This window comes from Rhincodon typus, chromosome 10 (assembly GCF_021869965.1).
Source record: "Rhincodon typus isolate 14 chromosome 10, sRhiTyp1.1, whole genome shotgun sequence".
NCBI lineage: Eukaryota > Metazoa > Chordata > Chondrichthyes > Orectolobiformes > Rhincodontidae > Rhincodon > Rhincodon typus.
Genome location: NC_063341.1, coordinates 52,135,549 through 52,207,637, shown reverse-complemented (window position 1 = coordinate 52,207,637; position 72,089 = coordinate 52,135,549).

The window sequence follows — 72,089 nt, the reverse complement described above, 5'->3', positions numbered from 1 at the left end:
CCAGAGACTTTTTCCCAGGGCGGAAATGACTATTACATGGGGGCATAATTTTAGGGTGATTGGAGGAAGGTATAGGGGAGATGTCAGAGGTAGGTTATTTACACAGAGAGTGGTGGGCGTGTGGAATGCGCTGCCAGCAGTGGTAATGGAGTCAGATACTTTAGAGATTTTTAAGCGACTCTTGGATAGGCATATGGAGGATAGTAAAATGTAGGGTATGCAGGGTAGTTTGATCTTAGTAGGATAATAGGTCGGCACAACATCGTGGGCTGAAGGGCCTGCACTGTGCTGTACTGTTCTATGTTCTATGAAAATAAAAGAGGAGGTGTGACATTTTTGGTTAAGGAGGGTATTGCAATATTGATGAAAGAAGATGCTTCAGAGGGTCCAAGGCCAAAATCGCCTTGACTAGAGCTAAGGAGTAAGGAGGGTGCAATTATATTGCTTGCAGTATAGATCATTAATGGGAAGTATGTAGAAGCACAAATGGGCAAGGAAAAAAGAGAAAGGTGTAAACATCATATAGTGGTTATTTGGGGAACATTAATTACCCATATGCATACTGGGATAGTGATAATGTAAGGGGCAGTGAGGGGCAAGTGTTCATAAATAGAATTTCCTATAGCAGGAAGCATCAAGTCCAACAAGGAAGGGGTACTGCTCGAGATAGTAGGAACTGCAGATGCTGGAGAATCCGAGACAACAAGGTGCAGAGCTGGATGAACACAGCAGGCCAAGCAGCATCATAGGAGCTCCTATGATGCTGCTTGGTCTGCTGTGTTCATCCAGCTCTGCAACTTATTGTCAGGGGTACTGCTTGATCTGGTTCTTGGGAAAGAGATGGGCCAAGTTGGTCAAATGGCTGTAGGGGACCATTTAGGTGGCAGTGATCATTGTATTGTATGGTTTAGGATGACAGTGAAAATGACATTGGTCAATCCAGAGTCAGAATAATTAACTGGTGGACAGCTGATTTCAACGAGACAAGGATAGACCTGAGTTGGAGAGACTGCAGCCAAAGCTTGACAGGAAAAGCAGTAGCTGAGAAAAGGGCAGTCTTCAAAATGTTTTGGCACAGTCAAGATGTATTCCCTCAAAGGGGGCTCTTGAAGTGCAATGGTAGTTTCACTATCTCTGATCCAGAAGCCTGGGTTCAAGTCCCACCTGCTCTAGAGGGCTGTCAAAACATGCCTGAATATGTTGGTTACAAAATATCTATATTCCCTCTGAAGGGAAAAGAAATATAAACAAATCCACAGCTCCCTCGATCACAAAGGAGATAGAAATTAATAAAAGAAGAAAAGGTATGATTATGACAGGTGTCAAGTAATAAATACACTTGAAAACTACACTGAGTTTAGAGGGAGGTAATGAAGCAAAAAGAGATTATGATAAAAGACTGGTAGCAATTATTCAGCATAGAATTAATATACAAGTGGAAAAATGTGAGTTAATTTAGAAGAGTCTGCATGGATTTGTTAAGGGAAAATCATGTCTAACTAGATTCCTGAAGTTCTTTGAAAAGGTAACAGAGAGTGTTGATGAGGGTAATGCAGTTGATGTGTTGTATATGGACTTCCAAATATAGATTGACATACAATGGACTTCTGAAGAAAGAAAAAGGTCATGGAATAAAAGCAACATGGATGCAAAATTGTCTAGCAACACGAAATAAACAGTAATGGCTGATGGGTAATTTTGGGCTGAAGAACATTCATCAGTGATTCAGCATAATTTCCCTGCTCTTGTAATCTATGTCCACTTGAAAATGCATTGTCTGGAAGTGTGGGAACGCAGCATCAGTTAATGCATTCAAGAGGGCATCTGATGATTATTTACAGAGAAGTAATGTGTAGGGTTATGAGGAAAATGCAGGAGTTCAGCAGTAAGTCAAAATGTTGGGAGAGAGGGATGCGTATGGCCTCCTTCTGCACGATTTCAATGCCGTGATTCTGTGATTCAGTACATTTTAATACTTCTTCATGGGATCTTATAACAGTGCCATCACTGCAGAAGCTTTAATTTGGCTCTTTGAACTGTATTCTGGGAGAAAATCTGTGAATTTTCCATCAGTCAATATTGGAAGCAATTCATGTCACTGGCGAGTATTCAGATTGCCAACTTAAAGGTCAGATTGATCAATTCTGTCAAAATACATTGCTTGATATGTGTTATAGTTACCATATGCACATTGGTGGCAGAAACAATTAATATTGATTGCTTGACTGTGAAAAGAAGATTGTAATTGTTTACTGTGGAAACAAGATGCTTGAAGTTTGACTTTGACCTGAGAAGCATATGTTATGGATGAAGATAGGATTTTTGAAAACTGGCTTGGTGTATTGAATCATAATATAATTCATAACTACTTTTATTGCAAAATATACCTTTTGATACCATTTTCTCTCATTTCATATTTCAGACAGTGGGTATAATTGTTACACCAAACGGGCTCTAATTTGAATCTATGCTTTGTCAGGTTGCAGTTAACAGGAAGACGCTATTTTACAAACCACTCAAAGAACACTGGTCCATATTAAGTGCACATGCAGAGAACCACAAGGACTTTGAGAGGATTGTTTTGATTTACAACATTTTCTGTGAAGTAACCAAAATTTAGCAGCCTAGTGTAACATGTGATTTGAACATGTGGACAGCCCAAATATCATACATCATGAAGCAAGGATTCCTTATTTTACTAGCAAACAGAAAGGGAACTTAAGTAGAAACAATTTAAACAATGTAGATGGAATGATCATGTTAGTACCATTGGTGTGAAGAGTTACTTTGTTTGACTCCTCTCCTTTCTTTATAGCCCTCCCTCCACCAAAGGCACTTTCTTTGGACGTTGAGAATCCATTCAACTGCTCCAGCTAATCTCCCTCACTGATGACACCTGCCAGAGGAAGTCCCATTACATGAATGAAATTGGCACTAGTTTCTCCCAACTGTTTATGGTTCTGCTCAGTCCACACCAACCCTCCAAAGAGCAAATCATTCAGACCACCACTAACCCCCCACCCCCCACTACAATGTATCCCCATAACCCTGCATTTTCCATTGCTAATCCACCTAGCCTGCACATCCCTGGACACTATGGGCAATTTAGCATGGTCAATCCACCTAACTTGCCCATCTTTGGAGGAGGAAACAGGAGCACCCAAAGGAAACCCACGCTGTCATGGGAAGAATGTGTAAATTCCACACAAACAGTCGCCAAAAGGCTGAATCAAACCTGGGTCCCTGGTGCTGTGAGGCAGCAATGCTAACCACTGAACCACCATGCCACCCTGAGATAGAGGTACTTTCAGAATATTCATTGCCCTTTTATCTAAGAGAATGCATGCTGCATCAAATATTACACTTGGTGAACTTAACAATAGAACAGAGGTTTATTCAGCTTGCTATATTATCAAATATTTTGCATACAAAAAACAGGCTTCATAGAAAACAAGATCCTGATGTATAACTTGTGTGCTGAATGAAATAACTCTACCGAAGCCAGTATCTCATCACCAAGTCAACCTGTATTTACACATAAACAGTCCTTGACTTTAGTACAGCCTCTTCAGAGTCAGCTATCAGAGTATCAGTATCTATCAGCCAGAACTCCCTGATTGGACCAAGTTAAGAGTCCCAGTCAGGGAACTCATATCCTATGATATCCAGCTGGCTGACATTGTTAAAAATACTATACTGAGAACAAGGAAAGTGTATTTTGGGAGCTTCTGAATTATTCTTGTTATAGTGACATGTTGTCTTCTTCAACAACCCAGTCATACCTAAAAGAAATGGTAATTGATTTGAAAAATACAAAGTTTAAGTTTCAACTAAAATTGATTTATGCTTTATGATGGATTAAGCACAATGGATCCTGACACATGAGTCAAGCAAAGAATGCGTGTCTATTTGCACAGCTGTGCATATAAATTAATCCAAATAGGGAACAATTTTACCGAGTCTTTTTGTTCTAAAGAGAGTAAGCTGTTCTGATTAAGTTGCATCCAGACCAAGGTAAGTTTTTAAAATGTTGAACCAGGTGAATGAAATAAGTTAAATTTGTTCAATGCTAAGTAGCTTTGGGGCCCTCTTGTGGCGCAGTGGTAGTGTCCCTACCTCCAGACCAAGAGAGTTGGGTTCAAGCCCCACCTGCTCCAGAGTTGTGTAATAATATCTCTAAACATGTTGATTATGAAAAATAGGTTAACCCTTTAAAATGTTGAGCATTTTTAAAACCTTTTAATTGAATTGCCACTCGGAAATTACTTTGATCTTTAAAAATGGAGGAATCTCTAATTTATAGCTATTAGCCTACTGTGGCCTAGATTCCAATCATTGCATCCATGGGATTGTTCTAAAACATGGTGTAGTTAAAAGTCTTCCCTTCACAATTGATTCAGTTTGATAATTTGATATTCAATGAGATTATAGCTGATCTGATAATCCTCAACTCCACGTTTCTGTCTTTTCCCATAACTCTTGGTTCCCTTGCTTTTACTTTCTGTTACCATAGGGGCTATACAGTGGCAATAAAAATGGGTGAGCAGCATTGATTGACACAGAGGGTGTGAGAGGCCATTGGGCGTGCGTGAGTTACACATTGCATGCAGGGTATGCAAAGTCATTGGGCTGGGTGAAGGATATTGGTTGGCATGAGCTAGTGCGCACATGAGGAATGTGTTCTGGAGGCAAGGGGATGTGAGGGGTGAGGGCTACAGGAATCAATGTTTAACAAAACAATTGGGACAAAGTTGCAGAGAACTGAGCCAGTTCTTTCAAACAACTCAACCTCCTGAGTATTTCCAGCAGTTTTCGTTTGTTTTTGTTTTGGATTTCCAGCCCACGCAAAATTTTGCTTCTGTATGTAAACTCTCAACAAGTTTTCAATGAAGTCAGTGTGTGTGAAAGTACTTGCTCTTCTGTCCTCAGGCAGGAGAAATTTTCACATGATTAGAGGAAAAATGAGCTAGAGGAGGAACAGCAGGCATACAGTGCATAGTTGAGCATAGCGAGTAACTGCCAATTGAAATTCGAAGATCTCACTCATCTAAGATAATGATGAAAATAGATGTCAAAGGTCTGGCATCCACAACTGGTTATGTGTCTAATAGGGTGCAATGTTCATGGATCATATTTTATAGAATCAATTCAATTATCTCATAACATGGGAGATGCTGTTTTTTGGATGGGACAATAAACCCCAGCCCCATTTGTTTGATCAGGTGAGCCATTAAGACATGATTTGAAACCAGAGTTCTCCCTGTATCGAGGCCAAAATTATTCCTCAACCAACACCTCTTAAATAGGTCATTTATTTCACAGTTCTTGCACCCTTCTTTTTCCCTTTATTCATTAATGGGATGAGGTCGTCGCTGGCTAGGCAGCATTTATTGCCCGTCCCTAATTGCCCAGAGAGCAGTTACGAGTCAACCGCATTGCTGTGGGTCTGGAGTCTCATGTAGGCCAGACCAGGTAAGGATGGCAGTTTCCTTCCCTAAAGGACATTAGTGAACTAGATGGGTCTTTCCAACAATCAGTAGTGGATTCATGGTCATCATTAGATTCTTAATTCCAAATATTTATTGAACTCAAATTCCACCATCAACTATGGCAGAATTCGAACCCGGGTCCCCAGAATGTTATCTGCAACTGTGGATTAACAGTCCAGGCCATCACCTCCCCAATGAATTATTTACAGACAGCAGACATTAGTATGAATTAGGAACAGAAATAGGACTTTCAGGCCTTCAAGTCTGCTTCACCATTCAATAAAACCCTAGCTGGGCTGCTTGTGTTCCAAATTCCACATTCTCATCTACCCCGGATAGCCCTTGATTCCTTTGCTAACACAATGTCTGTCTATTTCCACATTAAAAATATTCAATAATCCTGCTTCTTATCATCCTTTGAGGCAAAGCGTTCCAAAGTCAAACACCGCAGAGAAAAAAAATCTTGTCTGTTCTATCCTTAAAGGGTGGGCCCTAATTTTAAAACAGTATTCCCTGATTTTGGACTCATCCGTAAAATTGAATATCCTTTTCATCTACGCCTTGTGAAGACCGTTCAGGATCTTATAAATCTCAATTGAATTATCCTTCACTCTCCTAAATGCAAGTGAAAACATGCCTGGCCTAACCATTTTTCCACATAAGGCAACACACTCATTCCAGGTATTAACCTAGTAAACTTCCACTGAGGTGCTTCCAATACATTTACATCCATCTTTAAATAAGGAGACCAAAACTGTACACTGTATTTGAGATGTCGTCTCACCAATGCCCTATATAACTGGACTATATTATCCTTATTTTTATTTTCAGTTTCCTTCATAATAAAAGATTATATTCTGTTAACCTTTTAATCACTTCCTGCACCTGCATACTAACATTTTAGTGACTCATGCACTAAAATACCTAGATTTAATGGCACCTTGGAATTCTGCAGTTGTTTTTCTGTTAAATATTATGCTTTCTTTCTTTTTCACTTTACGTTGCCAAAGTGAACAACTTCACGTTTTTGCACATTATATTCCATCTGTCAGCTTTTTGCCCACACACTTTATCTATATCCGTCTGCATCTTTGTTATGTTATGTTCACAACATGCTTTCCTACCTATCTTTGTGTCATCTGCAAATTTAGCTTCCATGCCTTGATCCCCTCATCTAAATCATCAATAAAAAATTGTAAAATGTTTAAGGTCCTGAAAAAAAAAATCCCTTCAGGACATCACTGATGTTACTCTGTCAATCTAAAAAAGACCTATCTATGCATACTCTCAGTTTACTGCCATCCAGTCAATCTCCCACTGATGCTCATATATTAGCCTCTATGCCATGTGCTCTGACTTTGCGCAATAACCTTTCACATGAAACCTTGTCAAATGCCTTCTGGAAATCCAAGTATAACATGTCAACGAGCTTCCCTCCATCCACACCATATGTTACTCCTTCAAAGAATTCCAATAAATTGGATAAATATGATGTCTCTTTCACAAAATGATGCTGACTCTTCCCGATGACGTTAAGCTTTTCCAAGTACCAAGTACAAGTTTCTTAATGATTGATTCTAACACCTCCCCATAACAGATGTCAAGTGAACTGACCTATTGCTTCCTGTTTCCTGCCATTGTCCCAATCTTGAATAGAAGATTTGTTACTTTCCTGTCTGATTAAACCATTCCAGAATCCAATGAACTTTGGAAAAGTAACATTGACACATCTACAATCTTATTAGTCACCTATTTTAAGATCCTTGTATGAGGTTTATCAGGATTATACATCTATCAATGCACAGCTCCATGATTTTGCTCAGTTCTGTTTTGCTAGTGTCATAAATTCATCAAGCTCCTCTCTTCCTTTAATCTTTTGATGGTACTACTGGGATTTTTTTTGTATCCTCTATAGTGAAAACAAAAGCAATATATTCATTCATTACATCTACTATGTCTTTATAACCTACTATTAACTCCCTATTCTAACCGTCTAGAGGATCAACACACACTACCTATTTCTTCCATCTGAATTTACATTTGTAGCTAGCTTTCTCTCATGCTGTAGTTTATTTGCATTGTTTAAACTTTTAATCATTCTCCGCCATTCTTCATTTTTAGATCAGCCATCTGATCTGTACTCATCTTTGTGCAATTAAATGCCTTTTAAGTTTGATGCCATACCTTCTTTAGTTAAACATGAATGGTGGGTCCCCACTGTAGAATTTTTCTGTATAGTAGGAATATACTTCTTCTGAGCATTCTCAAATGCATCTTTAAACATCTGCCACTGCTTTTCTACTGATCTATCTTCTCATTCAATATCCCAGTTCACTTTAGCTAGCTCAGCTTTCATGCCTGTATAGTTGGTCTTTTTTTAATTTAAAATACTAGTTGTAGATCCATTCTTCTATCTTTCAAATGGAATGTAAAATGTTATCATATTATGATTATTGATACTTAGATGTGCCTTTACGCTAGGATCATTAATTAATCCTGTTTTATGAGACAATACCAAGTCTAGTGTCGCCTCTGCTCCGGTCAGTTTCAGGACATAGTGCACTGAGAAACTACCTCAAAAGTATTCTACGAATTCATCAACTAGACTATTGTTATCTAATTTTTCCAATTTATATTTAAATTAAGTTTGCCCAGAATATTGCCATTAAGTTATCACAAGCATCCAATATTGCTTCTTGCATAATTCTTCCTACACTGTTGTTACTGTTCATTGGCCTGTAGATTACCCCCACAATTGACATTTTCCCTGACTATTTCTCGTCTCCACTCAATCCAATTTCACATGCTGCTCTCAAGACCTATGGTTGTCTCTAACTAATGCACCAGTACCATCTTCGATTAAGAGTGCTACACCTGTCTTTACCTAGTTTCCTATTCTTCTAGAACGTCATATAGCCCTCAATATTCAGAACCCAATTCTGGTCATCCTGTAGTCATGTCTCCGTAATAGCTACCAGATCATATTTATTTGTTTCCATGTGCACTATCAATTTTCTGTTGTGAATGCTATGTACATTCAGTTACAGAACTTTAGTTCTGTATTTGCAGTTTTCTTTGTAACATCTACTCCAGACTGCTGGTATATTCTTTGGTTTTTGTTTTCTCCCTGTCTCTTTCAACTATTCTACAACCTTCATTTTCCATATTAGTATTTTGCTTTCCAGCCTTGACTCTATCCCTTGACTTGTCACATTTACCCAAGTTTGATCCCTCATTGAAACCCCACATTTAGTTTAAAGCTCACTTTTCTTCCTAGTGACATACTTGTGAGAACACAGTTGCAACACAGTTCAGGAATAACCCGTCTCAACAGTACAGGTCCCACTTTCCCCAGTACTGGTGTCAATGCCCACTTCTCCCATACAGTCACAGAACCAGCATTTACTTCTTTCATCTTAGTCACTCTATGCCAATCTGCACATGACTCAAGTAGTAATCTAGAAATTATTATCTTTGAGGTTCTGCATTCTGATTTAATACCTGACTTCTCATAATCCCTCAACAGAAACTCTTTCAAGGTTCTGCCTATGTTCTTGGTACTGGATTGGTCCATGACCATGCCACGCTCTCCTTCCTACTACACGAGTTTCTCCACTCCATGATATCCTGACACCTGACATGCAGCAGAAAATACAGTTGCCTGGACTCCCACCCTGCTGCAGAGAATTGTGTCAATTCTCCTCTCGATACTGTCGCCCACTATGACTACATTTCCTCTTACCCCTATCTCTTGAATGGCTTACTATATCGTTATGCCATGGCTTTTTAATTCCTTCACCTCGTGGCCCTCATTTTCTTCTAAACAAGCTGAGGAAATCGCAAAGCTATTGGATAATTACAAATGCTGAGATTTTCGAGCACCTGCCCTCTGTTTCTCCTTGTCTACCTCACTCACAGACACACCCTACTCTTCCTGATCACTGACTCAATCAGAAGACATTTTAGCATTGCCAGTAAACTAAACAATACTGATTAAACAATACAATAGTTACAATAGTGCTACTTCTTTCGGTTTCTAATAATACTGGTTGCTGATTTACCTGCTCCTTCTGCTGCACAAAATTGGAAATCAAGTGGAGTAAGGAGGTACCCCTTCCCTGTTCTTCACTAATCTCTCCATTCATCACAATTTACAGCTTGCAGTAAACACTACTTATAGCACCACTTTTTCCCATGCACTGAATTCCCACTCTGAAACATAATTCCAGATATACTCAGTCTCTGTCTAAATATGGCAAAGTCTCCCTCAAACTGACCTTGCACCCTTACTAACTGTGCACTTTAAAAACCCTTTTCTTAAATAGAATTGTGATGCTGCACTGTCTAGCTTATCTTCCTTCTACAGTAATCAACACTTAGACAGCTATTTAGGCAAAAACACAGGGAATGATGCAGAGAGACTCAGCAGATCTGGCACCAACTGTAGAGAGAGAAACAGAGTTAATGTTTCAAGTCTGTATGGCTATTCTTCAGAACTAAGTTCATTCAGAACTGTCAGTTTTGACAACAAGTCCTACAAGACTTGATGTTTTAGAAAAATAGCAGTCAATTCAAATGTTCCCGTTATTTGGCTGTTGTTGAGAACATATAGGAAATGTGCACAGAAAGATATGCAAAAATTTGGAGACATGGTTTAACTTTTTAAAAAAAAACTAACGTCCTTCAATGAACGTGTTAAATAGAAATACTTTAAATAATAATTTTCTAAGCAAGGTGGAAATTCTAATAAATTATTATATCCAACATCTCATGCTGCTTTCCTTTCACATCCTCTTATCACTCCAGTTGCTAGTTGATCCCATCCCCCGATGTGCCACTGAAGGAGGCTAAGCACTGTTAGTGAGAAATTCTGTTATGATTACTGTGATGAATACAACTATTTGACCCCATGAGGATGCTTTTATAAGCTGTACCTTCTGATTCATTACTATCTGAATAATAGCTAATGATGGTTGCCCTGTGCTCTCCATTTAATGCACTGTACCACAAAGCAATATGGTTGGATTAATGCCGATTGTCAATGCCTTTAATTTACATATGTCAGTTATATTTAGTATTTTACAGTATTCTCCTGGATTTGGACATGTTTCTCTTTGTAAACCTGCAGCTCACAGACTGTCAGCATTGAACACCAGTCTATCTATTCACCATCTACATGCTAAACATATTAATAAAAAAAATCCCTCAAAATCAATGCTCCTTCTTCAAATAAAGAACTTTTGTGAAGGCTGTTTTACCCTAATTGCTAACAAAGAGGGAAGTAATTCTATTCAGCAATAAAAGAATGTCAACACACAGAAATTCTATTCCTGATTTACAATGGGTGAAGTTCCCGGCAATTCCTCAATGTTTTATAAAATTTTCTGGCACAGCATGGCAAAGGAAAACAGTCAGAACAAACCTAAAAGCTGTGTTGGGAACAAAGCTCTGAATCCAGAGCTGACCTGGAAGGTATGCGTGATAAGCCATGGGATGGCTGACACTGAGGTGAAATACTCAGTTTTTGCGTAATCTGAAATTAAAGCCAAATGCAATCCCACAAGGAAGGTGGGAAAATCAAAGAATCAACTAACGAGGCCACGATTAATTATCAAGAGTGTAAGTTTGAAGTCTCTTCTGCGAACAACAATTGATGATAAATCAAAAGTTTTAAATCTGGTATTGATAGACATTAAGGGGCAAATCTGTGCATATCTTGTTGAATGGGGGAACATGTTCCTGGGCTACATGGCCTGCACATGTTACAATGGCCAAAGACGTGAAAATATTTCTACTTTTCCTTATTTCTGATGAAGGGCCATCACAACTTGAAACTGAAACTTTGTTTCTTTCCACTGATGCTGTTTGACTTATCGAAAATTTCCAGCATTTTCTGTTGTTATTTCAGATTTCCAGCATCTGCAGTACATTGCCTTTTTTTTACATCTATACCTAGAACTTGACTTAACATGATGTGGAGGTGCCGGTGTGGGACTGGGGAGAACAAGTTCAGAATGCACACGATACCAGGTTATAGACCCGACAGGTTTATTTGAAATCACAAACTTTCGGAACGCTGCTCCTTCATCAGGTGAAAAAGAAGCAGCACTCCAAAAGCTTGTGATTTCAAATAAACCTGTTGGTCTATAACCTGGTGTGTGTGATTTCTGACATTGATTTAAAATGATATTGTGAGTAATTTTTTTCTGTGGTGGGAATTTTATGTGCCTGTTGTAACATGTCAGGAGGCAGGGTGTGTCACTGTGTCATTTGTCGGGGTGGTGTAAGCATACCACTTAATTAATTCCGGAACCGAAGGCCTGTGGTCGGATCTCTAGCCCACAAATTAATTGGGATTCTCAAGTGTGCAATTCTGACCACTTAGAGGTCTCACTCTACGCTTATCCCAACAGCAGATGTGCCTGCCACCATTGAAGGAGCATAACAAGCCCTCAGTATGTCAGCTTGAGGTATCTGGGAGATTGGGGTGGGGGGGGGGGTACATCATTCATTCAAAGCCACTCAGTCCCTGATCAAGGCACTTGGTAGTAGAAAGAAGTTGGCTAAGCACCCTCTGCCCAGCCCTTGCATCTCCTTTACCTCTCTCCCCTGTGATCCCCACTCTCATGATAACTCTTCCAGAATAATTTACCCTTGGTCTGGATTGCTTTTTCATCTTGGATCTCTGGTTTTCTGCCCCTGCCCTCCGGGTGTTGCTCCTGAGTCGAAATGCTGCTGCCCTTTGACTGGCTAGTAGTTCTTGATAGGCAGAAGTTCTGTGCTGGAGTCTTTGATCCTGGGGAATGGGATTGCCAACTTTCTGGGATTGACCTGGAGTCTCTGGAAATTGAAAATGAATCTCCAGGACACTGCTGTGTGCAGTCCTGGAGGAAAAAATCATATGAAAAGAGATTGAGGTTTTCTGGAATTTTCTTTGAGCATTTCTTTTCACCACATATAAAACATTGAAAACAGGAGGAAAAGGTTGTTTTGCTGACTGCCAAGCAACATCCGATTGGGTAATAAGTCTTCTTGCTTTCAGATTGGTGTAGGAAGGCAGTGTCTTTCAAGGATGGGTCTGTTGACTGATTAATAGCCGGTGGGTGTGGGGATATCATGTGATCAGCACTTCACTTTACTCACAATCCTATCAGAAAGGCACTTAATACCGGGAGAACTTCCTAGAGGAGGCAACTGGGGGATCTCACTGGCAATCCAAGCAGAAGACAAGACTTCTGATCCCCTCACAAAATCCTCTTTATTATCTTTAACTACCCAAGTAAATATCTTTAATGGAACAGCTCTTAATAACCTCTTTTCTAGATGGAAGGCTTACACCTCTTCAGTCCTTGCCCAGACATGTCTCATGGTTCATCTTTGCAACTCTCTCATATTCAAATATCTCGCCTGTTTCTGGGTGACTAGAAATGGATGCAATCTACGAGGCTCCACCTGACAAGAACATTACCTCTTTGATTTATATTCTGTTGTTCTGACTATGTAAACTATTACTATTGCATTGCTACTCTACTTTAGTTGCTCTGGATTAGCATCAAGGCAACTAGGTCTTTGATCATCCTTGTAGCCTTCCACTGGAAAACCACCGTCTCGGCAATGGGATCGTGAATGTTGCTATGCCAATGTGGCTTCCTACTATGTTCTTACTCTCTTCACTGCTTTTCTCACCGCCTGGGGTTTGGTCAAATTCTGCCCATTACATTTGTCTGATCACAATGCCTATTGAGTATGATAACACCAACAGCTTGCATTTATATAGCAGCTCTAATTAAATCAATATCTAATGACACACTTCCAATGAAAACAAAAGGGAACATGTTCAATATATTTCAGTTAATTACACTTTCTAATTATTGCTCTGGACTTTAACCCAGTGTGGACCTTGGCTGGAGAACAATGTGGAGCTACTTGAACAACTGTAACAACGTCAGTGACCAATCCACCAGTACTCAATGTTTTGCTGCAATTTGGTTAAAGATAATCTGTCCTGGGAAACAGTGACAAGTGAAACAGCATGACAGGGAATGGGCATCCAGGCTTTTGAGCTTTGCACTAGATGTCTTGGTAGAGGAAGTGGAAACTATGACAAATGTCCACTATCGACAGGGGATGCTGTTACCCACATGTTCAAAAGGCAGAATCGTAGCAAAACCCAGAAGAAATCAAGAAGCAATGAATCTGTTAGTTAATAATATCATGAAATAGTGCTTGTGTGTGTGTGTGTGTGTGTGTGTGTGTGTTGTCCTTTCTGCTGTGAATATGTGTTAAGCTGTGCAAGAGAGGGCATTATTGATCTCCAAAACAGCAACACCAGCATCTAACAGCATTGCATGCTGATCAATGTCATGGTGTACTTGTTCGTTATCATTCTTGCAGAATTTCATAGCACAAGCTTGCACTCACCAGTGTGGCATCCTACTCAAATTTGTCCCAAACATGTGTGCACACACACCACGAATATTATTGTGAATCTCTAAGGGCACACGTAGCACCAATAAAGAAAAGGTGCTAATGAGCCCAATTTTTCATGCTGTAATGAGAACATAGGAGCAAGCTTGAGACTCAATAAGGAATGCGGCAATTCCAAGTTCTGTTGTCAGTGCAGATTTCAGACTGCAGACTGGTATGAAAATTAAGGTCAAAAAGCATTTCAACATTTAAGGCTTGTCAGGATTAATATAGTGAATGAAAAAGGCCCAGTCAATCTTCAAGCTATAGAAGTAATAAAACAAAGAACTGGGTAATTGCTATTCACCATCCAGGAGCTGTGCTCTATTTCATTTGTGTGCAGCATCAGTTCGGAGCTGAAATTATTTGGTGAATGTTTTGGAACTCATTCATTATTCTATCTTTACTTTCTATTCATAGATTAAAAATAACCATTTTAATTATTTTCTGAGTTGCAGTACTCTTGAGGACATTTGGCAAGGTGGATGCCATCACAGTGTAATAAAAGAATGAAAAGGATTTTGTACAATAATTCTTCCAATAAAAACATATGCAACATTTTAAAGTAAGTGTTCCTAAATGATGAGAAAGCCATAATCTTGAAATGAATACTTCCCACTATTTCATCCTCAACCTCAATGGTTACTTGTTTATCTAAATTCTACAAATCTTATTCACTACACTTAAGTAACAACAACAATCAATGTTAGTTTTATAAATTTGAAAAGACTAACCACTTAGGGAACTATTTAAAGCTAAATTTATGCCAGACAAGGAACTAGAATTTATAACTGGATGGAATGTACAGAGCACTTAGAAAGCCAAGATGTTCACAACTTACAGACTTGATGTGGGAATTTGATTCAAGACAATGAACAACATTACCCACCTTCTTTACTGCCACACCCCATTCTATGATGTAGAGGTGCCGGTGGTGAACTGGTGTGGGCAAGGTCAGAAATCGCACGTTATAGTCCAACAGGTTTATTTGAAAACACAAGCTTTCAATGAAGGATTAAGACTCCGAAAGCTTGTATTTTTGAATAAACCTGTTGGACTATAACCTGGTGTCATGTGATTTCTGACCTTGTCCACTCCATTCTAACCATCTCTTCATCTGCCGGTGACTGGCTGACTGTAGATTGTGCTTAACTGCCAGATTACTGGTCAGCTGCCTCCTTGGCTGAGGGCTATCTGCCTGTTTGATGTTCACATGAGCTATACAGACACTCCAGCACGCTGCTCCACCTTCTGCTTTGGTCTCTATCTCTGCTTTTCTCATCATGACATGCTGCAAGCTCATTGTTCAAGTGGTGTCTTTCTCTAAACTTGCATTTTATTGTAAATTCAAAAATTCCTGTTATTTCACTGAGATGTAAATGAACTTTGAGTAAATAGTTTTGTGCTACAAAAACTGAATGGAGTTGTACTTTACTCATACTCTGGTTGTGTAGCAGTGAAGTTTCTGAACTGGCAGTCTAGAGCTGTTGGCTGTCAGGACATGGGTGTCAAATTTAGTTTTCAATTCACATTTTTAAATTAAAATCCGGAAGTAAAAATTAATCTCAACAATGATGATTGTGAAACTATCATTGACTGGCATAAAAACCTATATATTTCACTAATACTTTTTAGGGAAGGAAATCTGCTATCCTTGCCTTGTCTGGCCTACATGTTTCTTTAATTCATTCGTGGGACATGGGCATCACCGGCTGGCCAGCATTTATCACCTGTCCCTACTCGCCCATGAGATGATGGTGGTGAGCTGCCTTCTTGAACTACTGCAGTCCACCTACTGTGGGTTGACCCACAATGCTATTAGGGAGGGAATTCCAGGATTTTGAAGTGACAGTGCAGGAAGTGTGTTTTCAAGTCAGGATGATGCGTGACTTGGAGGGGAACTTGCAGGTGTTCTCCAGATCTGCAGCAACGTGGGTGACTCTAAGACGCCCTCTGAAATAGCTGAGCAAGCCATCCAGTTCGAGGGCATTTAGGAGGGCAATAAACACTGACCTTGCCAAAGATGTCCACGTTCCCATGAAAGAATAAAGAAAAAAATTCATCTCTTCTGAATCCTAGGGATGCTTATTGTGACATTCAAGTCGGTCATGTCAGTTATTTGGGTGCTACAGGTGTCCATTTGGTTTTCAAAATAGCATCTATGGTGCTTGTCCAAACTATTAAGGTGAATTGCTCCAGTACCATATTAAAGAGGGTATTAGTTCTTCTGTATTAAATGTATATGCAGAAAAAATGTCCTTTAGCGCATAAGTGTGTTTGACACCATCAGTCAGGGATGGGGTGTGACTTTGGAACTCAGTGTGCCAGTTAACACACTATCTTAACCTCATGCAGTTTAACATGTACTCAACAGCTGCAAACCCCCACCCCCACCCCCAGCTTAAAATAATCATTAGTACGTTACAGGTAAGTTATCAGTGATTTCGCCTGGCTGAAGTTTTGAATCAATGAGTATTTGATACTTCCTATAAATATTGAAATGTGAAAAAGTCCGAATGGAGTGGCAGGTGTGGAAGGACTGTTTTGCTGATGTCAAGGCTTATGAAAACAACAATTGTTCCCAGCCATGGGTGCACTCAAAGGCATTTTTCTTGATAAAACATACCTGAATTTCAATGACATGTGCACTGCAGTAAAAACAACAAAGCCATAACTGCAACCTCAGAGCAGGCCAAAAGAGCACATTGCCAGTGACTGTGAAGGTGACCAAGCATGTGAATTTTCATGCAGGACTTCCGTCTGGGCTGGATTTGGAGATATTTGATTTCCCCACAATTTCCCATTCACTGTCAAAAAGGAGACATAAGACTATCTTGTTTGTTGAACACCAACTAATTTTCACTCCTGTGTTCACTGCTCACAATGTAGTATCCTCTCTGTTGAAGGGATGAAACACAACTGGGCAATCACTTTGCAGAGCACCTATGTTCTGCCTGCAGAAATGACCCTGAGCTTCTTGTTGCCTGCCACTTCAACACACCACTGTGTTCCCTGGGTGACAACTTAGCAATCAGAGTCATCCACAAAATTGATGACTTTAATGTGCAAACCATGGATATATGTAGAGCTTGTATACAATGAAAGTTAAGTTGGTCATGAAATGTTGTATTTCCCCAGCTGTGGTACTGAAACAATGGGCTACATCTTCTAATTTTGGCTAAGTGTCAGGTACATTGGGGTTTTTTGGAGGGTTTTTCAATGTGAGGACTACGAGATCTCTTACCAAGCCTACCTCATTAACTACCTATCTTGCCCCTACAGTGTCCCTCTTGTCTGATTCTAGCCCCATCTTACCCGCTTCCATTTGTGGAATAACTTGCCGCTGCCAAGGCATTCTGCAATTGACTGACATCCCTGGTATCAGTGTCATCTTTAAAAGACTGTAGTGCACCTGGGCAAACACTGTCACTCCGGAGATGCCCTGCAGGGTTCCTGACATTTGCCCCAGACAAGACAGACAGAGGAAATTTGCCACTCTGCTTTGCAGGCACGGAGGTCCTGCTGGATGGGGTGGTGCAGAGATGGGAGGTCCTCTACCCCCAGAACAGCACAGGAGGCTCAATATCAGATCATGGTCTGAGGTTGCCACCCAGTTTGGTGTAGTCCCAGCTGTTTGGAGGAATAGCCAATAACGTAGGAAGGAAGCCAATGTCCTTCTCCAGTTTGTTAGTGTCTGTGGTGTGATCTTTCCTCAGATCATCATACTCACTCAGTCCCATACCCACTTCTGTAGGTTCATGCTCTAGCACTTTCATTAATGCCTGTAACATCTTCCCTCACTCGTTCTCACCCAAGCCAACCCCAAATACCACTAACCCTGCATGTTTTCTATGCTGCCTACTCACTGTTTGGGACACCTTCCTGCCTGTACCAGCACTAACAGCTTTGCCACCCACTTTCATCTCCTACAATACCCGCAAAATTCTCATTTCAGGAGGAAAACAGCCCACAATAGGGCAGAACGAGCCATGTCTGATAGATGTGAGTGTCATGGGTGGTGGACTGTCCCAAATGCAGCTCTTCATCCCTTATGGGAAGAGTTCCCTGATTCTGACTGACCCTTTCTAAGCTCATGGACTGATATCAAAGGCTGCCCTTTACTTACTGTGCCAAGACCCCCTGATTGAAAGCCGATTCCTTTGACTTGGCTGAAGACAGCTGACAAACAAGACACACGTCATGACTTTGAGTCTGCATTAAACAGCAAGACAAAACAACAGAACTAGGAAGGGTCACCAGACCCAAAACATTAACCCTGATTTTTCTTCACAGATGCTGCCAGACCTGCTGAGTTTTTTCAGCAACTTCTGTTTTGGTTCCTGATTTACAGCATCCGCAGTTCTTTCAGTTTTTATTTGGCAGTACAATGAGCCAGGTATCACTGGCCAAGGGGACAAAGCACAAAAAGGCAGGGCAGGGCAAGGCAAGGTAAGGTCAGGCCATGCAAGGCAGGGATTCTGTGAGCTTCCAGGCAGGGTCAGAGTGCGGTAGCACAATGAGGGCAAGTGACATGCCAGACAATGCAGCTAGGTCCAGTCCATGAGCTAGGTGCTTGCATGTCCTTGAGTGCATGGTGTCCTTGCTGCAGCATTACAATGATATTTGCTGGTACAGTCTGAGGTGCAGCATTGATTGGCAGAAACATATTGTAAGTGGATTGGAGAAACATATTGCAAGTGAGGGTTCTAAGAGGGACATGTCAGTGGAATGTGAGTTTTATCTGACTGGGTGCCCATGGAGCATTTCCTGAGATGTTAGTACCTGGCCTTTGAAGCAAGTGGCAAGCTGAAGTTAACACATACCTACTCTGACTTCCAAGTTGAGAATTTTCATTTGGTGCATGTGTTAAGATGGGAATCTGCATTTTAATGAAGTGAGTTGTGTCATTAACAAGCAATAGTAGGCAACATGTCTGGTGAAAAATTCACCTCGACACCCAGCTGATACATAACAGATACAGCAAGTTGCTCCCAATGTTGAGATAGTCCTCAACAGACTGTCATACAATTCTGTCATAAATCTAACTATAACCCATGTTGATCAGGCCTTTATATGGTTCCACTCAATGTGCCCAGTGCCTGGACCATTGTGGAGGAGTGCCACTATATGGTACACAATCCAGCCTTCATCATGAGAATGTCCTTGTCAGCAGCTATACATTAAACATCTCAAGAGGTGTATGAAGAGGAGGAAGAAGACAGATTAAGTGAAGTAATCTAACAATCCCTTTTTTTGTCAGTCTCTCTCCAAAAATCTCATCTGAGTGTGATACAAGGAACTGCAACCCCAATTCTTTTTCCCCAATCAACTCCTCAATTAATTCACACCTACTTTTTCCTCTATGACTAGCTATCACTTGGCCACAATGCAAAAACAAAGCCTACCACTAAATTAACATTCCAAACAAAATTTTAAAAATAAACCATGCTAACACGCATACAAAGATTATCTAATTATCCTGTGCATTCCAATAGCGTCTGCCTTCTCTGTGTCTTCGTCTGTCCTATTGCTCTATGCAGCACCATTTCGGTGACTCCTGCCTAGCTGATGGAAAGCTGCTGCATATCAGTCATGCAGCCTGCCAATGGATGCCCTCTAGCCCAGCACATGGTGTGGAAATCCTGCTTTTGGATTCACCATCTCAACCTGTTTGGCAGCAATTTGGGAGAACTGAATGACAACAGGAAGGACTCTGACGGAATGGTAGGGGTGGGAGGATGAGTGCTGAGAGATGATGTTCAGGGAGATGCTGACACTTTAACAATCCTAGTATTCCTTTAAAGGTCAGTTCATCAGATTTCTGTGAAATACTACAAGCCTAATTTCCCACTGCGATCGACAACAATATTGGTAGTGGTCTGGCCATGTATGGCAGCCAGTTAACTTCAGTGCTGTACTGTAATGGAAGCTGAGATATCAACAAGCAGATGCTGCCTCATGGTTAGGTCCACAACACACAGTTGGTCACTGCTTCCATGCTTGAAAGGATGGCATCAAACTTTGCACAAATTGGATCAAATTGATGTTGACCTCTATCATGCTTCCTGACATTGGCAAAACACTTTCCGTCAGACTTCCAAATACACAGACTATTTCACTTTGAACACCCTAAGTGCCCATTTGAAGTACTCATTTGAATCCTCTGCAGCAACATGTCAGCCTCCAACAAGCTGAAACCTGCACTATATTTAATCCTGCCCCCACTTTACCCTGGCTGCAGTCATTCTTTTCCAATATCTCACCATGTGTCTATCTCGCCTTTATGCTATCACTTAAATTGTGGGCTGTGAGAGCATCTGAGCTGGCGACTGTATTTGTGAAATCAAGTGAAGGTGTTGTGTCTTCACCATGATCACTTCATACTTTTCCTCTTTAGCCTACTGGAGTTGTGCTTCTTGGGTATCTGAAATCAAGTGCTTGGCTGTGCTGGGAAAATAAGTGGTACATGCTTACACCATCTATAGCTTGTAATTTATAAGACCATAAGATATAGAAGCAGAATTCGGGCATTTAAACCATTGAGTCTACTCCACCATTCAATCATGGTTGATATGTTTCTCAAACCCATTCTCCTACCTTTTCCCCCTACCCTTGATCTCCTTACTAATTGAGAACCCATCTATGTCTGTCTTAAACACACACAATGCCTTTGTCTCCATGGCCTTCTCCTGCCATGAGTTCCACAGATTCACCATGTTCTGACTGAAAGAAGTCCTCCTCATTTCAATTCTAAAGGATCGTGCCTTTACTCTGAAGCAGTGCCCTCAAGTCCTTGTCTTTCTTACTGGTGCAAACATCTTCTCCATGTCCACTATATCCAGGCTTCTCATTATTTATAAGTTTCAGTCAGATCCCTCCTCATCCTTCTATGTATGGGCCCAGAGTCCTCAACGGCTCCTCATACAACAAGCCCTTCATCCCTGGTATCATTCTTGTGAACTTCCTCTGGACCCGCTCAAAAGTCAGCACATTCTTCCTTAGATACAGGATCCAACACTGCTCACCATATTTCAAATGTGGTCTGATCGGACCCTTATACACCCCCAGCAGTACGTCCCTGCTGTTGTACTCTAGCCCTCACAAAATGAATGCTAACATTGCATTTGCCTTCCTAATGGCCCTATATCTTAATCAGAAAAGAGTATGGCGTAAAGGGGGAATGGGATGTGAGAAGGAGAATGAGATAGCAACCAGGGTCCACTGCTTTTTGTCATTTATATAAATGATTTGGATATGAATATAGGAGGTATGGTTCAAAAGTTTGCAGATGATATTAAAATTGGAGGTGTAGTGGACAGTGAAGAAAGTTACATCAGAATTCAATGGAATCTTGATCAGATGGGCCAAAGGGCCAAGGAATGGCATTTGGAGTTTAATTTAGATAAAGGTGTGGTGCTGCATTTTGGAAAGGCAAATCAGGGCAGGACTTATACACTTAATGGTAAAGTCCTAGGGAGTGTTGCTAAACAAAGAGACCTTGGAGTGCAGGTTCATAGTTCCTTGAAAGTGGAGTGGCAGGTAAATAGGATAGTGAAGAAGGTGTTTGGTATGCTTGCTTTTATTGGTCAGTGCATTGGGTATGGAAGTTTGGAGGTCCTGTACAGCACATTAGTTAGGCCACTTTTGGAGTATTGCGTGCAATTCTGGTCTCCCTCTTATAGGAAGGATGTTGTGAAACTAGAAAGGATTCAGAAAAGGTTTACAAGGATATTGCCAGGGTTGGAGGTTTTGAGCTATAGGGAGAGGCTGAATAGGCTGGGGCTATTCTCCCTGGAACATTGGAGGCTGAGGGGTGACATTGTAGAGGTTTATAAAATCAGGAGAGGTGTGGATAGGGTAAACGTCTTTTCCCTGGGGTGGGAGAGTCCAAGACTAGACGGCATAGGTTTAAGGTGAGAGAGGAAAGGGATAAAAGGGACCTAAGAGGCAACTTTTTCCTGCAGAGTGTGGTGCATGCATAGAACGAGCTGCCAGAGGAAGTGGTGCAGGTTGGTACAATTACAACATTTAAAAGGCATCTGGATGGGTACATGAATAGGAAGGATTTAGAGGGATATGGGCCAAATGCAGGAAAATGGGACTAAATTTATCTAGGATATCTGGTCGGCATGGACGAGTTGGACCGAAGGATCTGTTTCCGTACTGTATATCTCCATGACTCTATATTAACCCTTTTAATGGTTTCAATATTTCAGCAGGCTGCAACTTCAGCAGTGGGTTAACCAGCAATGGCAGCCATGAGTTTCCACTGGTGCTGGGATTTGTAGATTCTCTCTCCACTGTCGGCAAATCATGTTGCCCCTTTTTGTGCAGCGGGTAGTGGCAATACGACTGGGCTAATAATCCAGAGACAAAAACAGAAAGTGCTGGAGAAACACAGCAGGCCTGGCAGCATCTGTAGAGAGAAAAGCAGAGTTAATGTTTTGAATCCAGTGACCTTTGTCAGAACTAGAATAATCCAGAGCCCCATGCTAATGTTCTAAATAAATGGATTCAAATCTCACAATGACATTTGATGAAATTTGAATTCAATAAAAATATGGAATAAAAAAAGCCAGCCTTAACATATGAGTATTGTTGATTGTCATCAAAACCCATTTAATTCATTCTTGTCCTTTACCGAAGAAATCTGCCATCTTTACCTGATCTGGACTACCTGTTGCTCCAGACCCACTATTAACTCTTGATTGCCCTCTGTGTAATTAGGGATGGGCAATAAATGCTGGTCCAGCCAGCATAGCCAACATCCCATGAACAATTTTTAAAATCCTGCAAGACAAAGAAAAGTTTGTCAGTGAATCCTGCTTGGCTGATGTGACAAATTCAATACTTGTCAGGTTATGCAAGCAGTGAGATGTGGCTGGGAAGCTTGCATAAATTACAAAGTGTGTGATGGTGAAGGTGGATCCTATGAAGGGCAGGTATAAACCCTGGTTGAGCAATACTGTTGGTACATGAGTGATTGAGCTGTGGTGAATTGAACAGAATCTGCTTAGAGGTGCTGTTGTTAGGATATAGCATTTGAAGAGGTATTCACTGACCTTGACCACTCACAGAAGGTCTTTGAACCTCTTTCAGCACTGCAACTTCATCTTCGAGCTTGACTGCTTATTATTGACCTCCACAAGGTATCTGTTCCTTTTGAATGTTTGCTGGAGGGATTTCTGGCTCCCTATGGAATAGCCATCTTGTTACGGCTGCCTATGACTGAGCAGCACAAAATGGCCAATGGCTGCCTATGGCTAATACACCAGAACATGGCTGACAGTACTTAGACAGCTTGGGAAAATATTTGCTTAATGTAGTCTTTACAAGTAGAACAATAGCAGCTCTGTAAACTTAAGGTAACAGAACTGAGAGAGAGTATGCAGCTGCAGTTGTTTACACATAAGATATAGATAAGAACATTTCACACTATATTTAAATAGCAAATCTCTCTTTAATTATTTAATCAATCTGTTATAATAATAATAGTAGGTTTTAGTTAAGATCCTTCAAATAATCATAGATATAGATTCTGAAGTAGTTATAAATCCACCTATATACAAAAAAAATCACTGAAAGCATGAGGGGAATATTCAAATAAAATTATGTGAGCAAACCAGTTTCAGACAGTAAAAACAGCCCCCATATCATTACAGAGAGAAATGAATCATAGGAATAGAAACTCACAGACATTGGAATGTGGGCTGAATGAACACATTGTAAGACACCCAAGGATAAAGACAGGGGTGTCTAGTAAATATGGCAAGAAAAAAGTTTCTCACGACTAGTTAGCTAAAGAATTCACACGTTACTTTGTTGAAACTAATATTATAACAATTAGTAAAAATCAATATTGTTTTGTGTTTCCTGTAATGAGGTTAATAAGCAATTTAAAAGGTCCTTAAGTGATAGGTAAGTATTCAATTAATTGGTCAATCACAGTTGGATAACTCAGCTCTGCTGACCAATGGTATACAAGAGGAGTGTGCTCTATGAGTTTCAGCTGTATAAAATAAGTTACTTAGAAACTTTTTCCATGCTTTTTTGTTATAAAGACCTGAAGCTGTAATGAAGTTATACTGCAATAAAGGTTGCCTGAAATGACTACTGGACTCAAGACTCTCATTGAAAACTGTGGTGGCTAACACACTGTTTCCACTTGTTCCACCAGGGCCTCCAATGTTGGAATGGCTTGGAGCCTGGTGACTGCCATGGTGTGTAATACTTCAATCTTTGCCAAGTCTGATTAATCTCACAAAAGACTCCCAGCACCTCCCCGGCCACAATACACTTCCCATACAAAAGATGCGAGCTAGATTTTGGGGCGGCACGGTGGCAAAGTGGTTAGCACTGCTGCCTCACAGCACCAGGGACTCGGGTTCGATTCCAGCCTCGGGCGACTGTCTGTGTGGAGTTTGCACATCTCTCCCTGTGTCTGCATGGGTTTCCTCCAGGTGCTCCGGTTTCCTTCCACAGTCCAAAGATGTGCAGGCTAGGTGGATTGGCCATGTTAAATTGCCTGTAGTGTTCAGGGATGTGTAGATTAGGTGGGTTATAGGGGGATGGGTTTGGGTGAGATGCTCTGAGGGTCAATGTGGACTTCTTGGGCCAGAGGGCCTGTTTCCACACTGTAGGCATTCTATGATTCTATGATAGCTAGATAAAAATGTATAGGGGCCTCCAACCTATAAAAATGCTATGAGGCCAAAAACCTGCACATTATCCATTGACACACTTATGCAGTATGTATATCAGATACAGAATGGAAATAATATTTCTTCAATTACCTCACACTTAGCAATAATTGAAATAGACATTACTGTTTCTCACATGATTAGCAACAAGAATAGAGATATTTATCCATCACAATTCTGGCCGTTAGATATTCTACTCAAAACTAATTCAAAAGTTCTAGCCAAAATTCTGTTTATAATTTATTGAATTTCTGTTCCTTTTAGCAGGCATTACTTGGTGGATTGAGGAGCCTTTAATAAATGTATCAGGTGAGATGCTTCTTAACACTCTCCAGAGAAGGCTGATCGCTGTGTTTAAAAGGGTTGAGTGAGATGATTGAAGTCAGCTACCTCCAAGCATTTATATTGTTTGCTTAAGGTTACAACTCATATTGAATCATTTCTTGAATTTTGTATTGAACAAAATAAACTGCTGGGATTGTGATCTTGTGAGCTGTAATGCTTACGATCTCTTTCTCCATCTCTGAGACGCTCATTGAAGATCTTTACGTTCAATTCACTTTTCATTATACACAGCCAAATAAGCAGTTGCCATAAAGAGTGTGAGACGTCACTTCTTGTTATCTACTGATTCAAAATTCACAAATCCATGTAATCACAAGAAAGCTCCAGACCTTGTTTCGTTTTTCTCACAGATCCTGTGGCCCATTGCAGTACATAAGAAATTTACAATGGTAGTGGTAACAAGTTCGAGATGCAGGCAAGTCTTAAGACAATTGTAAACCAAATTAAAAATAAAAAGATCAAAATTTACAAACATAGATTATAAATCGATGATTATTAGTACTTAATCTGTAGCCCAGTTTCACTCTCTAGCTATCAGGGAAGAATATCCTGAAATAAAGAGAATGCTTTATGGCTCAGTGAATGCTCCCCTGTCATACCCAGATGCTGAATAGACAAGAGTTCACTGGCTGAAGTAAGTCTGAGGTCTGCATTATTGCTATAACCTATTGTATCTTGACACAAGCCTGTCCTCTGACAGGGCTTAGTGCTGGTAACCAGGGGCAGAAACTGTCTTTAACACTAGCCCAGGGACCTCCTGCAGACCAGCAGCCATAAAGTTGGCAGAGCCAAAAGCCTCCTTCACAGAAAAAAAAGGTTATTTGCCTTTTCTATACTTTCTTGCCTTTGTGTATATATTCTCTTTTAAAAGCATTACTTGACACATCACAAAATGCACCTACGGTTGATGTTTAGGAATCCTTTTTACAAACACAATTTGAATGTCTGTATTCCCTGGGAACGTTAAGTACCATTATGCTGTGATAATAACAAGTTAAAAGCCAGTATCTTTGGTATTTTGACAGCACTGATATAGCACAATGTTTCTGTGTTACTGTTCATTCACAATGTTGATAGAATTATTCACCAATAGTTTCTTGCATGCTGTATCTCAGAAACATAGCTGATGGTAACATATTCCATTAGCATCTACTTAGGATGGTTATGTCAGTGTAAATTTGAGCCTGTGGTTTTGCAGGATTGTCTTGCAAGTTTGTGCATTTGATTCAACTTCTTCCATTTTTCCTCAAGCTGATTGTTTCAGGTCACTGACCACAGAATCACACTCCTTCCTCTGACCCATCCACAGCATTGAACAGTCAATTTCTGGACCTTTTCTGTTAAAACTTCAGTTGCATGAAAGCAGGAAAGTATCTTTAATTGTCTCTTAGCATGTCCGTAATAAGCAAAAACACTACAGTATTAACCAAAAATGAAGGCTGTAAAAGAATTGTATTTCTTGGCTGAAAACAAAAAAATACTGCAGATCGCAGCAGATCAGGCAGCGTCCATGGAGACAGAGCAAGCTAACGTTTCGAGTATAGATGACTCTTCATCAGGGCTGACATGAAGTGTGGAGGGGACAGGATTTATGCAATAGTGTGTGGGGGAAGAGTGAGGTGCTGGGGGAGAAGGGGTACTGATAGTGCAGATTAAGTGATCGTAGTGTGAGAATGGCAGAACAATGGTGTGTCTGACTCAAAATGTTAGCTTGCTCTCTCTCTATGGAGACCTCCTGATCAGCTATGATCTCCAGCATTTTTTGTTTTCAGTACAGATTCTAGCATCTGTAGTAATTTGCTCCCACATTGTGTGTTTTGAGTACTAGGTCAAATTTTAGGAGCATAAAACTCTTCTATTTCTAATACACTGAATTTCGGTGCCTTATTTTTAGCATGTATGCCTATTTTCAGATGCAGAGCAATTGCCTGCCTATCTCAAAGTATCACCAGCTCATTAATGTTCTTAGTCTTCAGAGTTAGTTCATTTTGCCTTTACTTCCTGAGTGTGAAGCATAACCTGGATGAAGTGTAGGAAGGAAAATTGCCAACGGGATCACTGACCAGTACTTGGGTATTTTCCACCAAGTTAAATAACAGGGGATAGTGAGCAGGCCTTGACACTTGCATGCTGACCTCTGTGGTCCTCTTTCATTCTGTGTTCCACTCAAACAATATCTAATGCCCAGGTGGCAAAGATGAAAATCCATACCAGTCAACATAAGGGTTCCAAAATATTATATTTCAACCATTTCTCAAGTTTTTACATGACATTTCACTCAAAATCAATGCATATATTGTTTTAAATTATTTTCTAACTTTTGTGGTATCTGAACTATATACCCTGGCCTCTGGCTAAAGAATGAACTAGTGACCTCCTGTGCTCTTACTATATTCTGGAATTAGATGCTGAAGACTCGCTTATGGTTGTAATGTTTCTTATTGATTGATCCAACTCACAGTCATGAGTGTTATACACAAAGTGAGAGTGTAAACAAGGTCCAGGCTTAATCTTCCGGTTCTCAGTGCAACTCCATCCATTATCAAAACTTAAAAGAATTTGTTAGAATATATTAGTCAAATAGCAAACATGGAAGTTACAGAATATTTGTAACATGCTTCAAATTGAGGTCATTTGGAGAATGATTGATTCTAATTACAGGATTGAGTACTTACGGCCAAAAAAATAAGTGAACACAGACACATTCAGAGTGTAGCCTCTATTTCATTTGGGGAACCCACATCACACTCTCTTGCAAGATGGAAAAATCCAATTTCAGTTGAATATTGCTTTCTTAATCCTGGTTCATTTAGAATGCATTGAAACTTCATATTCAATTATATCGTGATTCAATTTTTACTAATTGAATATTCATTGTAACACCTATTCTGATGTCAAGTGATCACTTTCTCTTACAGTGAAATGAACAACTAGTGACTAGTTCAATCATTGTCCAGCTCCCACATCCTATGCATGACTTAAGGGTTCTTTTTTTTAAAGGGGCAGTTATATATCTCTTTGGGGATAGTAAAGAGTTATTACTTTAATAATTGAGAAATACATCAACTCTGACCAATAGAAACAAAAGCAGTCTTTTCATAATTCCATTAAGAGCCATCATGAAGTATAGTGTTATCTCCCCTGTGAAGAAAGAACAATTATCCCAACTAGAAAATGCACAGTGATTTCCAGTGAGGACAATTACATTTAGCTCATCTTCCCTCATGGTAAACTTTCCCTGGAAAGGAAATAATCATTGTTTTCCCTGAGGAACAGTATATCTTCCCCAAATGAAAATGCACACAGTCAGCCAATAGTGAAGAAAACACAGTCATCATTGAAGAGGGATCCAGTTGCTTATCAGCATGGAAAAGAATGCAGTGGAGGTGAGGAGAATTATTTTGTGCAATGACTTATGCTGATCAGGAATGCATTCCTGTTCACTGTCGATGGTCACTGTGTTTGCTTGATTAAGCCTAGGTGTGAACTTACAAAAAAACTAAATAAAGCTGTTGAAATCAGAGCTACACCATGGATTAGACATTTCAAAGCACTATAAATAAAAAGAATGGTTACCCATCCAGGCAAGTGCAGAGGATTTCTTCTACTCCTATAATTGTAATTAGTTTAGTTCAGTGATGGTACACCGTTGAATGTCAAGGGGCGATGATTAGATTCTCTCCTGTTGGAAATTGTCACTGCTTGGTTCTTGTGTGATGTGAACATTACTCACCAGTTGACAGCCCAAGTCTGGATGTTTTCCTGGTTTTGCTTCATTTGGAAATGATGTAAAAGAGGCAAATGCTAGCTATAAGCAACCCATAACTTGTGGCATAAAAACATCTGTAGAGAGAAATCAGAGTTAACATTTCAGATGCAGTGACCCTTCCTCATATCTTGTAGCACCTGTAATGTCGCTGTGGTAGGAAGAGACCGTCATTTCCCCATCTAATATTGAAATTGTTACAATGGACTCTAGTGAATGCAATGTTTCATGGTAGACGTGGGTTTGGGATGGAAAGGAGTCAGAGCGCAGCAAGCATTCCCTTTTCTAGGTATTGTGTTGGTCACTCAGTTGGTGCAGCATCTTCACGAGGTTGGTGCATATTCTGTGGCTGAAATTTAATGAATAATGGTTACGTGGTCCTCATTATCAAAGTACAGTCTGCCTCACTGTGTGGAGGAGTGTCTGCTGCCCTCATCTACAGGGTAGACCTTCAATGACTCTCCTAGACCTAAAAACTTGTTTTGTTCTTTGCATTCCCAACATAGGTCACTGTCAGCAAGAATCACGTGTTCAGCATTAGTGGGATGTTGGTCGCTGTGGCTGTCTTCCTCAGAAGGTAGAGGCAGATGCAAGGGAACCAGAGCCCACAGCAAGCAGATTCTGCCAAGAGGCTGAGGCGTACCCAGCTCAGGCAGAGGTTGCAACATCAGAGCCTTTCAAAATGAAACGGGGCAGCAGGAGGACCAGAGATTTTTGCCCCTGACTCCATTTCCTTGGGATGAGTGGGGCACAGTGTTTGTCACAGGATCTGTATGTCCTGGTACATTGTGATGGAACTTTGTCAGATGCTGCAATGGGATCTGCGGGTTGCTACAGTTACAGGCCATTCCTTTTCCAGTGGCTATGAAGATGAGAGTTGCTTTGAACATCTCTGTGACTGGCTAGTTTTGGGGAGTGATGGATAACCCATGTGAAATCTTCAGTTGTGCACTCACAAATGCTTGAGGGCAATGACTGATGACATCTGTGCAAGCTCATGCCAGTTCAGTTTGTTCCCTGATGACGAGGTCATTGCTACAGCCCGGACTGTCGGATTTGGAAACATATTTTGCTTCCCCGGAGCAGGCTGTCATCAAATGTACGCGCAGTGACTGCTGTGCTATTACATTGTCATTGAGAGGCAACTTCAGATTGTCAGTGTTTGTCTGGATGATCAGTGGCCTTTTAAAGATGGTGCGGGCACCAAAGACGCCAGTTATCATTGGACATCCGGTGAATAGTAAGCTTTTCCAGACATGATGAGCGGTGACATGGAGTTAGAAGTGCTTGGAGAACAAGTCTTCAGGACTATAGCCAGGATCTTGTTAGGGACCATTGCTTTTGCTGTATCCAGTGCCATCAACCATTTAAGATCATGACATATAGGAGCAAAATTTGGCCCATTGAGTCTGGTCCTGTTTGTCAATCCCATTCTCCACCTTCTCCTTGTAACTCTGATTCCGTTGCCAATCAAGAACCCATCTATTTCTGCCATATAAACACTCAATGACTTGGCCTCCATTGGCTTCTGCGGAAATGAGTTCCATGGATTAACCTCCTTCTGGCTGAAGAAATTCCTCCCCATCTCAGCTCTAAAGAGTCATCCCTTCACTCTGAGACTGTGACCTTGGGATCTAATCTCTCCTACTGGTCGACCCATCTTCTCTACAGGCCTCTCAGGATTCTGTAACATTCAATCAGATCACCCCTCATCCTTGTAAACTCTATTGAATACAGTCCTAGAGTCTTCAACTGCTCCTCATATGTCAAGCCATCATGTTGTCACATGTACATATAAAAAGACAGTGAAAAGTGTTTAAGGGGCCATAATTGGGCCCATTTCTTCGTTGCCATGGCGGCCGTGGCTTGAACAACAGCTTCAGTGTTAGTGAAGATGGCATGTGATTCCATTTCCTCGGGAATTTGGATGGTTCCTCGGTCCTCAAGAGGTGGGACAGGACCGGTACTCGAGAGTTGGGATAGTCTGTGGCGATGGCTTGATAGATAGCTTCAGAGTCAGCGACTTGGTACGTCCTTTCCATTTTCCTGGCGGCAATGTGGCAAAATCACCACTAATGCTGCCAGATCTCCAACCCTGGGGTATAGTCCATTTATTCCATGTGATTTATCCACCATCAGACTTTTCAGTGTCCCCAGCACCTTCTCCTTAGCAGTGGCCAATACACTCACCTCTTCTCCCTGACTCTCTTTAAGTTCTGGTATGCTACTGGTCTTTTCTACTGTGAAAACTGATGCAAAGCACCTATTCAGTTCCTTTGCCCTTTCATTGTTCCCCATTACTATTTCTCCAGCCTCGTTTTCCAGTGGTCCAATGTCCACTCTTGCCTCTCTCTTACCTTTTACATATACATAAAACCTATGCAATCTTCTTTTATATGTGTTTCCAGATAGCTTATCCTCACATTTTATCTCCTCCAAGACTTATTGCTTATTTAGTTGTCTTCTGCTAGTTTTTAAAGGCTTCCCTATGATCTGGCTTCCCATTAATCTTCACAATGTTGTATGCTTTTTCTTTTGCTTTGATAATGTGCCTGACTTACCTTGTTGCTTCATCCTCCCCACAATATGTTTCTTCTTTTTTCAGATGAATCTCTGCTGTGCCTCCTGAATTACCCCCAGAAATTCCTACGATTGCTGCTCCACCGTCTTCCTTGCTAGGCTCCCCTGCAAATCAACTCTGGCCGTTTCTTTCCTATGTCTTTGTCGTTAAACTTTACTCAATTGTAATACCATTATATCAGATTTCAGCCTCTCTCTCAAACTTCACAGAGAATTTTGTCACATTATCATCACTGTCCCCTAGGTGTTCCTTCACCTTAAGCTTCCTAATCAAGTCTGCCTCATTACACATCACCAAGTCCAGAATTGCCTGTTCCCTAGTGGGCTCTGTGATAGCAGCTCCAAAAAACCAACTTACAGACATTCCACAAATTCCTTTTCTTGGGCTCCATTACTAACCTGATTTTCCCCATCCACCTGCACATTGAAGTCCCTGTGATTATTGTGTTAATGCCTGTCAGTACATACCTTTTCTATCTCCTGATTTATTTTCTGCCCCACATCCTGACTGCTGCTAGGAAGCCTGTACATAACTCCTGTCAGGGTCTTTTTTCATTTGTGGTTCCTCAACTCTATGCCTTCGGACCCGATATCATTTCTTGTTATTGATTTAATTTTGTTTCTTACTAACAATGCAAACTGCCTCGTATGCCCATTTATTTGTCCTATTCATAGGATGAGTATTCTTGGATATTTAGTTCCCAGCCCTGATCTCCTTCTAGCCATATCCTTGTGTTGCCGAGAACAATGTACTCACAAATTTCAATCTGTGCTACAAGATTATTTACCTTGCATGTATTTAAGTACAACAGTCTCAGTCCTGTGCTGACTGGTCCTCTTCTCGTGTCTGTCCCCTTATCTGCTGTTAGATTCCTAACCCTTTCCATGCTCTCTGACCTAATACTTGTTCTGGAAGCTTTAATAATCTCTGCTGAGCCCTCCTCCCCTTTAATTAGTTTAAAGTCCCTGTGAGTTCGACTTTCCATTTCTTGATATGACATTGAATGAATTCAATTGGCCAAAGTCTGACATCCGATAACTGTGGGTCTCAGGAAGAGGCCAAGCTGGATCAGGATGAAGATGTTTGTGAATATTTCAGCCTAGTTTTTGCACAGAAATGCTGGGGCTCCCCAACATTGAGGATGGGGATGTTTGTGGACTCTCCATCTGTCAGTTGTTTAATTGTCTACTACCAGTAAGACTTGATGTGGCAGGACTGCAGAGCTTTGATCTGATCTGATTCCTGTGGGATTGCTTAGATCTGTCTACTGCATGCTGCTTTCACAGTTTGACATTCAAGTGGTCCTGTGTTGTAGCTTCACCGGGTTAGCACCTCATTTTTAAGAATACCTGGTCTCTCGCCTGACCTGCCTTTCTCATCCTCATTGAATATGATTGACAACATAGTAACCAGACTTAAATTGCCTATAATTCTCTTTATGGCACAAGTGAATGAATATATTTTGTTCATTCATTTACAGATATTGAGGCAGGATTTAACAACTAATACAATCATAAAAATCTATCAATCTATACTTGTGCATATGTCTACATATATATGCATATATAAATTTTAAAATTATGTTGTTTATTCTATACCATAGGCTTTATTGTCCCATACTAACCTTGCGACCTTTAACACATTATCTGTCATCTGATTCTTATAATTTTAGCTTCATCTTCAATTGCCAATGTTACGGACCAGATCAGATCTGGAGGGGGATATAAAAGGGATGGGGGAGTTGGACTACTCGTTACGGAGAATATCACAACTGTACTGCGGGTGGACACCTCGGATGGCTCATACAGCGAGGCGATATGGGTAAAGCTCAGGATCAGGAAGGGTGGAATCACAATGTCTGGGGTTTACTATCGGCCTCCCAATAGCCAGCGGGAGATAGAAGAACAGATATGTAGGCAGATTTTGGCAAGATGTAAAAGTAACAGGGTTGTTGTCAAGGGTGATTTTAACTTCCCATATATTGACTCAGACTCACTTAGTGCTTGGGGCTTGGATGGAACTGAGTTTGTAAGAAGCATCCAGGAGGGCTTCTTGAAACAACATGTAGATAGTCCACCTTGGAAAGGGGCCATACTGAACCTAGTATTGGGGAATGAGCCTGGCCAGGTGGTCGACATCTCAGTAAGGGAGCAGCTCGGGAACAGTGATCACAATTCAGTAAGCTTTAAAAGGTACTGATGGATAAAGATAAGTGTAGTTCTCAGGTGAAGGTGCTAAATTGGGGGAAGGCTAATTACAACAATATTAGGCAGGAACTGAAGAAGGTAGATTGGAGGCAGATGTTTGAGGGCAAATCAACACATGGCATGTGGGAGGCTTTCAAGTGTAAGTTGCTCGGAACTCAGGACTGGCACATTCCTATTAAGGATGAAGGATAAGTATGGCAAGTTTCGGGAACCTTGGATAACAAGAGATATTGTGAGCCTAATCAAAAAGAAAAAGTAAGTATTTATCAAGGCTAGGAGGCTGGGAACACATGAAGCAAGGGTGGAATACAAGGAAAATCAAAAGAAGCTTAAGCATGGAGTCATGAGTGTTAAAAGGGGTTGTGAAAAGTCATTAGCCAACAGGATTAAGGAAAATCCCAAAGCTTTTTATACATATATAAAGAGCAAAAGGGTACCCAGGGAGAGGATTGGCCCACTCAAGGACAGGGAAGGGAATTTGTGTGGAGCCAGAGGAAATGGGCGAGGTATTAAATGAGTACTTTGCATCAGTATTCACCATAGAGAAGGACTTGGTGGATGATAAGTCTGTGGAAGGGTGTGTAGATAGTTTGGGTCATGTTAAGATCAAAAGGAAGGAGGTATTGGGGGTCTTGAAAAGCATTAAGGTAGACAAGTCCCCAGGGCCTGATGGGATATACCCCAGAATACTGAGAGAGGCAATGGAGGAAATTGCTGGGGCCTGGAGGGAAATCTTTGTATCATCACTGGCTACAGGGAAGGTCCCAGAGGATTGGAGAATAGCCAGTGTTGTTCCTCTGTTTAAGAAAGGTGGCAAGGATAATCCAGCTAATTACAGGCTGGTGAGGCTTTTGTCAGTGGTAGGGAAATTATTGGAGAAGATTCTTCGAGACAGGATTTACTCTCAGCTGGAAATCAATCACCGTATTAGCGAGAGGCAACATGGTTTTGTGAAGGGGAAGTTGTGTCTCACTAACTTGGTTGAGTTTTTTGAGGAAGTGACGAGGATGATCGATGAGGGTAGGGCAGTGGATGTTGTCTACATGGACTTTAGTAAGGCCTTTGACAAGGTCCCTCATGGCAGGCTGATACAGAAGATAAAGTCGCACAGGGTCAGAGATGAGCTTGCAAGTTGGATAATAAAACTGGCTCGGTCACAGAAGACTGAGGGTAGCAGTGAAAGGGTGCGTTTCTGAATGGAAAGCTGTGACTAGTGGCATTCCTTAGGCATCTGTGTTGGGACCTTTGCTGTTTGTAATATATATAAATGATTTGGAGGAAAATGTAATTGGTCTGATTAGTAAGTTTGCTGATGACACAAAGGTTGGTGGAATTGTGGATAGTGATGAGGACCGTCAAAGGATACAGCCGGATATAGATCGGTTAGTGATTTGGGCAGAGAGATGGCAGATGGAGTTTATTTCGGAAAAATGTGAGGTAATATATTTGGAAGGTCTAATCCAGGTGGAAAACGGTACAACCCTTAAGAGTACTGATAGGCAGAGGGATCTGGGTGTACAGGTACACAGGTCACTGAAAATGGCAACACTGGTGGAAAATGTAGTCAAGAAGGCATATGGCATGCTTGCCTTCAACGGCCAGGGCATTGAGTTTAAAAATTGGCAGGACCTGATAGATGTCTACAAGATTATGAAGGGCATGGACAGAGTGGACAGTCAGAAACCTTTTCACAGGGTGGCAGAGTCAGTTACCAGGGGCCATAGGTTTAAGGTGCAAGGGGCAAGGTTTAAAGGTGATGTACGAGGCAAGTTTTTTTTACACAGAGGGTGGTGGGTGCCCGGAACTTGCTGCTGGGGGAGGTAGTGGAAGCAGTTACGATAGTGACTTTTAAAGGGCGTCTTGACAAATACAAGAATAGGATGGGAATAGAGGGATACGGTCCCCGGAAGGGTTGGGGGTTTTAGTTGTGATGGGCAGCATGTTGGTGCAGGCTTGGAGGGCCGATGGGCCTGTTCCTGTGCTGTAATTTTCTATGTTCTTTGTTCTAAATCCCCTCAAAATATATTGAAAATATAGTCTGGATCCTAATTTTTTCTTATTTTAAAGGTGAGTGTAAGGCATTATGTGCCCGATGCAATTCAATTGGTCGAACTACCAGTCTTGGAACAAACACACTTTATTCATACAGCATAATTATAATACAGATAAAATAAAAAGAAAATAAAAGAATTGGCTTAACTGTAAATCTATTGAAATAGAACATAGGACATAGAACATAGAACAGTACAGCACAGTACAGTCCCTTCGGCCCACGATGTTGTGCCACCCTGTTATCCTACTAAGATCAAACTATCCTGCACACCCTACATTTTACTTTCCTCCATGTATCTATCCAAGAGTCGCTTAAAAGTCTCTAAAGTATCTGACTCCACTACCACTGCCGGCAGCGCATTCCACACGCCCACCACTGTCTGTGTAAAGAACCTACTTCTGACATCTCCCCTATACCTTCCTCCAATCACCTTCAAATTATGTCCCCTCGTAACAGTCATTTCCGCCCTGGGAAAAAGTCTCTGGCTATCCACTTTATCTATGCCTCTCATCATCTTGTACACCTCTATCAAGTCACCTCTCATCCTTCTTCGCTCCAATGAAAAAAGCCTTAGCTCCCTCAACCTTTCCTCATAAGACTTGCCCTCCAGTCCAGGCAGCATCCTGGTAAATCTCCTCTGCACCCTCTCTAAAGCTTCCACATCCTTCCTATAATGAGGCGACCAGAACTGAACACAATATTCCAACTATGGTCTAACCAGGGTTTTACAGAGCTGCAGCATAATCCCATGGCTCTTAAACTCAAGTCCCCTGCCAATGAAAGCCAACACACCATATGCCTTCTTTACAACCCTATCAATTTGGGTAGCAACTTTGAGGGACCTATGGACGTGGACCCCAAGATCCCGCTGTTCCTCCACACTGCCAAGAATCCTGCCATTAACCCTGTATTCTGCATTCAAATTTGACCTTCCAAAATGAATCACTTCACACTTTTCTGGGTTGAATTCCATCTGCCACTTCTTTGCCCAGCTCTGCATCCTATCAATGTCCCATTGCAACCTACAACAGCCCTCCGCGCTGTCCACATCTCCACCAATCTTCATGTCATCGGCAAACTTATTAACGTACCCTTCCACTTCCTCATCCAAGTTATTTATAAAGATCACAAAGAGCAATCTCTTCCCTCACTTCAGGTAGTAACCTTGGGTATATCCCATCTGGCCCAGGGGACTTATCTATCCTCATGTTTTTCAAAATTTCTGGCACGTCCTCCTTCCTAACATCAACCTGTTCGAGCATATCATCCTGTTTCACGCTGTCCTCACAAACGTCAAGGTCCCTCTCACTGGTGAATATTGAAGAAAAGTATTCATTCAGGACCTCCCCTACCTCCTCTGACTCCGTGCACAAGTTCCCTCCACTATCCCTGATTGGTCCTACCCTCACTCTGGCCATCCTCTTGTTCCTCACGTAAGCATAGAATGCCTTGGGGTTTTCCTTGATCCTACCCGCCAAGATATTTTCATAACCCCTTCTAGCTCTCCTAAGTCCTTTCTTCAGCTCCTTCCTGGCTACCTTTTAGGCCTCTAGAGCCCTGTCCGATCCTTGCTTCCTCAACCTTAAATAAGCTTCCTTCTTCCTCTTGACTAGATGTTCCACATGCCTTGTCATCCAAGATTCCTTCACCTTACCATCCCTTCCTTGCCTCAGTGGGACAAACCTATCCAGCACTCGAAGCAAGTTCTCCCTAAACAACCTCCACATTTCTGTCATGCATTTCCCTGAGAACATCAGATCCCAATTGTTGCTCCGCAGTTCTTGCCTAATAGCATTGTAATTCCCCCTCCCCCAATTAAATACTTTCCCATACAGTCTGCTCCTATCCCTGTCCATGACTATAGTAAAGGTCAGGGAGTTGTGATCACTATCACCGAAATGCTCTCCCACCGAGAGATCTGACACCTGGCCTGGTTCATTGCCAAGCACCAAATCCTTATGCTTAACAAAACGCTTAACAAAATTATGTATCAATTAACTACTACTAGTTAACTGTTCTAAACATCCCATAAACATGCCCTTGGCAAATGCAAATTTAATAAAATAGATTGTATCACATGCAGTTCTAGCATCTGGAAGAGAACCCCAGGTTTTAGCTGTAACAGTGAGAGGAATAATAGCTTGCACATCCAGCTTCAAGACCCTAGCAACTGATAATAAAAGCTTAAACTAGAAAAAATCCTGGTTCTGTGGGAGCTTGGCCCCACCCATTCAGGCTGCTTCCATTGTTTCAATTTTTTAAAAAGCTCAAGGCCACACAAGCTGTTTACTTTATTGGTTTTGGAGCAGACTGCTTGTGACCTCTGCCTCAACCTTTCTTCATAAAAAAAAGGACAAAATACACCTCTTAAATCTAGTCTCTGTCTATGAAATCCTTGTTCACTCTTAAGTTTAGTCCTCTGATAATTTCCTTCTTAGCCTTTTTTGTTAACTTCCCTGCTCCAATCTGGCCTGAGACTCTGACTCCAACTCTCTCTTCTCAGGTCACTGCTTCTTCACCCAGAATGAAAGAAGGTCATTCCTGTGACAGAGAATTGCAATCCCAGTTCTGGATCTGGTTAGGGAGATTTTAACCTTACTGACCAACCAATTAAAATGATTTACCTGTGCGGGAGCCACTGGGAACTGAAAGACATTAATTGCACATCCCAATAAACTGGGATAACTTATTCATACAGAGGGTGGTGCATATATAGAATGAGCTGGCTAAGGAAGTCTGGTATAATTGCAACATTTGACAGGCATCTGGATTGATACATGAACAGGAAAGGTTTAGAGGGATATGGGCCAAATGCTGGGACTAGATCTATTTAGGATATCTGATTGACATGGATGACTTGGACCAATGGGTCTGTTTCTGTGCTGTACAACTCTATGACATTGTAACTCTTCCCATTCCATTGTCAAAGAACCTAATGAGGTTAGTCAAACATGATTTTTTTAAAACAAATTCATCTTGAGTTTCATTAATTCACCTGTACTTTTTTCAAGTGCTAATTTATTTTGTCTCGGATCATTGTCCCCAGCCAGAAGATACTAACTGGAATGTTGGTGATACAGTGCTCCTGACTTATCAGTACTTTTTTTCCTAAATAGCTGTTTTTCATGTATAACTCTAGTTAATATGTGTTGGCAAGCTCTGCTCAGTGAGGTGCAACACCTGAGACTGAACATCATGTCTACCAAATGATTTTCTGACCAGAAGTGGGAACTCTGAAAAAAATTGTTCCTCTCTCCACCCAGTGGCATACTGGAGATAATTGCATTGTTTTCCAATTCATGAATAATCTGTTTAAACGCTGTGTGATAAAGACACTTTCAATTGAGTCAGGAGAAAATCAAAATGTAAATTAGTCGTGCTTGATTCCTGAGCTTTGTTAAATTAACTCAGATGGTATAATACAGGACTGATACAATTGGTTTCAGTTCCCCTTGAAGAATTGCTTGATTCCACCTCCTGCGCACTCCCCAAAGTCCCTGCAGAAAAATACATGTATGTGAGATTTGGGTGAAACAAGATCAGGCAGAACAACGTTAGCTATTGGTCGGTTGGTAACATCCTGTTTCTGTGTCAGAAGATTTTGGGTTCAAGTTCCGCTGTATATCTTGAATACATGAATCAAAAGTAGACCCTTGAGTGCAGCACCATGCAAATCCTGTACTATCAGAGGTGCTGTCTTTCGAGATGAAACGGTAAATCAATGGGTGAAAATTGGTTATTGTTACCCAATGGGCCACTGAGGTGGAGGGTCAGACATAGATTTAGGTGCTATAGCAGTCCCAGATCTGGTCGACTGCAAATTGTGGAAACCAAGGCATGTTGTAAAGGGCTGTTCTTCAGTGCACCATTAGGGGGACTGATGATGCTGAACACTGAAATGGATATGTCCATTCCAAATCAATAGTAAATCTGCCTTCCCAGCTGGATGTGGATCCATGGCACTATTTTGAAGAAGAACAGGAGATTTCTGTCTGATATCCTGGCCAATATTTGTTCATCAATCAATATCACACATTATCTGGTTATTACCACATTGCTATTTGTGGGAACTTACTGTGTTCCAAATAACAGCTATATTATTACATTTCCTACATTACAGCCATGACTTTATGTCAAAAACATTTCATTGGCTATAATAACACAGTGTGGAGCTGGAGGAACACAGCAGGCCAGGCAGACCAGAGGAGCAGGGAAGCTGACGTTTCGGGTTGGGGCCCTTCTTCGGAAATGGGGGAGGGGAAGGGGGCTCTGAAATAAATAGAGAGGAGGGGGGTTGGGCTGGGAAAGGTAGGTGGGATGGTGATAGCAGATAGGTAATGGTGAGGATTGGTCAGTGAGGTGGGAGATTACCAGAGAGTTGCAGTGGGAGAGAGATCAACTGAGATCTTTCTGGAGGGAGGAGGGTAATTTGTTCACGGTAGGCATCCTTAGAAGAGGCTTCTCAGTGGGGTTATAACGCACTCAGAGATAGTAAGAACTGCCGATACTGGATTCTGAGATAACATAGTGTGGAGCTGGAGGAACACAGCAGGCCAGGCAGCATCAGAGGAGCAGGAAAGCTGATGTTTTGGGTCGGGACCCTTCTTCAGAAATGGGGAAGGGGAAGGGGGCTCTGAAATAATGATGCTGCCTGGCCTGCTGTGTTCCTCCAGCTCCACACTGTGTTATCTCAGACTCCAGTATCAGCAGTTCTTACTATCTCTCACTGGCTGTAAAACACTTTTAGCCCATGGTCATGAACAATGCTATATAAATACAAGATTTTTTTACTCATATTGGCAAATGGAAAGGAGTGTTCTCCACTATGCTGTTCACTATTTATCTAAACAATGAAGATTTAGGAATTACAAGTAAAATTTCAATGTTTATAGATGTCAGTAAATCACATGATATAATTACTACACAGGAGGGACTGCAATAATAGCAGGAAGACCAGAAGCAGGGAGTCATCGTACAAAATTGTCACGATTGAATACATTTGGGAATTTAAGGGGAACTTCTTTACCCAGATAATGGTTAGAATGTAGAACTTGCCACCATAACAAATAGTAGAGGGAAATAGATGCTTTTAAGGGTAAATAGAAAAGAATGTGAGGGAAAAAGGATCAGAAGATTATTTTTGAAGCTGAATGAGGAAGGAGAGGAATGGCTTGTGTGAAGCATTTCACAAGCATGGACCTGCTGGGATGAATAGCCTTCCTTAGAGATGGAGCAGGTTTGAAGTAAGTTTGGGAAAGAAGAGAAGGAAAGAAAAGAATAAAAGAGAAAGTCTGAGATAGTGTAGAAAGCGGGAGAGGTTAAATAAAAAAAATGGATGATGTGGCAGACAGAAAAAGATGGTAATGGTACAAATAGAAAAAACAAAATGCATCAGCAAGAGCTGTAAATGTGAAAAGAAGAATAATCATTTACAGCTGCTGTCCAAAACATTGAGGCAAAGGTTATGATCTGAACTTGTTGAACTCATTGTTGAGTTTGTACTCATAAGGCTGTAAAGTGCCTTACTGAAAGATGAGATATTTCTTGAGCTAACACTGAACTTCATTAAAACAGTATAGAAGACAGAGACAGAATGATCAGAGTGCAAGTGGAGAGGAGAATTAACTATCTTTTTGCATCTTCTTTCTTGCTCTCTCTCTCACAAACACTCTATCTGAATTGATATAGAAAAGAACCAAATAATGACATACTTCAGACCTATGTGTCTTAACTAGGAAGAATGTATTAAAACATTTTTAATATCATAACATACATCAGACTGTCTAATAAAAACATACATATGAATACCAAGGGAAAAGATCTAATTGCCTATTTAAGCAGAGCCTATCTTCAACTCTAGTGAGAATCTTTAGGAAGACAATAACTTCAATTTATATAGCATCTTTAATATAGAAAACTGACTGAAGACACTTCACAAAAGTACGATGAAGCAAAAAAAACCATGCGAAATAAGCCTAAAAAGCCTGCGCAATTACCAATTAATTTCTCTGTTTAAATCAAAGAGTTACCGTTGTTATGTGTCAGAAACCCAAAGTAATTCCAGAATTCATTTTAGAAGAGGGCTGATATAGCTAAAAATGGCCGTGGATGTAAATTAAATGGCTGATTGGAGAGAGAGAGAGAGAGGCCCATAGATTGTCGCTCCTAAACATGCAAAGGAAACTTCAAATAACAACCAAAGAAGGAAAAGACAAGTCAAAATGGACTAGACTGTGTTCTTTTATGACTACAACAATAACAAGGAGATAACAATCCCCTTCGGATTATGTCCCAAACTGTATACATACTGTGTACTTTTCCCTTTTGAAGAATACAAAAAGACAGAAGTTAAAATAGAGTTTCAACTCCATAGAAGTGTGCTATTCAGACTGCATGTTTATACTGCGATTTGAACTGACAGATGAAATAAAAGAATTTAGATTGGTGAACTGTTACTTCAAAACCAATTAAAAAAGAACTGCAAAATGCTTTGTTAAGATTGTGCTGCTAAACTTTTGAAATGTCTGTTTTTGATGCCAGTGTGTTCTGAGAAGAATTGGCACAGTAACTTTCAAGGATTTAAACTTTCTGTCCTTTGAATAGTTAAAAGATTTAGTGAGAAACTCAGCCAAGGGCCAGAAAACCCATATGGGGTTAATTGATGGTTTACAGGTGGGAAATGAGGGCAAGGAAACAGATAAAATAATATTAAAATAGATTAAAATTAGAACAGCAGAAATTAGAAGTTCAACAGAAAGAAACAGAACAAGAAAGAGAGTAAGGGTAAAGAGAAAAATGGAAAAGAGAATTTCAGAAAAATTGGCGGGGAAACGTGCTTGAGCTAAGACAGTTCAAGCTGACGTGCAGTAACCCTACAGTATCCATGAAGACACCACTAGCTCAAACTTGAGGGTGGAGGCAATGTGGTTTGCTCATTTGATTCCTAAGCTTAGAGGGCAAAGGTAGAAGCTTTCAGGAATCGTACTGCAGATACTGGCAAAACTATAAGGAGTGTACTGATTAAACCGCAAGAGAAAAACAATAAACAGGTGAATAAAGCATCAATGTTGAGGGGCAGATTACGTGGACCAAATAAGAGTTCTACAAACAAATGTACAGAGTGTATTAATACATTAAACGTAAATAGGAGATTATGATAAAGGAACAATTATACAGACATGGCTGCAGGATGGTCAGGATCGGGAACTAAGTATACCAGGTTATAAGGTTTATAGGACAGACAGGGAAAATGGCAAAGGAGGTGGAGAAGCCTTACTGATTAGAAATAAAATTACTTCAGTGGTGAGGGAGGATATAATGAGGGGAAAGCATTCAGTGGAGACCATATGGATTGAACTGTGGAACAATAAAGGATCTAAAACTGTAATAAGTGTTGTGTCTAAACCCCTTGGTAGCAGCTCTGAAGTGCTAGATTGGATCAATGCAGGAATGAGGCAAATGTGTAGCAATGCCAGGGTAGTATAAATGATAGATTTTAACTTTATCATCGATTGGAATAGGCAAACAGGCACCCGTCAGAAAGGTGGTAAATTTCTGGAGGGTGTCCAGGATAGATTCCGACAGCAATATGTCCTGGATGCAATAGGGGACAAGCAATATTGGATTTAGTAATGAGTAATGAGTCGGATTTAATTAGTAACCCAATTGGGTGTGAGCATTTATTAAATAGTGATCGCCCTGAAGATGCCACAAAAATGCAAAAAGGAAAAAAATCAGCAAAAAACAAAGGAGAAAAAAGGTAGACGGAAACAAATGAGCCCCAGGCTTAAAAGCCCGAAGGTCTTACAAAAATGTAAAATAAAGCACAAATCCTGCTGAAAGAAAAAGATACAAACAACAGCAAAAGGGCCACAAAGGAGTTTAAAAGAACTACTAAAAAGGATTATGAAAGGATACTTCCAGAGACATTAAAATCAATAAGAAGAAATTGAATAGTTAGATAAAGGGAAAGTGAGTGGTCAGGAGCAATGTTTACTCACTAACGACTGAAAAGGGAGGCTATTTTAAATGACTATGAGGAAATGGCAGAGATGGTGAATAATTACTTTACCTCAGTATTTACAGTAGAAAAGGAGGACAGCTTGCCAGAAATCCTGAAGAAATTGATAGTGGATTGAGAACAGGGACTGAGCAAAATATACTTAAGTGAAACATCAGTAATGAAGAAATTAATGGAATTAAAATGTGACAAATCCCCGGGTCCAGTCGCTTTGCATCCAAGGGTGTTAAAGAAAGTAGGGGAGCACGCTGTAGACACCTTAAATATAACTTTCCCAAGTTCTCTCCATATATACTAGATTTATCCCTCTGGATTGGAAAATTGCACATATGACTCCATGTTTTAAGAAGGGTGAAAGAGGAAAACAAGAGAATTACAGACCAGTTAGCCTATCATCTGGGGTGGAAAAATTGTTGGAGCCTATAATCAAGAATGAGGTAACTGAACACCTTAAATATCCAGTTAATCACAGAGAGCCAGCATGAATTCATGACAAGTAGGTCATGCCTGACAAACCTCAAGAATATTTTGAAGAGGTGACTAAGGTAGTGACAGGCAGAATGCTATATTTGGATTTCTAGAAGGCATTTGGTAAAGTCCCATATAAAAGACTGTTAACTAAGGTAGAAGCTCACAAATTTGAGGCCAAATTACTGAAAGGACTGGGAAATTGATTGAGTAGCAGTGACAGAAGATAGGGATAATGGGTAGGTACAAAAAATGGAAGGATCTGTATTACGGCCTCAATTATTCACATTATTTACTAATGACCTGGGTAATGTCATGAAGTCATATATTCAAATTTGCTGATGTAGACAGTGTAGATGATACCATAAAATTACAAATGGATATTGATAGAGTAAGTGGTTGGGCAAATCTGTGGCAGGTGGAGTTCAACGTAAGCAAGTGTGAGATTGTTCATTTTGAACTGAAAAAGGATGGAGCATGGTGTGAAGTTAAATACAGTGGATGTCCAAAGAGTCTTGGGGGTTCAGGTACATAGATCTTTAAAATGTCATAAACAGGTGCAGAAAATAATCAAGACAGCGAATGAAATGCTGGCCTTTATATCTAGAGGGCTAAAGTACAAGGCTGCAGAAGTTATGCTGCAGATATACAAAACCCTGGTTAGATGCCACTTGGAGGACTGTGAGCAGATCTGGGTACCATATCTTAGGAAGGATATATCAGCCTGGGAGGGAGTCCAACGTAGTTTTACAAGAATGATACCTGGACTTCAGGGGATATGTTATGAGGAGAGATTAGACATATTAGGTTTATTTTCTTTAGAATTTAGAAGGTTGAGGGGAGATCTGATTCAAAGTCTTCAAGATATTACCAGAAAAGACAAGGCATATAAACTATTTCCTCTGACTGGGGATTCTAGAACCAGGGGACATAGTCTGAGAATTAAGGCCAGACCATTCAGGAGAGATGTCAATAAACACTTCTACACACTAAGAGTAGTAGGTATTTGGAACCTCCTACCACAAATAGTAATGGATGTCAATCAGTTGTTAATTTTAAATCCGAGATAGATAGATGTTTGTTAAGCAAAGGTATTAAGGGATATGGGCCAAAGGCAGTCATGTGGAGTTAGAACACAGATTAGTCATGATCTCAGGATCGAAGGGCTGAATGGCCTACTCCTGTACCTACCTGCTTTTCTTTTTTGAGTGGGCAGAACAGCAGCTAAATTGATCAGTCCAACACTGATCCTTATTACTCCAGAGTAAGCTTTGCGACCTATCCTGAACAATTTTCCACACTGTCAGGGTAGATGCCAGTGCTGTAACTATACTGGAACGGCTTTGCCAGGGGTGCAGCTAGTTTTAGAGCACAAGCCTTCAGAATTGTTTCCAGCAAGTTGGCAGGGCTCATAGTCTTTTTGGTATCCAGTGCCTTCAGCCGTTTCTTGATTGTTCTATTATTGCATGGTTCTGTTTGAACAAATAGTAAAGTATCCTGTCATTCTTCTCAAAAATGTTGAAAAGTACCGGCAGCTATAGCGGGATGGTGGGATGAGGGGTGATAAAGTCAGTGACCCACCTGAATTTACGGAACTTACTTATGAGCCCTTCCTCACCATCAATGCCCATTGCTCTGTTTTGAGTTACTCACCACTTGTCTTTAACATAAAGATCTAAACTTAGATTTCCTTTTATCAAAATCAAAATGATTTTTAGTCCGCAATGATTATCCCTGTCTCAGCTGAAAGCATTAACGCAATCCTGGACACAGGTTCATCCACTCTGTCCTGTCACTTATCATGTGCTTGGTGGCCTCAGTAGTCCTCCTTTAATGATGACATTAATCTAGCACTGCCGTCGTTTCACTGGTTGTCAGTGAAGTCCTCCACCCCCACAGAGGGTCGGTACTGATTGTATTAATGATCCTGGATGGCACTGACAGCATCCTCCTGTTTCCGAGAACCCACATTTACAGCAGCAGTCAACATGCATCCGATTTTTCTGAAATGGCAGTGGGATTTTCATTAAAATTTGCCAATTGCTCATTGTGCTATGCTGCATTAAAATACTGCATTCAATGCAAGTACTGTGAGACTGTGGGTTCCCCTCTTACACTATGCTTCAAGCAGTGAGCTCTGGAGCACAACCTAAGGCTTTGTCAGGGAGAAAATAATAGGGGTTCATTTGTCCTCTCAGTCACAGTGGGTGTGTGACTCATGAGACATGGATCTATATTTATGTAAGGGAAAATTGAAAGATTTCATACTCTCGAGAAACAAATGCCTATTGCTAGCAGCCTGGTGTGAAGTCTAGCATTGTAATCATTGTTGGCAAACAGAGACGTACTCTTGATGGATACTCAAACAAGATCTTCTTTGAGGATGAGGTGCACAAATCTTGAAAGGTTCGTCCGTGGTAAAGAGAACAATTTGTCTAGAGGCTTGTAAAATGATCCAATCCAATGACATGATATTCAACATCCCCACCCCCCAACACCAACAAGTTTTTTTGTACACTTTGTCCAGGGGCCGCCTACTCTAAACCCACATCAAACTCATATATGTCATTGTTCGACATAGTAAGTGGCTTTCTTATCCTCTTTTTAGTGAAAAATGGGCTATGCTTCAGCAATGATACGTGACAGAAAGTTCCACATTATAACCACACTATGTACAAAGCATTTTTTGTTACAGAGTGGTAGATTCAAACAACATGGAAACAGACCCTTCGGTTCAACTCGTCCACCCTGAATAGACTTCCTAAACTGATCTAGTCCCATTTGCCAGCATTTGGCCCATACGACCTCTAACCCCTTCCTATTGATATAACCATCCAGATGCCTTTTAAATGTTGCAATTATAGACGCCTCCACCACTTCCTCTGGCAGCTCGTTCCATATATGCACCACCCTCTGCGTGAAAAAATGTTACACCCCCCCACCCCCGGTCCTTTTTAAATCATTTCCCTCTCACCTTTACACTTTCTCTGGAGTAATAAGGATCAGTGTTGGACTGATCAATTTAGCTGCTGTTCTGCCCACTCAAAAAAGAAAAGCAGGTAGGTACAGGAGTAGGCCATTCAGCCCTTCGATCCTGAGATCATGACTAATCTGTGTTCTAACTCCACATGACTGCCTTTGGCCCATATCCCTTAATACCTTTGCTTAACAAACATCTATCTATCTCGGATTTAAAATTAACAACTGATTGACATCCATTACTATTTGTGGAAGGGGGTTCCAAATACCTACTACTCTTAGTGTGTAGAAGTGTTTATTGACATCTCTCCTGAATGGTCTGGCCTTAATTCTGAGTGCACCTTTGGTCCCTTTGCTGTTTAAAAAATGTATGCTCTCATTGCCTTCTCAATAACCACCATTTTCTCTTTATTCCTTTCACCTCAACAAAATCCTTTATGTTCTAAAAGACTTCCATCAAAATAGCCACTTCATATTTTTCAGCTCCAATGAAGAGTCCTAGTTTGTCAAGTTTATCTTTGTAACTCTTGATCCCTGGCATTTGCCTGGATGCATGCAGCTCCAACAATACTCAAGAAATTTGACACCATCCAGGACAAAGCAGCCCACTTGATTGGCACCACAGCAACAAACATCTGCTCCCTACACCACTTACGCTCAGTAGCAGCAGTATGTAATATCTTCATAAGATGCACTGCAGAAAATCACCAAAGATCAATAGACAACACTTTCCAAACCCATGATCACTTCCATCTAGAAGGACAAGAGCAGCAGATACATGGGCACACCATCACATGCAAGATCCCCTCCAAGGCACTCACCATCCTGACTTGGAAATATATCACCCTTCCTTCACTTTCATTGGGTCAAAATCCTGGAATTCCCTCCTGAATGGCATTGTTGGTCAACCCACAGCAGGTGGACCGTAGTGGTTCAAGAAGGCAGCTCATCACCGTATTCTCAATGGCAATTAGGGACAGACAATAAATGCTGGCCAGCCAGCGATGCCCACATCCCACAAATGATTAAAAAAGCCAAGTGAAATTGGGCATGTGCCTTTCCATAAGTCTTTTAGTTGTCCTTTATATCTGTACCCAAAGAATATGTCATTCCTTCATTTTTGAAATGCACCTGTTGACACACGAACAACAGAAACAGATAGATCTTGCATCCTGATTGTTTTGAAATTGAGGTTCTTCATATATGGTCTGAAGTCAAATCATTGTGAGATGAATATCTGTAATCTGTTTCACACCAAAAGCAGATTACTGAACTATTGTCAGTTCAAGTGCCTTCATATCACTCATCCAGTGTTGGAGAAAACATTTCTGTAGGAGCAAACATGTGTGGCATGACTCCACAATTATATAATTTAAACATTACTTTGGATTTCTCTTACTGTTGCCTGTAATTATATTTTTTCACCTTTGGATAGCTTCTAACACTTACCTAACCTCAACTGCTGTATGTGCAGTTCCCTATTGGCATTAAGTACCACTGATGAGAACTGGGCTGTAGCAATAGTCAGATGTAGCAGAAAGTTACCAAATACCCACTACTACTTTTAGTCTCCAATTATTCATGACATTATAGTGAACAGATATGCAAGCAATGAGAGAAAATAACATTAAAGAAGGAGAGAGAACAAAAAATTAAACAACAGCTCAGTCAAAAAGCAGCTATAATCAGGAGATGGCATTGGTGGTGTCAAATTGGTAATTATGAAATATGACAGTGAGATCATGGTAATTTCATGATTATTTCTAGATTGTGTAGTTGAAACTTGAAAAATGTCATGAAAATTACAACAAAACCATTGACCTCATTTCCTTGTGTTTATAATATTGGCGATATCAAAAAACTAGAGAACGGGAAATGATTTTGCGCCATTTCTTATAAATAGGGTCAATGATCAATCGCACCTTGGCATTTTTTTTGTGTAGGACTGTACAGTTAGTATAAGATGAATAGCCATGTCAATCCCGGCAAACTGAAGGGGAAATAAGTTTATGTCCCATCCATAGTGCCCACATTGTAGAGTCTTCCCTAGACTAGTAAGGCAGAATTAAATATTGCCAGCAGAACTGAAATAAGTTCACTAAACAAACAAATAATAACCTCCTATTTCAGAATCACAGAAAATGTATTACATAGTATGAATTAACTCATTGGCTCGACTAAGGAGAGTTCAAAAACAAACTCCATTAAAATAATCTGTCAGGAAATTATGTGCATTTTAATTGAATGCTCTTTACAAGGTACAAGGGTTCATGCAATCAAAAGATTGGAGCCTCAGGAGTGTAATTGCTATGGAAGAGACAGCATAGAAAACAAAACCCCGATTAAAATCACACTGAGTTTGGAATGAAGGAAGAATTATAGCACGGAGAAATGATTCCCCAGAACGGTTTTGTTACTTTAGAAAAAGTTAAAGAAAATATGTATAAATAAATGAAAGATTAAAGTACCTCTCTATTGGCCTATCGAAGCTATAATTTGAAACTGTCTCACTGGAGAAATAACTAAACTAAATTAAAATAGCTAAAACTAAACTAAATGTCAGGATCAGTGCCTATTGCTGCATCACTAAATGTGAAATTTTGTGAGTCATAATACATTAAAAATTCTCTTAATTGTAAAATATAATTAATTTTTTAATGTTAGAATGCAGTACTAAGGGTAAGAATTTAGATTTCTTTGTAATGCCTCATCGCATTTTCAAAACCAAACTTCACAAGTATCTCTGGATGAATTAATCTCTCCAAAATCAAAGTTCAGATCATTAGAAATCCTGCAGGAAAAGAAATCCAAGCTCCAAGAAAACTAAATTCCACCAGTAAAGATCCCATTTTTAAGATTTAATCAGAATATGTCTTTTTTGCATTTGTAAATTGGAATGTTTCTGAATTCCAATCAGACTTGTTCCACATTAAGTTAAATTTATCAGAATTTGCCTAGATCATCCTTTCCTACATAATTCATGGTAAGCATCACATTGGAAGGAATTAATTGGATGTAAATCACTTTGGAATATCCTAAGGAACTAATGAGGCACTATATTAATGTAAGTTCTTTCATCTGCCTGCAGCTCTGGTTCATCTACATAAACATTGCAATAATTGTTACTCTTAGTAACTCATGGAAATAACTATAAAACTGATCATGGTCAGCGTCAGTTACTATCTTCTATGCCATGGGGATCAAAGATGCAGTTTCACCACAATTTTATTGCCTACACAATCAATCTTCAATTTTTGCCTAATCTTAAGAGAGCTAACCTGTGCTGAACTTACATGCCAGCTAAAATCTTATTGTAGAGCAGTACTGACAGAGGTTTGGTTCCAGCTGTGCCCTAACGGAAAGATAATGGACAAAGACACCTTGAAGAATGAAAAGACGAAGCTAGTTTCTGTTTTATGTATTTTTCCAAAGGATCATCCCTGGCACCTTTATAGAATTTGCCACCTCTATCAGTACGTAGTACTCACTAATAGGATGTTTAAGGTAGTTTGCTATGACCAATCTTCCTTTGTCATTACTATGTTTGGGGCCTATCCAGTGATTATTGCTCAAGGATACACCATTGCAGAGTACCTACAGAAGAAGCACTGTTCTGAGATAACAAGGCAGTTTATTGCACGATAGCCATAAGTACAACTATATTTGGTCAGGCATAACTACCAGGATTCTGGTATTTAGAACAAAAACCTCTGCTCCCTATGACAGTTACAGTAAAACTCCTTGGGCAGAACCTTATATTTTTTGGCTCAGTATGAGTTACTTTGAGTCTTTTAGAGAGATTTCTGTCACAGGACCTAATGTGTCTTGTTGCTGTATTTTACTGAACATGCCTCATTAACTACTTTCCCCACCCCATGGCATCTGTCACTTCCAATTGTGGACCCATCATACCATGCACCATTCTGATAACAACTCAGCACTTCGCGTATATCCCAGAATTCATCAGGATCTCTTGCATCCATGACAACTTTCAAAGGCCATTGTGCAACTGGACATGTGCTGTTTGTTGGAGGACATGAAGGCATATTTTTGTCCAAATGATGTTAAGGTATGTCTCAGTCATCATCTGGCAAAGCAGATCACTCCAGCTATTACTAGAATATGAGAGGAAAGAAAAGGCCGAATCATGTGCAATGATGTTCAACCAGAAATTTCACTGATGAAGGCAGAGCAGTAGACATTATCCATATGGACTTCAGCAAGGCGTTTGACAAGGTTTTGCATCATGGACTGGTTAGCAAGGTTAGATCACGTGGAATCCCACGAGGAGCTAGCCAATTGGATACAAAATTGGCTTGAAGGTAGGAGAAAAAGGGTGGTGGTAGAGGGTTGTTTTTCATACTGGAGGCCAGTGACCAGCGGTGTGCTGCAAGGATCAGTGTTGGCTTTTCATGATTTATACTAATGACTTGGATGTGAATATAGAAGATATGGTTAGTAAGTTTGCAGATGACACCAAAATTGATGGTGTAGTGGACAATGAAGAGGGTAACCTCAGAGTACAACAGGATCTTGATCAGATGGGCCAATGGGCCGTAGAGTGGTAGATGGAGTTTAATTTAGATAAATGTGAGGTGTTGCATTTTGGTCGGGCAAATTAGGGCAGGACTTATGCAGTTAATGGTAGGGCCCTGGGAAGTGTTGCTGAACAAAAGACCTAAGGGTGCAGGTGCATTGTTCCTTGAAAGTGAAGTCACAGGTAGACAGGCTGGTGAAGGAGGCATTTGGCATGCTTGCCTTCATTGGTCAGTGCATTGAGTATGGGAGTTGAGAGGTCAGGTTACAGCTGTACAGGACATTGTTGAGGCCACTTTTAGAATACTGCGTTCACTTCTGGTCTCCTGCTGTAACAAAGATGTTGTTAAACTTGAAAGGGTTCAGAAATGATTTACGAGGATGGAACTGGGCCTGAAGGGTTTGAGTTATACGGAGAGGCTGAATAGGTTGGGGCCTTTTTTTCCTGCATCATCAGAGGCTGAGGAGTGACCTTATAGAAGTTTATAAAATCATGAGGGGCATGGATAGAGTGAATAGCCAAGATCCTTTTCCCAGGATAGGGAAGTCCAAAACTGTACAGCATAGATTTAAGGTGAGAGGGGTAAGATTTTAAAGGGACCTGAGGGGCAATGTTTTCACGCTGAGGGTGGTGTGTGTATGGAACGAGCTGCCAGAGTAGGTGGTGGAGCCGCGTACAATTACAGCGTTAAAATGCATCTGGATTGGTATGTGAATAGGCAGGGTTTAGAGGGATATGGACCAAATGCTGGGAAATGGAAGTAGATCAGGTTAGGATATCTGCTTAGCACAGACGAGTTGAACCGAAGGGTCTATTTCTGTGCTGCATAAGTCTATGACTCTATGAAATGCTAAGTGGATAATTAATTTTGGGCTCTTCCTGAGGTCCTGGCATCAGAGATGTCAGTCTTTCATCTACTTGATTCACTCTACCTGATATCAAGAAATGGCTATGGCCACTGACAAATATTCTGGCTACAGTACTGAAAACCTTTGCTTCCGACCTGGCTGCATCCCTGGGTGAGCTATTCCAGCTGCTATAACACTGGCATCTACCTGACAACATGGAAAATTGTCTAGCTATGACCTGTACACAAAAGGTAACTCAAGCCCAATCTGGTCAGATACAGCCCCATCAGTTTATTTTCTACCATCAACAAAGTGACAGAAGTATCATTGACATTTACACTTGCACAGCATTAAACTGCTCAGAGCACCCAGTTTGCATTCTGCCACAGTAATTCTGCTGCTAACCTATTTACAGCCTTGATCCCAACATGGACAACAGAACTGAACTGAACTGAAAATGAATATGCTTGACATCAGAGCAACTTTTGATGAAGTATGACATCAAGGAGCATTAGCAAAACTGGATTCAGTGAGAATTAGAGGGAGATTGTCTGCTGTTGGAGTCATACCTAGTACAAAGGAAGATAGTTATGATTTTTGGATGTCGATCACATCAGGCCAGAGGATAGAAATGCAGGAGTTCCTCAGGATAGTGTCCTGGGTCCAATCACCTTCAACAGCTTCATCAATGATCTCCTTTCATCATAAGGTCTAGAAGTGAAGACTTTCTCTGATGATTGTACAATGTTCAGCACTGTTTGTGAATCCTCAGATATTGATGCGACCCACGTTCATATGCAGCAGACCTGGGCAATATTCAGTCTGGATTTGATAAAAGCCAAGTGACGCTTACCTCCTCTTGACATTCATTGGCATTGTTGTCACTGAATCCCTCCCTTTCAAAGTCCTGGGGTTGCCATTAACAAAAAACTGAATGGGATAAGCCATACAAATACAATGGCTATAAGGGGAGATCAGAGGCTTGGAATTCTTTGGCGAGGAACTCACCTCCTGATTTCCCAAAATCTGTCTACCATCTACATGCCACGTTTCAGGAGATGAATGGAACAGTAACGGTATGCCCTCTGCAAAGCCATCAGTGATGACAAGAGGCAGTACCAGACCGAGTTAGAGGCCCAAACCTACCATAATGGCCTGGTATGGCAACTGCTTTGTCCAGGACCCTAAGAAACTACAGAAGGTGGTGTGCACAGCCCAGACCATCACGGAAGCCAACCTTCCATCTATGGACTCCATTTACATGGCTCACTGCCGCAGAAAGGCTGCCAACAGCATCAAAGACCCATTGCACCCTGGTAATGATCTCCTACAACCTCTTCTATCAGGCAGAAGATAGAGAAGCCTGAACACACACACGAGCAGATTCAAGAACAGCTTCTTCTCAGCCATTATGAGACTGACGAATGGAGTCTCTAGTCTCAAATAATGCTGATCTTGCTAATGTTGATCTTGCCTCATGCATGACCTAAGAAATGTAACCTGCATGCCTTTGTCTAAATCTTTTTGATCTGTGCATCCTTGTTTACTATGATTTGCCAGGACTCTTGTAAACAAAACTTTTCACTGTACTTTGGTACACATGACAACAAATCAAACAATCAATCTTCCAGCAAGATGGTGGCAGGGTAAGTCGCTCCATTCAGAGCTCCACTTTGCTTGCCAGTTCTCTTTCTCTTTCTTTCTCTTTCTTTCTTTGTCCTTCCATTTTTTACTCCCTTCGTCTCTCCCCCTCTCCAGTAATTCTATCTCCAACGCAATCTCCTTTTAACTAGCTACCTCAGGAGTCAGGAAGGAGTCAGGTTGCGACCGGGAAGCACGTGGCGAGAGTTGAACTTACAGGTTGTGTCCTGCAGCGATGGAGGATCAAGCGTGGGCCAGAGCGATGGCGGAGGATCAAGTGTGGGCCGGTGAGGCAGTGGTGGTGAGATCAAGCCAGTGAGGCAGCTCCGAATGGGACACTGGTGACGGTTTGGCATGGGCTGGAAAGCCTGGGGCAGGGCTCTGGTGAAAGTATGGCGAGGACTGGAAAACCTGGAGTGGGACTCTGGTGGAGGCATGGCGAAGGCTGGAAAGCTCAGAGCGGCACTGTGGCAGTGGAAAGGAAAGTTGGACTCTTTTAAGTTACCTTTTTTCTTACCTTATTCTAAGTTAGTGTGAATGGTGCCATGTATGTACGGCAAAGATACACACTTTTCACTGTATTTTTGCATTGAATACATGTGACAATAAATGATTCAATGATTCAATCTTCACTGAGTGCAGCTCCAATGATACTCAAGAAGATCAACACCATCTAGTACAAGACAGTCCAGGTTGGCACCCTGTCCACCACCTTCAACGTTCAATCCCTTCACAAAAAATGCAGTGGCAGCAGTGCATACCGTCTACAACATGAACTTCTGCAATTCACTAAGATTCCTTCAATAGCATTTTCCAAACCTTCAACGTCTATCTCCTAGCAGGCACAGATGCATGGCAACACTACAACCTCCAGGTCACACACCAGTCTGACTTGGAACTGTATGCTATTTCTTCACTGTTGCTGGGTAAGTATCTCAGAACTTGTACCCTATAGCAATGTGGATAAAACCTATACCACATGGAATGCAGCGGTTCAGGGAGGCAGCTCACCATCAATTAGGACAATCAGCAATGAGCAATAAATGCTGCTTGTCTACTGATGCCCACAATTCATGAAAGCATTCAACAAATCCAAATACCATGAAAGGCAGATAGGTTCTGGAATGTGTGTGACTTAATCCATCAGTTTACCACCGAGGCAGTGAAGATAACTTGCCCGATTGTTTTTAATTTTAAAATTAGATAATCTCCTGCAGTCTTCTGCAGGCATTTGTCTCATAATATCTGTACAAAATTAACAAGGATGTATCGTGTACAAACAAAAACACTTCTAGAACCAGACTAGAATTCACAGCTTGATCTCTGGAGGTTAAAATCTAATTTTCTGGGAAAACTCAGCAGGTCTGGCAACATCTATGGACAGAAATCAGAGTTAACATTTCAGGTCCAATGACCCTTCCTCAGAACTCTGAACTCTGAAGAAGAGTCACTGGACCCAAAATGTTAACTCTGATTTCTCTCTACAATTGCTGCCAGACCTGCTGAGTTTTTCCAGCAATTTCTGTTTTTGTTTCTGATTTCCAGCATCTGCAGTTCTTTTCTGTTTTTCTTTAATTTAGAGGTTAAAATCTAAATTTCTTTTATAATTTTCCCAAAGAACTGCTGTATTTTTGTACCTTGTGTGACATTGCCATTTATGTTAGTTGTGACGGGAAGGGATACAGTATTTCTAAAATTATGATAGACACACAAATTTACTGTAATAGACATTGGACAGCAGAATTGTGAAATGAGCAACATTTAATTTTAAACATAAATAAACCAAATTAGTAATACATGATCAATCATTTTGCAAGGGTGGGGAGGAGTAAAATATTCTTTGAATGTTTGCATTATGTACTAAATGAGACAGACTACAAACAGATCTAACAGCACGAGACTGGGCATTGATGAGGTTCTGTGGTGCATCAACAGCACCAGAATTGTATTCCAGCACATCCTGCAATGTCATGGCCTTGCATATCCCCATTACCACCAAGCCTGATTCACTGGAGAATGCAGGAGAGCATGCCAGGAGCAGCACCAGACATACCTGAAAATGAAGTATCAACCTGATGAAGCTACCAAACAGGACAACTTTCCTGCCAAACAGCATAAGCAGCAAGTGAAAGACAGAGCTAAGCGATCCCACAACCAACTAATCATATTTAAGCTCTGCAGAGCTGCCACATCCAGTTATGAATGGTGGTAGAAAATTAAACCACTGGAGGAGGAAGCTCTACAAATATCCTCATCCTCAATGATGGAAGAGCCCAGCACATCAGTGCAAAAGATAAGGCTGTAGCATTTGCAGCAAGGTTCAGCCAGAAGTGCTGAGTGGATAATCCATTTTGGCCTCATCTGGTGGTCTTCAGCCAATGCTATTCACTCCATGCGACAGCAAGAAATGATTGGAGACACTGGATACTGCAAAGGCTATGGGCCCTGATAGCATTCCAGCAATTGTACTAAAGACTTTCGCTCCAGAATTTGCTGCTCCCCTAACCAAGCTTTTCCAGTACAGTACAACACAGGCATCTTCCTGGCAATGTGGAAAATTGCCCAGGTATGTCCTGTACATAAAAAGCAGGACAAATCCAACCCAGACAATTACTACCCCATCAGTCTACTCTTGATCATCAGTAAAGTGATGGAAGGTATCATCAACAGTGCTATCAAGCAGCACTTGCTACTCAGTTCCTGACCTCAACACGGCCTTGGTTCAAAATTGGATGAAACTGCTCGATTCCAGCGGTGAGGTGAGAGTGACAGCTCTTGTCATTTTGGCCACATTCGACTGAGTGTGGCATCAAGGAGCCCTAGCAAAACTGGAATCAATGGGTATCAGGGGCAAACTCTCCACTGTTTTGAGTCATACCTGGTACATAGGCAGATGGTCATGGTAGTTGGAGGTCAGTCATCTCAGCTCCAGGACAGGTCAGCAGGAGTTCCTCAGGATAGTGTCCCAGCTCAAACTAATGACCATCCCTCCATCATAAAGTCAGAAATGGGGATGTTTGCTGATGATTGCACAATTTCAATACCATTCGTGACTCCTCAGATACTGAAACAGTCCAAGTTCCATTCTTGGGCTGACAATATTAAAGACAATTCCAATTAAGGATAATGGGCTGACATTGACGAGTAACATTCTGCACAATCACCAATAAGAGACAATCTAACGCCTGTCCCTTGATATTCAATAGTGTTACCATTACTGAGTCCCCCACTATTAATATTAATATCCTGGGAGGTTACCATTGACCAGAAACTCAACTAGGCTCACCAGATAAAAACACTGGCTACAAGAGCAGGTCAGATGCTAGGAATACTATGGCGAGTAACTCACCTCCTGACTTCCCAAAGCCTGTCCATCATCTACTCAACACAAGTCAGGAGTGTGGTGCAATACTGCCCACTTACCTGGATGGGTGCAGCTGTAACAACACTTAAGAAGCTTGATATCATCCAGGAGAAAGCAGCCCGCTTGTATGACACCATATCCACAAACATCCACTGCCTCTACTGGTGGCGCTCAGTAGCAGCAGTGTGTACTTTCTACAAGTTGCACTGCAAAAAATTCACCAAAGATCCTCAGACAGCACCTTCCAAACCCAAGATTACTTCCAGAAGGACAAGGGAGCAGCTACATGGGAACACCACCACCTGCAAGTTCCCATCCAAGCCACTCTAACCATTCTAACTTGGAAATATATCCCAATTCCATCACTGTTGCTGGGTCAAAATCCTGGAGCTCCCTCTCTAACAGCAGTGTGGGTCAACCCACAGCAAGTGGACTGCAGCATTTCAAGAAGGCAGCTGACCACCACCTTCTCAAGAGCAACAAGGATAGGCAATAAATGCTGGCCAGCCAGCGACTCCTGAATACCACAAATGAATAAAGAAAAGTTATATTGACCTGCTATCATTATATCTAGTAGTACACTAAAGTTATTTGCCATTTCCAATTGTATAAATATTCTTTACATTTCACCTCCCTTCTAGGTTGATGAGATACTTCATATGCACAAGAATAATTTCCAGATTTGTTTCTCTTTAATAATGCAGTGTTTGGAATCCAATTAAATTGCATGTTACAATGGAGTGCACATTAACAGGTAATTTCCAGTTGATTTATCTCACCTAGTGCAGGGAGGGGTCAGATACTGATTACAGTCTTGAAATGATACCGTTTGACTCTCAGATGAATGTTGCTTTTGATTCAGTGCAGTGAGCTGGATGCAATATCGGGTAAACCCCTTGTTAAACTGTTTATCTGTCAAGCAAACTCCTTATTAAACTGTTAATCTGTCAAGTAAACTACATTTTAAATTCTTCATATGTCAGGTGAACAGTTTTTTAACCATGCAACTGTCAAGTAAGTTCTTTGTTAAATACTTATCTCTCATTTTCTTGGACTTTCTGCTGAGATCTTTTGATAACAGGTAATGAAACTCAGAAACAAACAATAACCAAGTATTAAAAAATGATATTATGTAGCTGTATTTGCATTCAAGGGCACTGTGTAAAGATATGTTCATTCTTAATGCATTAATTTAATAAATTCTTGACTGCGAACTAAAGCATGTCCTGTTGAAGGAATGAAAAAAATGGTAATGATTATATAAAAAGAGTGTTTGCTTTACAATGTTATGACAATTTTGTTCCACACACACATTAGTGACAACAATTGGGGAAGAACAACTAGAAGACAGAGGAGAAAATAAGAACCCTGATTGCCTGTAGTTTGTTACCCTGCTAACAAAAGAGCCTCATCAATGTTGACCCTGCCCATGCCTGATGTGGGACAACAAGGTGTAGAGTTGGATGAACACAGCAGGCCAGGCAGCATCAGAGTCCTGCTCCTCTAATGCTGCCTGGCCTGCTGTGTTCATCCAGCTCTACACCTTGTTATCTCAGATTCTCCAGCATCGCCAGTTCTTACTATCTCTGAGTGAGTTATAACCCCACTGCGAAGCCTCTTCTAAGGATGCCTACCTTGAAGAAGTTACCCTCCTTCCTCCAGAAAGACCTCAGTGGATCTCTCTCCCACTGCAAACCTCTGGTACTTTTCCTGCTCCTCTGATGCTGCTTGGCCTGCTGTGTTCATCCAGCTCTACACCTTGTTATCTCAGATTCTCCAGCATCAGCAGTTCCTACTACCTCATGCCTGATGTGGGTTTTGTTGTGATTGCCAGTGAGAGTAATTAACGAGATTTGAATAGGAAATGGTTGCATTTAGTGTTACTGAATCTGGGCAGAACAGAGCTTTATTTCTTCATTACAGTTGGTCAGACTGTTATAAAATTTGGGTAACTCACCAGGAGAAAGTGATGATAAGACCATCAAAGTGGCACCAACCTATCATCTGTCAAAGATTAGGCATTTGATGTGATTGGACCAAGTCACTTAAGGGCCTCAAATGGAAAGTCACGCTTAGGTCTGCCTGCCCAGAACATTATTTCTGTGGAGATGAGTGGGGGGAGGGGTGATCCCAATCTACTCAGTTATCTGCTTCTCCTGCCACATTTTCAGCTACTTCTCAGGAGCAAAAGATCGAAACCAAATGATTAAGTTTAAACTTGTTGTGAGCGACCAAGCTATCTCTCTGACTCTCTGACATGTGTAGACAGATGCTACCTGAGGCTTTGGGACCTTGGCAAATGCAGCTTGCTCAGGAAACACAATAGCAAAAAGTCTTCCAGACATTGGGAAGCGTGTACAATTTTTCTGTGTCCCACTACTCCACGGGCCACAATATAAATTTAATTGTTTTATATGATCTTGATATGGCCAATTGAATGCTTTATCTATATTAGACTTCAAACAAAAAAGATAATCAACATAGAATTATTGATTTATTGTAAAATAAAGCTTGTTTATTGAAGAAGTAAAACTGGTTAGCAGACTTTGTAAAGTGAAAATATAAAACCTTTACCCAAACACATACATACAAACCAACACAGAGAGGATAATGGGGAGAAAAAAAGAGATTTATCTCCGCAGAGATTCTATTTGGTGGGAAAAGAACACTTTTGGCCAATAAATCCTAGTTTGTAAAAGTAAAGAGTAAGTTTGGAAATTTTCAGATGGCTGTTGGCCCAATGATACAGCACGCGTAGATGGTCTCACCAAACATAGGCAGATGGCTCTGCGATGTTGGCAAATGAAGACTGCTCAGGCATTATAGTATTGAAATGTACCCCCGTTGCTCTTCAAGACGACAATCAGGAATCACAACAAAAGGTCTTTTCAGAACTGGAAGAGTTATTCCGTGAACTGTTTCCCTTCAGCACACTAGTCAACAACTACTCTGTCTAATATCCAAAGCATAAACTGCAACCTAACAATCATAAACCCAAGCAAGGGGTCATCAGTAAACAAGCAGCTATTACAAGACATGTGACTACTAAGTAATGCCCTGTTTAAACAAAAAAGTTCCACTATCCTTTCATTGACCGCTTAAAGGAAGTAAAGGTACCTCCAATCATTTAAACTTAAGTCTAAAATAGTTATTAAAAAAGTAGCTAGCAGAACAACGATCCATGGGCGGCATGTTCTGGAGAAGGATACAAACCCAATGCTTCTAGCTCAGTCACAGATGAGCTGCCACTGCACCACAAGACTGATTAAGTGTAGTTATATTTAAATGTTTGCATTTGAATTTGAATTAGAATATTGTGTTACTATTTAATTGAGCAGTAAAAATGCAGTCCTGAAGTTGGCAACAAATTGTACCAACCTGTTCAATATTATATTATTTTCTTCCTAGGAGTTAGATTACCTGGAGATCACCAATTAAATGATGTTGAGACATAATGTAGAATTGGGGCTTTGTTCCAAACACTGTGACACAAAATTAAACTAATATGGTCTAATGTCTACAGTATGGGACACCATTATTACCACAGTGTAAATAAAAAGGCAGACTTAAGGAAGGGAGCATAGAGACCAAGTGGTCACGCCTCATGGAGTGTGCCCTGATATGTTGGGGGCTGCTGTTCAAGATGGAGGCATGAAGGAACAAGTAGCAAGCTACACTCAGCAGTTACCCACTGATTTTCATAGCAAGAATTGTCACCATTTAGTTTCTAACCAGAACATGGGAAAATGGTAAAACACACATCAACAAGGCAGATTAGGTATTATTCTCATGCAAATGTATGCAAGTGAGATTCTTGTCACTCTTAGTGAGATTCTCGTCTTGCCGTTCAAATCTTAGTTGCAGAATCAGACTTTTTTTGCTCAACATCGAGAATCTAATTTCTGCCATTTTTGGTATATTTTTCCGATTGATTCACCTTTGCTCATGTCATTCGGGGGCTAGGAAAATGATTTTTTTTATTCACTACGGGGTGTGGGTGTTGACTGGGCCGGCATTTATGGTCCATCTCTAGCTGCCCTTGAGTAGGCAGTGGTAAGCTGCCTTCTTGAACTGCAATTTGATGTGGATATACCCACAATGTCATTAGGAAGGGAGCTCTAGGATTTTGACTCAGTGGCACTGAAGAAACAGCAATACATTTCCAAGTCAGAATGCTGAGTGGCTTGGAAGTGAACTTGTAGGTTGTGGTGTTCCCACATATCTGCTGCCCTTGTCCTTTAAAATGAAAGTGTTTGTGGGTTTGAAAGATGCTATCTAAGGAGCCTTGGTGAATGTCTAAAGAGGACCTTGTTGATGGAGCACACTGTTGATACTCACCATTTGTGGTGGAGGGACTGAATGTTTGTGGATGTGGTGCCAATCAAGTGGACTGCTTTGACCTGGATGGTGTCAAGCTTCTTGAGTGTTGTTGGGGCTGCACTCATCCACGCAATTCCATCATACTCCTGACTAGTCTTTTTCGGTGGTGGACAGGCTTTGGGGAGTCAGGAGGTGAGTTAATTGCTGCAAAATTCTTAGCCTTTGAACTGCTCTGGTAGCCACAGTACTTATACAGCTAGTCCAATTCAGTTTCTGGTCATCCCAAAGACATTGAAAGTGGGGGATTCAGTGATGGAAATATTATTGAATGTCAAGGGGTGGCTAGATTCTCTATTGTTGGAAATAGTCATAGCCTGACATTTGTGTGAAGTGAATGTTACTTGTGACTTGTCAGCCCAAGTCTGGATACTGTCTAGATCTTGTTGCATTTGAACATAGACTGTTTCAGTATCTGAGGAGGAGTGAACGGGACTGAACATTGTGCAATCATAGGCAAACATCCAGACTTCTGACCTTATGATTGAGGGAAGATCATCGATGAAGCAGCTGAAGATAGTTAGGCCTTGAGCACTACCCTGAGGAACTCCTGCAGAGATGTCCTGGAGCTGAGACAACTGACCTCCAACAACCACGGCCATCTTCCTGTGTGCCAGGTATAACTCCAACCAATCCCTGACTCCAAATGACTCCAGGTTTGCTAGGACTCCTTGATGCCACACTCGGTCAAATGCAGCTTTGATGTGAAGGGAATGGCCCTCACCTCTGGAATTGAGCAATTTTCTTCATGTTTGAACCAATAAGGTCATGAGCTGAGTAAACTTGATGGAATCCAAACTGTCAGTGAGCAGGTTATTGCTAAACAGATGCTGCTTGATAGCACTATTGATGACACCTTCCATAACTTTACCAATGATTGGCAGTAGACTGATGTAATTGTAATTGGCTGAGTTAGATTTATCCTACATTTTGTGTACAGGACATATCTTGGCAATTTTCCCCATTGTTGCATAGACGACAGTGTCATAATTGTTCTGGAACAACTGAGCTAGGGGTGCAGCAGGTCTTCAGTGCTATTGCCGGAATGTTGTCAGGGCCCATAGCCCTTGCAATAAGCAGTGTCTCCAACTGCTTCTTGATACCATGTGGAAGTGAATTGAATAGGTCGAAGACTAGCACTTGTGATGCTGGGACCTCTGGAAGAGGCCATGATGGATCATCCACTTGACACATCTGACTAAAGATTGTTGCGAACGCTTCAGCTTTATCTCTAGCACTAATGTGCTCAGCTCCCCAATCATTGAAGATGGGGTTGTTTGTGGAGTCTCCTCCTCCAGTGAGTTGTATAATTGTCCACCACCATTCACAACAAGATGTGATAGGACTGCAGAGTTTAGATCTGATTCCGTGGTTGTGGAATCACTTGGCTTTGTCTATCACTCGCTGCTTATGCTGCTGGGCATGCAAGGAGCCCTGTTTTGTAATTTAATCAGGTTGATACCTCACTGATTCCAGTCAGTATCTTTTGAACTTCAGAGGAATGAGAATGTTTAAGAGAGAACTGATTAAATGAAGAGAAGAGACAAGAAGATATAAGACTGCTAGCAATGTGATGAAGCCCGAGTACTTGGTATACACAAGATTCTGTTGGTAGTTCTCACAATAAATCCATGTCATGAACATACCTGACTCCACTACCACTGACCCACTCAGTATGAATCTGCCCTGCTCAACATAGAAACGTATTTTTAGGATTAACTCATCCAAACTGCATCAGTTGACACAAATTTGCTCCACCATACTATTCAACATTAAAGTTGACCACTTTAGCTGAAAACTATTACAGGACATGAAAGTTCTGTACTGCAGCATTCAGCACATTTCTTTCACTTTCCTGATTCACGATCTGAAACTCCACATCATATCCAGATAAACAACTTACTTATTACTATATTAAGTTATCCTTCTACTCAACAGCTAAGAACTCAGTGCAGTGAGAAGAAAAATTGCTTCTCATGCTGCAAGGTCACATTAATGTTAAATATTATACTGCCTGATGTATATTTTAAAATACATTACTCTGTACATTTCTGTATTATTTATTTACTTTTCAATAAAGTTTATTTTGCTTATCATAAAATATATCACCTAGATTATTTATTTAACAGCAATAATGTTTCAATCTCCAATAAGTGATGTTATGATTTGAGCAGTAGGGTTCTAGTGCCATCCACATGAATGAATGCATGAAATCTATAACTCATTTTCCATCTTGTAATCTAGTTTCCAAGTCAGAAATGCTGCTTCAATATCCTTGAAATTCTATTTACAAAACATTCATTTTTTTCTGTCTATAATGTTGAAGTGCAAACAGCGCATCTTTCTTTTTAATCCATAAATTTGACCATTATTTAACTAAGCTTAGGGCTCATTGATTGACAGTCATTGTCTGACTTTGTAGTTAAATATTTAGAAAAACTTCCAAAGTTTTTTTTAAATTAGGTACAAGTGAAGAGCATTTAACTTTTAAAAGATTATGCATCTACTGCTCCATATGTAGCTATTTTCTCAGGTGTGTGGATGTGTATTTATATGTTTATATGCAAATGTACATACACATACTAAATGCAAATAAGAAAGAATTAAATGGAAAAGGAGATACAGAGTGTGTCAAGAAATAAATTGTGATAACTGCAGTTTCAACTTCGACAATATTCTACAATTTTTGCTTGTTAAGCCCTGAAGAGCGCCCTCTAATGTATTGCAGTAATCTCCTCATTTCCCAAATGATTCATGGTCATAGCCAGTCTAAATTAAGCCAGCAAGTTCGTATCTATTCTTCTGTATGGAGGGTATTTTTATGTTGAGAACCAAATTAAAATTGAATAACCTCATTTCACCTGGAACTAAAAATCAGAATAATCAGAATTAAATGGAATTCTAATGTGGTTGAAATGGTGGAATTTCGCTTTCTTTGGCAAAACCTTAAATGCTGACCTATTACTTATGTCACAACTTTCTGGATAACTATTATTATTTAGGTGTCTGATTTGGAGACTCTTGAAGACAGATTGAACTATTCTGTATAATATAATGCTCCAGCTACAGTGCATTTGTCACATTACAATCTGCTGCATCTCTAATCTTTCAAATAATATACGCTGCTTCTGACAAATACTGTTTTGTTTTTATATGCCAATTTTACAGGCAATTTTTCCTCACTTCCTATTTTGACTATATATTCTCTTTTCTAAATTAGTTGCTCACTCAGCCTAAGAATCTGGTTCAAACTGAACTGGGTGTGTTGACCTGCAAACATAATGCTTCCATCCTAGAAAATCACAGATGAGACCAATAATTTTACTTTTAGCTGACACTGGAGAACAAACTGTAGTCAAGTGAAGAATTTGAGTGTCTAACATTGTTAACCCAATTACTGACAAACACTCAATGGTCAGTTTTTGCTTTTTTACATGTGGGAATCATGCAGTTATTAGATATGGAAGTGACTGAGAGCAGCACGAAAATAAACCACAATATCTTTGACTATCTCAAGTGCCTAGGAACAAATATGTTACTTTGGAGAGTTGTTGCAATTTTCTTTGAACAGGAAAGGTTGTCTGAAATTTTAACAGCAATTCATTCTCTAATTTAAAAGCAGCAATTGCAACCAATTGTATAAGTCTGTAACTGGAGTGTTAATGAATTCAGCCTTGTGGAGTATTAATAAAAAAAACGGAGCCATATGAAACTAAGATGAATTAATCATCAAAGCTGCTCCCATTTGATAAATAACCCTACTCTAATGAAAACACATTGCATGGTTTGGCCCAACTAATGCACCTGACGAAGACGAAAGATAAAACCCTTATTGATGGCTGAAAAGGTTAGCTAGTGCCCTTGAGGTGCAAGGCAGTTAATGAGGCCTTCCTCCTGACACAGGGCCCCTGCAGAGTGGGCTGAGTTCTTCACACACTGCCAAGCTCCTGTCATGGGGAGACAGGAGACTCCACTCCAAGGTGCAGGGAATTAACGAGATGGATAGAGCTGAATTACATCTTGGAAAATTGGATGAGAGAATCTCAAGTCAGCTGAACCAAAGATCCATTTAATATTGAGAGACAAGAACATAATTATCAAAACTTTAAATGTACGTCGTGTTTAAAATAAATTAAAAATTAGAAGTTTTCACAAGAGATTAGCTGTGTGTGCTGCAGCTGTAAAATAGATATAAACACATTATACTGCAGCGTCACATTAAAACAGGACTTTTAAAATTCTTGATGGCATTTTAAAATTACTTAGGTTTTATTTTTTCATATTAAAATTCAACTTGTAAATAATTGATCAGGATTGCATTATAAATCAGGAAGGTTATGTATTTTCTTTACCAAAAAGAGAAAACAATAGAACCTCTCATTTGTATGGTTTCAGAATTCACTTTTCCTTTGCCTCTTGTCGTATTAAATAATTATTCATGCTAATAAGGTTATGCAGAAATACACACCTATGCCAGTCCGTGTGCTACATATAGAGCACAATCATTCCACTTCAGGAGTGTCTATGTTTATTCTAATATGAACGACCATATCTCTTGGTAATCAGCAATAAATTATTTCTGGATCAATTTGCAGCAATAACATCACAGTCATTAATCCTGTGGTGTGAATATCATTACACGTTAACAATGGAAATTTTAGCTGGTCTGTAAGTAATAAACTGGCTGAAAAATATAAAATAAGCAGAAGTAACAGTATAAAATGTTGCAAATCAAATTCTATAGAATGAACTCAAAGCCGATGCCACTCATACATGGGAGTAGTTACCGGTTGCAAGGTGGCTGAAAACTTTTGTAGATGGTTGCAGATTTCACAAACAATTTTGTCAAACTTGTAACATGATCTGACTCCCTTGGTGAGATGGATCTGCTGAGCACCACTGGGAAGAGCAACTGTATACATTTTCAACTGTTACTTTACCTGACTCCAAAATGGCTGACCTTCATTTTACTAGTCTGAAAAGCTCACATCAATTTATTTACCTTATTGTTTATCAGGTTTTCTTTCAACAAATGTTTGTGGTTTCTGCTATTTCTACCAATCATGCAGGAGGCTTATGGGGTGCAGATAGTGCCAATTAAAACCACATGTAGAGTTCAAAATCAACATCATCATGACTGGGGTGGGGCAAGCGGTACATGATTGGGGTTGTGTGTGGTCTACAATGTAGATTCTAATGCCGCAGCAACAGTTGTTTCTGCTTAAAAATTGCTGCTATTATTTTTCCATGGCTCTATACCACTTACAATGGCTCCAACTACCTAGTTGGGAGCCATTGATCCAAGACCGCTGTTAATGACACATTCAGATAGCCATTGTGAGACACGTGGCAATTCTCAACCTATGGCAGAGAAGCAGTTGGCTTCTAGTGGGTCTTCCTCATTACAGCAAAATTAAAATTTAGCACTCAGCATTATGGAAAAATATAGTTGCAACGCATAAGTGTTGGAAGATGCTATACAATTAATGACCATTGTAGAAAGTTCAGAACAAACTGGGAACACAGTTGAGCAGAGACCATGTGGTGTTCATGACTTGAGGAAACTTGCAATTTAAACTCATGTGAAAACAACATTTTTCATACAATTATCACCATACTTTGCAATGAATACAATATTGTTTCAATCTACCTTTAAAACTGTAAATAACTGAAGTTTATAAGGGTCATCAAATATTCCATTGAATCGGACAGCCATGTGCTAGAGCAACTATGAAAAGAGAGAAGGAGTTCCATAGAGTATGACATAAAATTCAGTAAATTGTATGCAAGTTGGCAGAAAGTTTATTTGGAAATTTCCCAATCTCTGCTGGCATTTAAGTTATTAGACTGTGCCAAAGTATAGAGTTTAACTGGACTTCTTGTTTCAATGGGGGTTAAATTTGCAGATAAAAACACACAGCAAGAACAGATGTTGGAATCAGGAAAACATTCCTTGGAGATCATTTCTTTCTAGCAGCATTCGTCATACAAATGGGACAATCAACCATACCACAGAAAATGCAGGACACAATGTTAATTACAGATGGACACAATGTTAATTACGAGTGAGGCCATCTAGAAACAGGACTCAGGTGAGAATCCAAGAGAATTTCAACTGAAAAGCAAAGAAGATAGGAATGCTTTTGATAAGTTTGAGAAAGGAGAGAATTTGGAACTTTCAAGAAAATGAAGAACCCTAGAAATACCCAGGGTCTAGTCAATTGATGTTTCAGGTGTGATTCAAAGTTCTATTACACCACAGATTGTCCCAAGCAGCATAATACAATATTTGAAGCTAAACTCAAAATGGAAGATTCAGAAGATAGAGGTATAGATCAAAGAGAGGGCATTACTTTAGTCACTACAAATTTCAGCCTAATGCTGAATGAAGGTATGAATTAATTAATTAATGATTCATTGTCATGTGTATTTTACAGTAAAATACAACAGAATACAGTGAAAAACTTTCATTTGTTGCCATAATCCGGTGCCATTTTTATAGTTTAAGAATAAGAGAAAATAAAAAGATATACCTTAAACAGAAGTCCATCTATATACAAGTTGTGAGCTGGCTCAGAAGCACCGCTGCCTCGCCAGACCCAAATAATGTTGCAATTGCTGATCCTCAGGTGCCATCTTTCACCATGATTCATATTCGTCACTGCCCGCTCTGGGCACACCAACATCGAACATACCGCCATTGTTGATGTGGCTGTGTTGTCCTCCCACCACCGCTTCTTCACAACCTGTGCCGTACCCAGCTAATGATCCTCAGGCACTATCTTTCACCTCAGGGCTCACTCCCCTCTGCACTGGGCTCACTCTCCCCTCTGCACTGGGTTTCCCCTCGCTTCTGCACTGGGCTCCCCTTCCCTTCCGTACTGGCCTCACTCTCCCCTCTGCACCGGGTTCCCCCTCCCCTCTGTGCAGGGCTCCCTCTCCCCTCCGCACTGGGCTCACTCTCTCCACTTCACTGGGCTCATTCTCCTTTGCGCTGGGTTCACTCTCCCCTCTGTACTAGTATCACTCTCCTCTGCTCTGGGCTTGCTCTCTCCTCCACGTTGTGCTCACTCTTCCTTCTGCATTGGGCAGTATTATTCAGCTCGCTCTCTAACTGTGTGACAGCTGTTATCTGCAGAGAGCTTCCTTGTCGAAGCATGGAAGGAACTTTAAGACTTAAAATTTGCTTTTCAAGTGAAATTTTATTTAAATGGTCAATGCTAAAAGTGAATATCACTAAATTTTAAAGCGCGATGAACCCTTAAAATTTATTCATTCCAAAGATTTCCATTCTTTGCCAGCTTCACTCAGTGAAATGTTTGATGTAGTTCCACTTGCAAAAATGCAGTTTCTATACCAATTATTTTACGTTCACAAGAATAATTTGCTGAAGAGCTAAAAAAATTTCAAGGTCAGTTTTTCTGCTATCGGGGAGTTGACTATTATTTTGATCACCAAATCTCTCCTTGAAACCCAGAGACACTTGTCTAGTTTTAGCCTCACATGCAATATCAGAAAGTATTTTTCTTGTGCATATCCATCTGTGTGATCAGACTGGCTGACTGTCCCCTATCTGCACCTCAATGTATATACTGTGATGTAAGGTGTGCAAATTGTATATATTTAATCTCATTTGTTTCAGAGTTTGTACTTTGAACTAGTGGCATGTGGATTTTGTTTTATGTATCAAGATGTTTAATTATTAACTCAGCAGTACTCAGGAACCATGATACTTTTTTAAACCAGTGAGAGAAAAAGTCTCTTTAGTGCTAATGGGCCATTGTCTGCATTGGGAGAGTATTCTGAGTAGACAGAATAAACACTGAGGAGTATTAGCTTGCTTTCTGTTTGGAATTATCAGGAATTTTGATTTTGTTAGGGGAAAAACCCACAGTTTGGGGATTGTTTCCCATTCACAGAGGTCCCAGCCGAAGTTAGATGTGTAAAACTGTTTTTTCTGAAGAAATAATATCTCTACTCAGTTGTGTGAACACTTTAAGAAGGTATCAAACTCTCAAGTATGAGAATTGAAAGTAACAGTTAAGTCAAACCTATAGATGTCATAGTCAAAGGAAATCCTTGTTTGAGTACTGTAAAGGGATGCTGTTGGGATAGATGGAATATTATACTTTTACCAAGTGTTTCAAAATGTTTCAAACTGTGTTAGATATTTTGTTTTCTTTCCTTTTGTCTAATAAACTGCTGCTTTATTGTTATATCCAAATCTTCAGCAATGCACGGTTATGTTGCAGTGAAAGACAACCGTCTTAAATTAAGGGAAGAATTATCAATCAAGCAAGATTTCAGTCTGAGATCTGACTTATCCATTAATAACATTATTAAGGATCACAATACCACCAAATTGCTTTTAGTTTTCCAACTCTGTTTGATTGATATCCCTTATCAACTTATCTCGTAATTTGTTAGCTGCCAGACAAAAAAATTCTCGATTACAGGATTTCTACTATTCTTAGTATCCCTGGCCTGTTCTGTGGTCATTGTTGTTATCAAAATGTGACCTCAACTCACTGTTCTATCTTCTTCTGAACTACTATAACCTCTCTACCTCCAATGACAAGATCTCCTTTTGCTAATCTGTGATATTTTCCAACTACTGTGATCCACTTTCTTGCCCTTCCACATCTTTACCCTATTTTGCCATCTTACTTCTGTCCCTTATACAGTCATACAGTCATAGTTATACAGCACGGAAACAGACCCGTCTAGTTTTGGTCACCCCTACCATGGGAAAAAGACCTTGGCTATTCATTCGGTCAATACCTCTCTGTAAGGTCACTCCTTAGCCTCCAATGCTTTAGGGAAGAAAGCCCCAGCTTATTCAATCTCTCCCTATAACTCAAACCCTCCAATCCCAGCAACATCCTTGTAAGTCTTTTCTGCACCCTCTCAAGTTTAACAACATCCTTCCTATAGAAGGGCAACCAGAATTGTACGGAGTATTCTAAAAATGGCCTCACCCATGTCCTTTACAGACACAACATGACATCCCACCTCTTTTACCCAATGAAGGCAAGTGTGCCAAACACCACTTTCACCACCCTGTCTACTGTGATTCCACTCTCAAGGAACTACGCATCTGCACCACTCAGTGTCTTTGTTCGGCAGCACCCCCCGATTGAGAAGGAGTATCTTGCAGTTACATTGGTATGAGAGAGATTTTCAGACAGTATTCTTGATCTAAAGGTGATTACTCAGAGAGATCCAAAACTTCCATTTTCTCAACTAGATGAACAGGAACTTGTACAAATGCTCCCTAGAATATGTTATACAATAAAAAGCAATTGTGTAGCATTCAACAGACCATCCATTACAATAAATGCTACCATCCAAGAAGTTCGCCAGAGCTAAGAACCAGGCTACAAGCGTCTTGCAGATTTAGCCAATGTGTGTATTTGCTGATGATGTCTTTTCCTACTCTCCCTGTAACGGTGGTAGCCTCTATTCACTGGCTCCTCTTGACATATATATGTGCACTCCAGTGATAACTTTTGGTGGCTGCCTTCTGGAACAAATAACCTTATCTTCAGTATCACTGTATTAGTATTCAGTGAGCCCTTTATCTGGCATAATCTGCTCCTCATGATCATCCAACATATATATGCAAAGTGAATGGTGCCTCATCACTTTCAACTACTTGTAAGTGCATAATCAGAGCCATTTAACCTTGAAGAATGTGCGCTAACAATTTGATTGCTGTGTTACAGTTCTGGTCGCCGCATTATAGGAAGGATGTGAAAGGATGTGGAAGCATTGGAAAGGCTGCAGAGGAGATTTACCAGGATGTTGCCTGGTATGGAGGAAAGGTCTTATGAGGAAAGGCTGAGGGACTTGAGGCTGTTTTTGTTAGAGAGAAGAAGGTTAAGAGGTGACTTAATAGACACATAACAAGATGATCAGAGGATTAGATAGGGTGGACAGCGAGAGCCTTTTTCCTCGGATGGTGATGGCTAGCATGAGGGGACATAGCTTTAAATTGAGGGGTGATAGATATAGGACAGATGTCAGAGGTAGGTTCTTTACTCAGAGAGTAGTAAGGGCGTGGAATGCCCTGCCTGCAACAGTAGTAGACTCGCCAACTTTAAGGGCATTTAAATGGTCATTGGATAAACATATGGATAATAATGGAATAGTGTAGGTTAGATGGGCTTCAGATTGGTTTCACAGGTCGGCGCAACATCTAGAGCTGAATGGCCTGTACTGCGCTGTAATGTTCTATGTTCTATGTTC